The sequence below is a fragment of the Cavia porcellus genome, unplaced genomic scaffold, assembly GCF_034190915.1.
Source record: "Cavia porcellus strain 051 isolate PalLab524CR breed Dunkin Hartley unplaced genomic scaffold, mCavPor4.1 scaffold_9, whole genome shotgun sequence".
Lineage (NCBI taxonomy): Eukaryota > Metazoa > Chordata > Mammalia > Rodentia > Caviidae > Cavia > Cavia porcellus.
In genome coordinates, this window is record NW_026947492.1 from 56,872,061 (window position 1) to 56,944,149 (window position 72,089).

Below are 72,089 nucleotides of genomic sequence, written 5' to 3' on the forward strand. Positions count from 1 at the left end.
TATGCAAGGAAGAAAATTGTCTATAATGCATTTAGGGAGAGACCCTCACTCTATTATAATCCCTTATACATCTGAACAGCTCGAATGGTTGCTTAATATGACTGATTATTTTCCTCTTTCTCTAGCATCCTATACAGGTCAAATCCAGCATCATTATCCCAAGGATAAAATTCTTCAATTTGCCTCCAAAGTTACCTTTTCATTTCCTCAAATCATACGCATGAAACCCCTTGTTAATGCTATTACTTTATTTTCAGATGGAAGCTCCAATGGAAAAGCTACTTTAGTATCCCCAAATCAAGCTTATGTATGGCAATTAAGGAGTAATTCAGCTCAGGAGACTGAACTTTATGCTGTTCATCAGGCTTTTATTCTTTTCTTTGATGTTCCCTTTAATTTGTTTTCAGACAGCCAATATGTAATACAAGCCTTGTCTGTTTTAGAATGCGTACCTGTTATCAACACTGCTAATATCCTTGTTGCACAGTTATTTGGTCTTATGCAATCATCTTTACATTCTCGATCTGCACCTTGTTTTGTAGGACATATTCGCAGTCACTCTAATCTTCCAGGCGCTTTGACTCATGGAAATGCAATTGCAGATCGAGCCACGCATATTGGACTGTCTGCTGTTTCGCAAGCACAACAGTCACATGCTCTTCATCACCAAGCTGCACAGGTTTTATGTTATCAATATGGTATAACATGACAGCAGGCACGAAAAATTGTTAAAAACTGTCCCTCATGTGCGCCTCTCCTTCCAGTACCGCATTTTGGAGTCAACCCTCGAGGACTCCGTCCAAATGACATCTGGCAGATGGATGTCACTCATTATCCTTTTTTTGGGTCATTAAAATACCTACACGTTACCATAGACACCTTTTCTCATTATATGCTTGTTTCACCTATGACTGGAGAAACTGCCACCCATGTAATACAACATCTACTATATTGTTTCTCTATCCTGGGCATTCCTCGATCCATCAAAACTGATAATGGCCCAACATATGTTAGTAAACCCTTTGCCAAATTCTGTCAGACTTTCCATATTAAACATGTTACTGGACTGCCTTATAATCCTCAAGGACAAGGAATTGTTGAACGTGCTAATCTCTCACTAAAAAACACATTAAAAAAATTAAAAAGGGGGAGATGGTATAAGTATTCTCCCAAAACCCTTCTTAACCATGCTCTTTCAATAGATCTGCAGCTGAGAGACATTGGTCTCCTGATTTGCCCTCCAAGCCAATGGTTTATTGGAAAGACCCGTTAACTAATCTATTACATGGTCCTGACCCAATATTGATATGGGGAAGAGGGTATGTTTGTGTTTTTCCCACAGACGCTGATACACCCAGGTGGATCCCAGAATGCTGTGTGCGATATGCCCAAGAGCAAGATAGAAAAATTGCGCAGGACGATGCTTCGACTAACCATGACCTCGAGGATGAGAACAACGACCAGAAGGCCTCCTGCGACAAGAGATGAAACTCTGCTGTTTTTGGCTCAACTGTTAAGCATTATTTGGGTTTTGCATACGTTTTGTATGCCTGTATGGGCAGATAATTATTGGGCATTTGTACCTAATCCTCCTTTGTTGCACCCTATGTCATGGGGCGACAACGATGATGTTACTGTTTATGTAAATAATACTCGTGTCTTAAGTTTTCCTTCTTCCACTCATATACAACCTATCTCTATTGTATATAATTATACTGGAATGTCTGCTTCATTACCCCTATGTTTTTCTAAAACGAATAAGAATTGTACATTAATAGAAAGATATTCTGATTGGGATGGAAACTTTACTAATGGAATGCACTGGGGAGTAGATATGATGTATGTATTTCACAACAGTAGTGAAACTAGAGTGGGAAAAGGTAATCCCCCTGAGCATATTCCAGAGTGTAGACAAAAATATCCAAGCAAAAGTGTATATGGACCCTCATGGCGTTTGTGCCATCATAATTATACTATATGTTACAAAGATCTATGTGATTGGAGTGATTACAGAGAAACAACCTACAGGCCCAGAAATTTATTATATGGAATATGGACAAGGAATAACATCACCTTTTTTACCATGCTGTGGAAGTTGGTTGCAGCACTTGATTATATTGCTGTTGCAAAGGAAAAAGTTGTATGGCAACATATAGGGACACAGGATGCTATTTCTGTTAATGGCACAGTAAAAAATGTAACTATCACAGCTTGTGTTTCTGAACCCTATGGTGTTATAAGTGGAGAACTTACTGTAAATAAGAACAATGAATCTTATGAAATTACTTGTAAGGATTGCATCTTATCCAATTGTGTTAATGCTTCACGAAACCACTCATCCATATTACTGGTCAAACAACCTCCATTTGTATTTTTACCTGTTAATATCACCACAGAGTGGTATCAAGATCCTTCTGTGATTATTTTGCAAAAATTAACTAAGCTTTTAAATCGGGCCAAACGATTTGTTGGGATGTTAGTGACTGGAATTGCTGCACTTATTACTTTGATAGCCTCCACTGCAATGTCTGCAATATCTCTTACAGAAAGTGTGCAAACTGCATTCTATGTTAATGAGTTATCCCATAATGTTTCTTTGGTTTTGAAAATACAGGAAAGTTGGGATAGTCTGATTGAACAAAAATTAAATGCTCTACAAGATACAGTAATAACCTTAGGAGATCAATTATATGCTCTGCAAGTACAATCATCTTTGAAATGTCATGCCTTATATGAACATATTTGTGTTACTTCACATAGATATAATGAAAGTCATGTACCTTGGGATAGGGTGAAAAATCATTTGCTAGGAATATGGCATAATTCCAATACTTCTCTAGATTTGCTTAAGCTGCATAAAACTATCCAAGATATAACCAATGCACCAGCAATAAAGGTTGACATAGCAAAAGAAACTGAGCAAATATTCAACGCATTAACCAGCCATTTCCCAAGCCTCATGGGCATTTCGCATTTTATCATTCTAGCTGGTATTGGAGCTCTGGCATTTATTGTCATGATAACAATTTTTCCATATTTTGTGAGAACTGTTGTTGGGCAAATGAGAAATGTGCGTTTGGACTTGAAACGTTTTAAGTTAGAATCAACAGCTAATGAAATTCCCATGCGACGCTTTGTCTAAGAAATAAGGGGGATATGTTGGGAGCAGGAGCCAGGGGTCCGGCAGTGAACGGGTGTGGGAAACCACACACTGAAGCTGGACCTCAATCAGTTCCTCATCCTACAGTGACCTCAGCCTTCTAGACAAAGCATCGCGCTGATATTAACCTGGGAAAAGCTTCATAACATAAACAATAGAAGTTTCTCATGGGCCCAAGAACATGTTTACCTCCTGGGCTGAACAACAGAAGTTTCTCACGGGCCCAGGAGCATGTTTACCTTTGCTGTGTGCACAAGAAAGTGTCCTGAAGTGACTTGTACTGCTCTTTGTTTTGAAACATTATAAAAACTCTGTAGTCTTTCAATAAATCGCCTTTTGCCTCCTGAGCAACTGGTCTCCCTGTGTCTTCAGTCTCTCGCCTGACTCCTTCCCCGCGCTGGCCGCAGCACCTGGCATCCTAGTGTTTCTTGCAATGGGCTGGAGGTTTTAGATTGCATGTTGGTATTTCATTTTGTCATTTTCCTCTATTTCCATGTTTCAACTGTTGTTCCAAGGCTTTCCCTGGTGTGTTGGAAATCACCTCCTATGCCTTGACTCCTGGGACTGAATGGAGGTTGCTGGGTGTCGTCCACTCAGGCCCAAAGAACCTTCTGTGCCACCTCCAGTGTTCCAGGAAGCAGGCCAGGCACCTCCTCACTGTGGATGATTGTCCAAATCTCTCCCTGGGCAAGGGCCAATGCACTGGAACTCACTACACATGCTCTCAGCTTCCCTGTTTGAAGAAGATCACCTGGTGTAATCTAATCAGGCCACAAAGCTGCCCAATCCTAGTCTAGTGTGGCTGGAAGCTGGGCGGGTCCTTGACCACAGGGAGCCATGATCTTAAACTCTCCCAGGGCTTGGGATGGCAAGCAGGAACTCACACTTGCAGGGTGCCCCATTCCCTCCCCTGGCAGCACAGTTCCCTGGATTTAAAGAAGGTCAAGTGATATGGCCCAGGCAGGTCTGAAACCTGCAGAGCCCAGTCTAGTGTGGCTGGAAGCTGTGTGCATTCTTTACCCCTGGGCGCAATGATCTTAAATTCTCCCAGGGCTCAGGATGGTGAGCAGGAACTCAACCTCACTGGGAGCCAAGTTAGCTCCTCTGGTAGCACAGTTCCCTGGATTGAAAGAAAGTCACTGGCTTGGCCACAGGCAGGCCTCAAACCTCTTTATATGTTCTGGATATAAGTCCTTTGTCTGAGGGGTTCCTGGCTAAAATCCTTTCCTATTCAGTGGGTTTTCTTTTCACTGTTTTGGTAATTTCTTTTGAACTACAGAAACTTTTCAATAATATGGGATCCCAGCTGTTGATTCTTTGAAGTGTTTTCCATGCAGTTTGAATTTTTCCATAAATTCTCTGCCTACCCCTATGTCTCCAAGATTTCTACCTACCTAGTCTTCCAGTACCTTTAGGGTTTTTCTTTTAATATTTAGATCTTTGATCCATTTAGACTTTAGTTTTGTGAATGGTGATAGGCATGGATCTATTGTCAGTCTTGGCATGTGGAAAGCCAATTTTCCCAACACCATTTATAAAGATGCTATTATCCTTCTTACAATGAACATGCTTAGCCCCTTTGTCATATATCAGGTGGCTGAGTGTCTCTGTAGTGGTGCTTGCAGCTTCTAATCTGTTCCATTGTTCCTCTGGTCTATTTCTTTGCCAGAACCATGCTGATTTTATCACTGTGACTTTGTAGTGTAGTTTCAAGGTAGGAACTGTGATGCCTCTTGCCTTGCCTTTGTTGCCCAGAATTGCCTTTCCTATTCTAGGTTTTTTCTGCTTCCAAATCAATTTTACAAATGTTTTCTGTAGATCTGTGAGATATGTTATTGATATTTTGATTGGGATTGCTCTGAATCTGTATAAGTTTTGTGAGTATGGCCATTTTAACACTGTTGGTTCTTCCTAGCCAAGAGCAAGGAATATCCTTCCATTTTCTAATATCCTCTTCAATCTCTATTTTTAGTGTAGCATAATTTTCAGCATACAGGTCTTTTACATTCTTAGTTAGGTTGATTTCTAAGTATTTCAGTTTTTTAGATGTTATTGTGAAGGGTGATATTTCAATATTTCCCTCTCAGTGAATTTTTCATTTTCATACAGGAATGTTATCGATTTTTCAGCAATGACTTTACCCAGCTACACTGCTGAATTTGCTTATTACCTCTAGTAGTCTTTTAATGGAGTTTTTGGGTCTTTTATATAGAGTATCATGTAATCTGCAAATAGTGATAATTTAACTTCCTCCTTTTCCATCTTTATTCTTTTTATTTCTCTTTTGTCTGATTTCCCTGGCTAGTACTTCCTAAACTATATTGAATTGGAGTGGTGATATTAGACATTCTTGTCTTGTTCCTGATTTTAAAGTTAAAGCTTTTAGTTGTTGTCCATGTAGTATAATGCTGGCTGTTTGTATGTTATAGATGACCTTTATAAGATTGAGTGGACATCATATATTCTGAGTTTCTGAAAGATTTTTATCATGAACATGTGTTGGACTTTATTGAAGCTTTTTCTGCATCTATTGAGATGACCATGTGGTTTTTGTTTTTGGCTCTGTTGAAGTGGTGTATTACATTTACTGATTCACATATGTTAAACAATCCCTGTATTCCTGCAATTAATCCTATTTGGTCATGATGTATAATCTTCTTGATGATTTGCTGCATTCTATTTGCCAGTATTTACGTTGAGAATCTTTGCATCAATGTTCATTATTGAGACTGGCCTAAAGTTCTCCTTTTCGGTTGGGTCTTTCTCTGATTTTGGTATGAGAATGCTGCTTGCCTTCAGGAATGATTTGGGGAGGATTGATTTCTTTTCAATTTCATTGAAGAGTTTAAAGAATATTAGTATCACATCTTCTCTAAATTTTTTGTGGAATTCAGCCATGAATCCATCAGGACCTGGGCTTTTCTTTGTTGGTAAGTTTTAAATTACATTTTCAATCTGACATTGGGTTATGTAAAATTGTTATATCTTCTTGGTTCAGTTTTGGTAGTTCATATGTTTCTAAATATCTGTTCAGTTTCTCTGTGTTTTCCACTCTACATGAGTAGAGATTGTCAAAGTAGGTATTCATGATCTTTTGAATTTCAATGGGACTGGTGGTAATTTCCCCCTTTTCAGTCCTTATTGCATAAATTTGGGTTTCTTCTTTTTCTTTATTATGTTGGCTCAAGTTTTGTCAATTTTATTTTCTCAAAAAAACTAGACTTTTGATTTATCAATTCTTTGTATTTTTTATTTTCAATTGCATTAATTCTGCTCTAATCTTTACAATTTCCTCTCTTATGTGAGCTTTGGGTTTAACTTGCTCTTTGTTTTCTAGAAGATTGAGCTGAAGCATTAGGTTGTTTATTGTGATCATTCAGTTTTCTTGATATGACATTTTATTACTATATATTTCCCTTTTAAGGCTGATTTCATTGCATCCCACAGGTTACAGCATGTTGATTCCACATTTTCATTGAACTGTATGTATTGCTTTATTTCTTCTTTAATTTCATCCATAGCCCACTGGTTGTTGAAAAATTTGTTATTTAATTTCCATGTATTTGTGCAGATTTTGCAATTTTTTTGCAATTAATTTCCAATTTCAGAAATGGTCAGATATTACGCATGAGATAATTTCAATACCTTTGCAGTTACTTAAGAATGATTTGTGGGATAATATATAGTTTATTTGGAGAATGTCTGATACAGAACTGAGAATAATGTGTATTCTGATGTGGTTGGGTGGACCACTCTGTAAGCGTCTACTGAGTCCAATTGCTTGCAAGTATGATTCAGTTCTATTATTTCTTTGCTGACTTTTTGTCTAGTTGATCTATGTCTTTGTGACAATGGCTGTTAAGGTCCCTTGTTATCATTGTGTTCTTGTGTATTTGGTTTTTCATGTTTATTAGTATCTGTCTTATATAGTTGGGTGGTCTTGTATTTGGTGCACATATATTTACATTTGTTAGTTCTTCCTCTTGAATTTTTCCACTAACAAGTATGTAGTGACCTTTCTTCTTTCTTTTAATCATTTTAAGTTTGAAGTTCACATTATCTGCAAATAGAACAATTCCCTTGCTTTTTTCTAGGTTCCTGTTGCATGGAATACTGTTTTCCATTCTTTGAATTTTAATCTGTGAATTTCCTGTGGGGTCAGATGTGCTTTTTGTATACAGCATATTATGTGATCACATTTCTTGGTCTACTCTGTCAATCTGTTTCTTTTGGTAGGTGAATTGAGGTCATTTATATTTATGCATATCACTGATATGTAGTGGCTTAAGTTTGTCATGTTATGTTCCAGTTGTTTGCTTTCTGCGATTCCTCTCATTTAATTGCTTTTTTAAGCTTGTGTTTTCTTTCTGTTGTTTTTCTGGGGATTATGATCATTTTTATCTCTATCTGGTATGTCTTTCAATATTCTTTCTCAGGTTGCCTGGGTGCACATGAATTTTTTCAGTTGTTCTTTGTCATGGAAGTATCTTGTTTCTCCACTAAATTTGAATGAAATTTTTCTGTGTACATCAGTCTGGGTTGAAAGCTGTTTTCTTTCAGGGCTTGAGATAGCTTGCCAAGCTTATCTTGACTTGAGGTCAAGGTAAGCTGTACAATCTGCTGTGTTTCTCATGGGCTTTCCTTGATACGTGAGTTATATCTTTTCTCTAACAGCTTTTAGTAATCTATTTTTATGCTGTATATCTGAGTCCTGAATTACTATATGTCTGGGTGTAGATTTATGTTGGTTGTGACTGTTTGGCATTCTATATGCCTCACTTATCTGCATATCAGATTTTTACCCATGTTTGGGAAATTTTCTTCTATCATTTCTGTGAATGTTTTGGTTATGCCATTTGCATTGACTCCTGCATCTTCACTAATGCCTGTTAATCTTTTATTTTTTTCTCTTGGCATCATCTTGATGCTGCTGGATTGTTACTTCATTCCACTTTGTTATTTTTAAAAGTTTTACCTTTTCATGGTCACTAATTGGGATCCTGTCCTCAAGGTACAAAATACTATCCTCAGCTTCATTTAAACCACTTTTCCAGCTTTAAATAGAATTTTTTTCTTTCTTGGATGTCTGTTTGAATTTATTTCATGAATTCTGCATGTTTTCTATATTGTTCATCCAAGATTTCATTCAGTTCCCCATGCTCTTGTGCTTTTTTCTCCATTTCTTCTTTAGCTGTGCTTAGCAACTCTTTTGCTAAGGTTGTTACTATCTTTACATTGGAGAGTATTTCTAATTTGATTTCCTCTATAACCTCATGGAGTTGTTTTTTTTTATTTCATCCACTATCTTCTCAGAGATTTCTGGTGTGTTACTTTTGAATTCCTCTATTTTTATGTCTCTTGTACTTGTTCCCAGTGGACTAGATATTTGAGATTGTATTTTGCTTTTCAGTTTTGCTATTTTCCCCCTTTGAGTTAATATTTGCTCCTGCAATCACACTACTGTCACCTGTTGGTAGTGTGTCTTGGGGTCCTAATGTAAGGTTGATGTTTGTTCAGTTGCTGAGTCTCACAATGAATAGGTGGGCCAGTCACCTGACTTCCCACGGCAGGGCCTGTTGAGTGAGTTCTATATTCTTCCTGGGCTTTCAACCCTAGTAGTAATGATGTAGGTCAACTTTTAGTTCCTGCTATTACTTTGTCTTCAGGTTATTCCATGTCCTCAAGGCTCCCAGTCTCTAGTGTTTGTGTCATCCCAGGCCCTACTGTGTCCCTGTTGTGTGCCTGTGTGTCTCATAAGCCCTTTTTATTTTCTCTAAATTGGGGAGTCCTTATTGGCACATTCCTCACTTTGCCTGATGTTTTCTGTGTGCAAGAAGGAGTATCCCACACTCTTGTCAGACCCATCAAGATCTTACAATTAGTTGGAAGGAGCTTTACTACTGGCCTATTTACCCAATGTACACCTCTATTTTAGGGGTATACTCACCACACTGACTGGAGTCTGCTGAGATCTTCCATTTGGGTGAGGCAGTCACCGAATCTCCCCTCAAGCTTGCACAGTTAATCAGCTGTAGTCCAAGTTTCTGGGAGAAAGGGTGGGAGCTCTGGCTGGAGTTCCCTGGTCATGCAACTTCGTCTGTGGAGACAGTGGGAGTCACAGCCTGGGCCTTGGGTCTAGGCCTGTCCATGCATACCTCTGGCTGGAGTTACAGGTGCAACAAGGTGGTCTGTGGAGAAGGCTGAGTTGTGGGAGAGGCTGGCATCTAGGCCAGCTCTGTGAGCACCTTTGGCTGGAGTTCAATGGAGATTTTTCCTGGTAATCTCTTTGAACCTGCTTCATATATTCTCATTTTTCTTTATATTGTTCATTGAACATTTCTCTAATTTTTTGTGTTACACCATTCTTCCATTTGTGTCTTCTTGAGAGGTACTTAGCATTTCTTTTATTAATCTTCTTATATCTTGCTTTATTTGAATTAATATTTCACTTTTAAGCTCATCTATGAGATTCTGAAGATATCGCTTTATGTCCACTGATGCCATGTCTGACATTGCATGTTTCCTACCCTCAATCTCTTTTGTATTTACCTCTTCTGGATCAATATACTCAGGCTTGGGGGCTTGGGGGTTTTTCTTATTTCTTTCTCTTGTCATGCTTTTGGTTTCTGCCATACAGGTGTATAGTGGATATCCCAGGCCTTTCCTTGTTGGTTATGGTTCTTCTGAAGCACACTGGCTAGGGATTCTGCCATCTCCAATTTGTTGTTGGTCATTGAGGTTTAAGCAGGGACAGTGTTTGCTGGACTTCCCCCCCCCCCAAGTTAGTCAACCTGTGGTGATCCTTCACTGTGTTAGTGTGTGGCACCCCTACGAAATTGGTTTGGGAGGACTTACTGGGTACCAGCTAGGGGCGTGACCCAGGCCAAGCAGATCACACCAATCTGCTCTGGGAAGGGGGCAACTGACTGAAGTCATTGCCATTCCTTGTTCCTGCCTGTCCTGCTTTATTCCAAAATGGCATGCTGTTTGTCACCCCTTTCCCATGAGAGGGTCTTATTCCCTGAACTCACCACAGGTAAATGCAGGTCTCCACGCTGTCTCTGTTCTCCATTGGGCTCACTGACCTCTCATTTCAGTGTGACCTTAAATCTAGTGGGTGGCCACAGAGTGAGTTCCTGAAGCTTTGGAGAGTCACAGTAATGTGAGTTTGTGCAATTCTGGCAAGTTGTGGCGGCATAAGTTTGGGTGGCTCCAGCAAGAGCACTGTGGCCATTGATCTTAGCTGCTCCAGTGGTAACGCCAAGACTGTGTGTTTGACCAGTTCTTTTCCCTTTAAATTTTTCCTTGGTTTAGAGGATCCATCTCTCTCTCTCTGGAACTCTCCATGATGTTTTATTCTGGCATCTGAGTTGTCTCTCAGGGAGCCTCTGTATGCTGCTGCTTAACAATCCACCATCTTTTCAAAATCCCATACATAACTTTTAATTATTTCTTATGTAATTCCGGATTCCCTTTATTAGTATTGCATTAAAGGGCTTTGCTGTTCATGGATAACAAGGACTTTCAACTTTCTTTCCTCATAATATCATTTTCAACTGTTATCAAATATTTTCTTTCATGACAAGACTTGCAGTACTTCCATTATCCTCTGTTTTCTGAATGAACTTGTGTGAGGTGACTTGAATCTTGGACAGTATATAGCTACTAAATCTATGCTTTCAATTAATTGTCATAAAATTGTTCATATTCTTTCTTCATCTGTGCCTGTGGTGAATTAACTAATGGTCAACTTGCAACACCCAGGTGAACAGTCAGCTGTGTTCTGGGGTGTAAGGTCCACCTGAAACTGCCAACATGGAAGGAAATATGTCTGTGGTTGCTTCTCCTGGAGAAATGTGTTGTGCTGGTTTTCCTGATATGAAGTCAGCTGTCATCAGCAGAAGGGAAGGGATCCTCTCTCTCTCTCTAAGAATGGCTGCAGTCCTTTTGGGGGAGTTCTGGTCTGTACTTTGAGCTTTGCTTCCTTGCTGCAGTGCAGATCCCTCAGCCTGCTGGCAGAGACCATAATCCTGCTCATGCACACTGTCTTGCTCCCATAACTGACCTTTGAGCCTTCCAAGTGTAGAGCCTTCTTGTAGACTTGCAGAAGACATTCTCTTGGTCTCTAAGCCTTCAGCTGCACTAGGAGAGGTCATTGCTGTAAGATCCATGCCCTGTACTGGATTATTTGGGTCTCTAGTGTGTGGACAGATTCCCTGCACTCTTTTGGATGATTATCATGAAATAATCCTATAAATGATGTGTCCTATATTAAATATTTTCTCTTGAAAACTCTGACTAGAGCAGTGCTTTATTACTTTATCCAAACAGAATTCCTCTCTAAAAACATTATCTCCTTAAAATCTATAGGCACATGATAGAACCTCAGGCCATACATGCTATATAGAACTGCAGTATGAGCCTTTCAAATTTAACATTTCACTGGTACATTACATATGACCAAGAAATATAACTGTGCAGTGCCTGGACATCCCAGTAAGAACCATTATATTTTTAGATGTAGAATGATTAATACAAATTCTACCAGGTACAATGAAGTCAGCAATTCCGTAGGATATGTCCTAACATAATTTTCAAATTGTATAATAACACAAACAAGTTTGTTAAGGTCATGTTTTATTTGCTGATTAATGAAGTGGTCTACCTGGAGTTTGTGCCTGTTGGGATGGTCCTTCAAGTTGTTGCCATCCAATATGCATTTGAATGTGTTAACTGACTTAAATACAGAATTAAAATGTCATACAGAAAAAAGCACTTTTATTTTAATGTATTTGAATCTTCCTTTTTGAATATAGATTAAACTGTTACAATGTATTTTTCCTTTTGACCAATAATTCCAAAGGCAAAATGTGCCTCCCAGCTACACCATCAGATTAAGTGACAAATGGCAATGTAACTTGTTTTCAAATATTTTCCTGAAAGTCTGTGCTATAAAATCATAAGAAGTTTAAAAGTCTCAAAGCACTAAAACTTTATTTCTTTCACTTTTGGGGAACAGTCAGTAAAGGCACAGTTATACAGTAACAAACTCACAGACATATTAGAGCACATTAAAAATCAAGCGGTGGCCTCTGCTTATCCTCTTGCTGCCTGTCACATAAACGTCCTGATGAATTCAGTCATCCTTGACTGTCTGAGTCCAGATGCTTTTCTTCTGATAATTCACAGTGCCAGTTTGACTATTCTCAGCTTATTTTTCCCTTAAATAAGAAAATATATTGTTTCTAACTGATTTCAAGGACTTCGGTTAAGACAAAGTGATCCAGTCAAAGATACTTTCTAATTCTGCTTGCTCTGCTTGAACCAACCCCACCATCTTCAGGATGTTCCTATGCTATGATGGATAGTTCCTTTAAAATAAATGTACTTAATTTACCTGACAATATATAACTCAATTCAATCATATAACCAATCATGCAGTGCCTTGTATTCGCTGGTTATAAACTATATTTAAACTGAATCCAAAACTGATGATTTGGAATTGGGATTCCTCTAGCATAGTAAACAACAGTTGCCTTCTAGATTCCTTGGTTCAGAGTCTTCCATTCAGTTTTATATTGGTTCTTTTGTAACAACACAATGATGCTGGTACAACAATACAAGTTAAATATAAACATAAAGCAACCATGATGATTTGATGCAAATCTGTCCTATGTGATTTTTAGTTATATATAAAATTTTCTTGGTTCTGTTATTTGTGAAAAATCCAATACCAAACTGAGTTATTGTCTATTGACAAAAAGCCCTAAAAACCTTACTTTAGCATTAAAATTTTAGAATTGATACATGTGTAGTCTTATTCCAGATCATCAAATCATGAGACATAAAGAGGAAAAAAGGCAGTATGTGCATAAACCACAAATAATTTGGCAGTAATATGTGTCAGAAAACACAAACCCCATGGATCTCTACAATAAACATTATGTATCACGTGCTCACGTAGATGTACATGCGCAGTGTCAGACATACATGTGCCCTTGATCCAGTCACAGGACAAAGCCAAATGGAATCCTATTTCCTGTTCCATATTCAGCTGTACATTCTTTGTTACTTCATCAAATGAATAGTTTTGGCCACATTTTGAGTCCTGAAGACAAAGTATGAAAAAGATCATAATGATATTACTAACTTCTCCTTTTCATTCCTCAAGTGTTACAAAATTCCTTCCTGGTGTCCTATGTAAAAATAATCTTCCCTTTCGGGATCTTTTGTTAGGAACAGCATCTGATTCCTTGAAGACATTAATCCCAAAGGCATTGGTGACATCATAGCCACTCTTGAAGCAATAATACAAGAGATGTCTGGCTAAATTCTGCAGTAAAGCTCCATCAGAACCAAAAAAACCCCACCATTTTTGGTACTCCACTTTTTCATTGTTTCATGCATTCTACAGTGTCTTGTATTTAGTAAGTCATTCACTTACAAACATTTGAGTTGTGTACATTTACAGATGTGAATGAGTCTCATGTTATGAACATTTGTAGCTGCAAACAAATCATGAAAGTAGTTCATGTGTCTGCCATTCTTCCAATTGCGATGCTGTTTGCCTACTGTACAACAGTAGTGCAGTGCTCAATCAGAACCCAGGATGTATGAAGAAGGAGGAAAAGCAGTGATGATATGGAGGGAATTCTTAGGACACACAAAGCATTATATGCTATATACTTGTGTCACATGCATGACTCACTTTGTTGGACCTGTGGATGAATCCAGTTTACAAAAATTCTCCTGGAGGATTTATATAATCTTCTGCACTTCCTTGAATAATTGTAAGATAATGTGGCAGCAACACATAGACTTTTGACTCTCAGTAATAGGAAACTTCTTGCCTAAGATAATCAAAGCCTTTAATGTAGTATCAAGAGAATTTTATGAATCAGGCCTGGTTATTATTAGTAGCTCTGTACTTTTTGATAGTATTAAATGTCACCTGATATTTTATCACACATATTATAAATGTCATATTTATCACTGATCAGATATAAGCACTGATGAAATCTGTGTTACTAGATGTACAAACATCTTTTTACAGTCTTTTCCTGAAAGATATTATGGTACTGAATTCTGATAGTGGAACAAAATGACCTGGAATAAGAATTTTCATTCCATGGTATGTTTTAATTAGAACAATTCCCTCTACCCTAATTGTTCCTTTGAAATTAACCAAATGAGAAGACTTCTCTCTGTGCTAGCAGTCTTTTGGGAGAAGACACCTCTATAGCCAAAATTGTGTAACTTGTATCCCAGACCTTCTAAGTTACCAAAAGTTTCTAACAAATATGACACCAATATTTTCTTCTACTCTCTAGAATTTGTGACTGCTATGACTAGATACTAGGAATGAAAAAGAATGGTCCCCCTAACTGAGTGTGGTGGTGCATGCCTGTAATCCCAGCATTCACATAAGGAGGATTGCTGTGAATTCAAGACCAACCTGAGGTATGAATTGGGTGCAAGGCCAGCCTGAACTGCAGTTCATTGAGACTGTGTCTCAAAATGACAAAGAAATAGTCCCTCTAAAACTGTCATGCAAGAAGAGAAATAACTATGAGACACAATGGTCCTTTGTTCCTTTATGTCAAATGTCCTTTTCATAGTCTAGTAAGATCAGCTTGAATTATACTCCTAACTGAGTCACCCCCTTTAAAATCTCACTCAATCCAATTTATAAGCCAGTAGCACTCTGTACTTGTGTTTTCCACTGTGAAGAGAACATTTCCTCTGGGAAAGACAGAGTCCTCAGGAATGGCCTTCACTTCTACTGGGAGATGCCCAGTTATTTCTCAAGAATGTGGATCCATCCCTTTACACTGAAGATATTCTCCTAGAAGTGCTCTTCATATGTTTCTGTGGCTTCCTGGATTTTCTCTTTGGTCACGATTTTCTCTTTGAAGTACAGTACTTATTAAGAATGTACTGAATCCCAGAAAATATTATTTTCTCATATTTCACCTGCCTTACTTGGTACAGTTTATGTTTTAAGGTTTTTAAATGTGAAACAATTATTAATATGTCCAATTGACTTATGTTTACCCTTTTGGCATTGTAAAATGTCCAACATTTTCTTGTATTCAAGTAGCCAGTTCTGTTAGACATACTGTTTGCACAGTTGGTCTTTTTCATCTAGGGCTGATGTTTAAAAAACAGCATACCATATATTCAAAAAGTGAAGACATTATCACTCCATATCTTTTTAAAAAATTTTATTTAAAAGGAAAAAGAGAAAAACACAAAACAAAACAAAGTGGTGTAAGGGTACACGTAATACAGAACTACAAAAAAAAAAAAAAAACAGTAAGAAATCACCAGTTAATAGATTACATAGTATCATCTTAGAAATAGTTGCTCAAATCACAGTATCAAAGAATACAAAGTGGACATTCAAACAGTGAGACTGCAAACAGTTGTGTTCAATGATCCAACCAAAAACATTAATACGGTCAGCTATTTAACACCCCTAAACACACTTGCTGTTCTATCCTTTAGAGCTCTTTTTTTCCCTCTCTTTTTTACAACAAAACTTACACATTTTGGGTTTTATTACTCCTTAGTTCTTATTACTTTTTTGGGGGGGGGAGAGAATAAAGTCAAATATGGCAACACAAAGCTGTCAGTCAAAACCAAGGATAGACATAGCACATGATGTAAAACAGAGTACAAAGTTATCAACAATGGTTATCAACGATGTCTCTTGTTTCCTTAAAAAGAATTGTCTATCTCATTAGATATTATAAAGTTGAACAAAACAGTAGAGAACAAGACCAATAAAACTTAGGCATTGTAAACATTACAGGACTTCCAAAGGAGACAATAGTCAAACCAGAATGGGTATCTTAGTGAATCTTATTGCCTTCAAAGTAGTTGCCTATACCCTCAAACTTGATACTATCATACAGAATGGAACAGAGTCTAATCAGTCAAAACAAGATTGTGGGAGTATTACGGGACTTCAAAACAAGTTAATAGGAAATCAAAAAAAGTTACTATTATATATCCTGCTAATTTTTAAAATTTTTCCCCTTAATTAAAACAAACATAAGAAATAACTAATAATTTTTTTAAAGAATAAGGGAGAGATTGAGATAAAACAGGACATAACAATATAACAATACAGGTTAAAGCATGACTGTTTCAGCAACCTAGTGCTTCACCACCAAATAACCTGACTTAATAGTAGTTACCATAGTGTCTGTCTTTTTCCTTGAAATATTTGGATAAAACTTCATATACTATAGCTTCAAATATTTCCATATCAAGAAGCCCAGAATAAAACCTTTCCAATTAATAAGTGAAAACTTTATAAGGCTTCAAGGCCACATAAATGATTACCACATATTTTTATATATTTGAATCATTACTTACATTAGGGAAACTATTCAGAATTCACACATGCAAGATTGATTTATTTCACTTATGAGTATGGTCTCAAGCTGCGCCCATTTATTGATAAATATCTCAATGTGATCCTTCTTTATAGCTGAATAATACTCCATTGAATAGAAATACTACAACTTTTTTATCCATTCCTCAGTTGATGGACACTTGGGTTGTTTCCAAGATCTGGCAATTACAAATTGTGCTGCTATAAACATAGGTGCACATATATCACTGTGGTATGATGCTTTCAGTTCTTCTGGGAATATGCCTAGAAGTGGAATAGCTGGAATAAATGGGATTTCCAATCCCAACTTTTTGAGAAATCTCCAGACAGACCTCCACAAAGGCTGTACCAGTCTACACTCCCACCAACAGTGCAAGAGAGTTCCTTTTTCCCCACAGCCTCTCCAGCATTTGTTGTTGTTGCTTTCCTTGATCCTGGCCATTCTTTCAGGAGTGAGATGGTATCTCAGTGTGGTTTTAATTTGCATTTCTCTAATGACCAATGATGATGAACATTTTTTCATGTATTTATTTTCCATTTGCATTTCTTCATCTGAGAAGTGCGTATTCATCTCAGATGTCCATTTTTGGATTGGATCTTTGAATTTTGGAGGTCTGAGTTTTTTAAATTCTTTATATGTTTTAGACAAGAGTCCCTGGTCTGAGAGAGAGTTCACTAGAATCATTTCCCAGTTTGTGGGTTTTCTTTTCCCTATGCTGGAGATTTCTTCTGACATGCAGAAACTTTTTAATAAGAAGTGGTCCCAGTTATTGATTCTGGGAAGTATTTCCTGTGTGGTTTGAGTCCTGTTCATGAATTCTCTACCTACTCCTATGTCTACTAGGTTTCTACCCATTTGTCTTCCAATAGATTTAGTGTTTCTGTTTTAATATTCAGATCTTTGACCCATTTAGATTTTAATTTAGTACATGGTGATAGACATGGGTCTAGCTTTAGTTTTCGGCAAATGGAGAGCCAGTTTTTCCAGCACCATTTATTAAAGAGACTGTCATTCTTCCAGTGAACCTGCTTGGCTCCTTTATCAAAGATAAGGTGGTTGAGTGTGTTTGTAGTTGTGGTTGTATCTTCTAATCTATTCCATTGATCTTTGGCTCTGTTTTGATTCCAATACCATGTTGATTTTACTACTGTTGCTTTGTAGTATAACTTCAAGTCAGGTATTGTGATGCCTCCTGTTTTGTCTTTGCTGCTTAGAATTGCCTTTGCTATTTTAGGTCTCTTCTGTTTCCAGATGAAATTTAGGAGTGATTTCTCTAGATCTATAAGGTATGCTGATGGTATTTCTATTGGAATTGCATTGAATCTGTACAACAGTTTTGGGAGAATGGCCATCTTCACAATGTTTTTTCTTCCTATCCATGAGCAAGGGATGTCTTTCCCTTTTCTGAGATCATCCTCAATTTCTTTTTCAGTGTATTACAATCTTCACTGTATAAGTCTTTCACTTCTTTCGTAAGAGTAATTCCTAAATATTTCATTTTTTTGCTTGCTAATGTGAAGAGTGCAGTTTCTCTTATGTGAAGTGTGCATTTTCTCTTATTTCCCTCTCTGTGATTTTGTTGTTCGTGTATAGGAATGCTATTGATTTCTGAGTATTGATTTTGTATCCAGTCACATTACTGAATTTATTTGTTGTATCTAAAAGTCTTTCAATGGAGTTTAGGGGGTCTTCAATGTAGAGTATCATGTCATCTGCAAAGAATGATAATTTAACTTCTTCTTTTCCTATCTTTACCCCTTTTATTTCTCTCTCCTGCCTAATTGCTCTGGCTAGTACTTCCAGTACTATATTAAATAGGAGTGGTGATAAAGGACATCCTTGTCTTGTACCTGATTTTAAAGTAAAGGCTTTCAATTTTTGGCCATTTAGTATGATGCTGGCTGTTGGTTTGTCATAAATGGCCTTTATTATATTGAGGTAAAAAGCATCTATTCCAATTTTCTGTAAAGTTCTTATCATGAATAAATGTTGGACCTTATTTCGATAAGGCTTTTTCTGCATCTATAGAAATGATCATGTGATTCTTATTTTTGGCTTTATTGATATGGTGGATTACATTTATTGATTTGCGTATGTTGAACCATCCTTGCATTTGTGGGATGAATCCCACTTGGTCATGGTGTATAATCTTCTTGATGATTTGCTGCATCCTATTTGCCAATGTTTTATTGAGGATTTTTGCATCTGTGTTCATTAGGGAGATCGGTCTATAGTTCTCTTTTTTAGTTGGGTCTTTCTCAGGTTTTGGTACTAGAGTAATATTTGCTTCCAGGAATGACTTAGAAAGGATTGCTTCCCTTTCAATTTCATCGAATAGTTTGAGGAGTGTCGGCATTAGGTCTTCTTTGTATTTCTTGTAGAATTCTGCAGTGAATCCATCTGGGCCTGGGCTCTTCTTGGTGGGTAAGGACTTAATTACATTTTCAATTGCATTAACAGAGATTGGGTTATTCAACAATTTTACATCCTCTTGATCTAGCTTTGGTACTTCATATGTTCCTAAGAATCTGTCTATTTCTTCTGTGTTATCAAACTTTTGAGAGTAGAGGTTTTCGAAATAGGTGTTGATTGATCTTCTGTATTTCTATTGGGTCTGCAGTGATTTCACCTTTTTCATTTCTTATTGCATGAATTTGAGCTTTTTCTTCCCTTTTTAAAATAAGGTTGGCTAGGGGATTATCGATTTTATTTATTCTTTCAAAGAACCAACTCTTTGATTCGTTGATTCTTTGGATTGTTTTCTTAGTCTCTATTGCATTGATTTCTGCTCTGATTTTTATAATTTCCTCTCTTCTTTTGGCTTTGGGCTTGACTTGCTCTTCTTTTTCTAGCTGTTTGAGGTGTAGCATCAAGTTATTTATTTGTATGCGTTCTGTTTTCCTGATGTGGGAACTCAATGCAATATATTTTCCTCTCAGGACGGATTTCATTGCTTCCCACAGATTCGGTAAGTTGTATCTGTATTTTCATTTTCTTTTAGGTATTGTTTAATTTCTTCTGTGACCCACTGATTACTCAAGAGTGTGTTTTTCAGTTTCCATGTGTTTGCGGGATTTTTGCAGTATCTTTTATCATTAATTTCTCATTTCAGAGTGCTATGATCCGATAACATGCAAGGGATAATTTCAACTCTTTTGCATTTGTTTAAATATGTTCTGTGAGCTAATATATGGTCTATTTTAAAGAATGATCCATGTACTGCTGAGAAGAATGTGTATTCTGATGTTGTTGGGTGGAACATTCTGTATATGTCTATCAAACCCATTTGTTCACAGGTGTGATTCAGTTCTGTTATTGCTTTGCTCATTTTCTGTCTGGTGGATCTGTCCCTTGGTGTCAATGGCATATTAAGGTCTCCTGTTACAATTGTGTTACTGATAATTTGAGTTTTCATTTCTGTTAATAGTTGTTTTATATAACTGGGTGCTCTGGAGTTTGGTGCGTATATATTTAAGATAGTTATCTCTTCCTCTTGGAGTTTTCCCCTTACGAGTATGTAGTGACCTTCTTTGTCCTTTATGGTCATTGTTGGTTTAAAGTTCACGTTGTCTGCAAACAGAATGGCTACTCCTGCCTTTTTTTGGATTCCTACTTCATGAAGTATTGTTTTTCATCCTTTAACTTTCAGTCTGTGAGTATCCTTCTGGGTTAGATGGGTTTCCTATAAACAGCATATGGTTGGATTTTGTTTCTTGATCCATTCTGCTAGTCTGTTTCTTTTGATTGGTGCATTGAGACCATTTACATTAATGGTTATTACTGTTACATGCTGGTTTATTGTTGGAATGTTATCTCTCTGCTGTTGCATCTTTATTTTTCTGTTCTGTTTAATTATTTGCTTTGCTTAGTGGTTTTTTCCTTTGCGTATCTAAACTGTCTTTCAATATTTTTTGCAGGGTTGGTTTGGTGTTCATGAAGTTCTTCAGCTGTTCTTTGTCATGGAAGTATCATATTTCACCATCAATTTTGAATGATAGTTTTGCACGATTTATCAGTCTAGGTTGGAAATCATTTTGCTTTAGGGTCTGGAATACTTCACTCCATGCTCTTCTTGACTTTATTGTTTGTGATGAGAAGTGTGCTGTGATTCTGATAGGTTTTCCTTTATAAGTGATCTGTCTTTTCTCTCTGACAGCTTTTAATAATCTATTCTTGTGTTGGATTTCTGGGATGGTGATTATTATATGTCTGGTTGTTGTTTTATTTTGGTTATGACTATTTGGAGTTCTATATGCTTCACTGATCCTGATGTCGGTTCTGATCTCATGCTTGGGGATTTTTCAGCTATTACTTCTCTAAATATCCTCTTGACATCCTTTATGTTGTCTCCTTCTTTTTCATTAATCCCTATCATTCTTATGTTATTCTTCTTTGCATCATCTTGCAGTTGTTGAATTGTTGTTTCCTGATTCCTTGTTATTTTTAAAAGATCTTTCCTTTTCTGTTCACTAGCTGCAATCCTGTCTTCAAGGTCTGAAATTCTATCTTCACTCTCATTAAGGCGGTTTTTACAACTTTCAGTGGACTTTTTTATTTCCTGTATATCTCTGTGCATGTGCATTATGTATTCTGTTTATTTCTTATATTGCTCATCTAGGGATTCTATCTTTTTGTTTAGTTCCTCCAATTTTGTGTCTGTGTTTTCTTTAGATATATTCAGAATCTCTTTCATTTCTTTTATCATTTCTTCTTTTATCTGGGAGATTATTTCGAGTTTGAATTTCTTTAAAGCTTCCTGGAGTTGCTTGTCAATTTCAGTAGCTATTGTGTCCGATATGTGAGGTGAATGGCATATATTTTCTTCTATATACATTGTTGCTAGGGTTTCTTGAGATGGGTTGGAGGTTTGAGGTTGTAATTTGGTGTTTCGTTTTGTCATTTTCCTTTATTTCTGTGTTTCAAGTGTTATTTGAAAGCTTCCTCAGGATCTGTTGAAAATCCCCTTCTATGTTTTCAGCTACTGAGACTCTGGCACAACGCTACCCCAAGCCACTGGGCCTGCAGAACCAATGCCCCTCCTCTGCCTGTTCAGAACTCCGCAGTTCCATACAAGCTGGGCCTCAGGGACACCGTGCGCCCACCTGCCCCTTGGAAGCTCCACAGCTCTCCAATTGCAGCCTGGATGTGGCGGCAGATGTAGACGCCTCAAACCCACCTCTCCACTTCACTGCACCTGGAAGCCTGGAGGGACCCAAATAGTCTGGGCTCTGGGCAGAGTGTGCTGAGCACTCACCATGGGCTGTAGGGCCTCCGGAACCCGCGATGCTCCACCGCCTTCTGAGACATCCACAGTCCTCCAGGCACACAGAGAGGCCAATGCAGGCGCCCCAGATCTGCCCAGCCCCTCCTCTGCACACTGATGGCGAGGTGCGGGAGGCCCAAACAGGCTGGGCTCCAGGGATAGTGTGGGCCCGCCCACCCGTCGGAAGCTCAGCAGTTCTCCAAGTGCAGCCGGGATGGGGAGGTGGATGTAAAGGCCTCAAACCCACTTCTCCACTTCATTGCACCTGGAAGCCTGGAGGGTCCCGAACAGTCGGAGATTTGGGCAGAGTGTCCAGAGCACTCACCACAGGCCACGGTGCCTCAGGAACCTGTGATCCCTCCCTGCTTGCTGATATATCCACAGTCCTCCAGACACACGGACAGGCCGATGCAGGCGCCCCAAATCCGCCCAGCCCCTCCTCTGCCGCTGTTTCAATTCTCACTTATATGTTCCACTTTTGTATCTTGAACATTATTTGAAAGAGGACTGTATGTAAACATCAACTAGTGATTTATTAGTTTATTTTTTCTTTGAAAGTATGTATTATTTCTACTCACTTTCTGTTTTGTTTAAATAAAACATTTTTTAAATTAAAAAAAGAAGCAACAGAGAACTTTAGCAAGAACCTACACAAGGACTGGAAAATAAACAAAAGCAAACCATTTTGAAGAAAATTAAACACATGCAAATATATCTTACAGGTGTCAGTTTCCCATTTATTTTCTCTCATACATGTTTTTTCTCTCTCGTGAATTGACCAGGCATTGGTAATAAAAATCACTACTCCTGAGCAAAAGTAAGAGTATAATAATAAAGATATTCAAGGACTAGAAGGGAATCCCAGAGAGCAACCAACTAGAGAAAGATCTCCAAGGCTGTGCATTAGTATATTTTTACTCAAAAGTCTGTATTGACCCAGGTTCATATGGGTCAGATTTAAACAAACAGCTAAGCATGAAAAACACAAATAAAAGAGAGAAAAGAAACAACTATGTGAAACAAGTAATGTAGGGTGCCTTCGAAAACAAAAACATTCTCCTTCTCCATGAGGAGGCACTAGCAACACAATATAATACACAATCTTAAGATGTGAATTTAAATTCCCCAATGTAGAGGATTCAACGAGGCTAAACAAAGGAGGAGTCATGTTGGAGCTACTCAGAGAAAACCAACTAAAAGCACAAATAATTGCAAGAAATGGAGGGACACAAATCTTGGTGCCAAAAAATCAATCTGAAGTAAGATTTTTGTAGATCAAACAAAACACAGAGAGTTATAAAGTGGCAAACCATTCCCAGGGCTGCCAGTGGGATTACCAACTGCATGATAAGCATTCTTATATGTGAAGCAGCCAGTTGCAACTGCTATACTGGGAAATTTCCAAAAAAAAAAAAAACCTGTAATAGTGTGGCTGCCTTAAATGACACAGGACAGATTCAGGATATAAGGCCTCTTGCTGTTTTGCTTTCCACCACACAGAGAACTTTGCAAGCTGGCCACATTTTGCCAGCACACTTAGGGATGAGTAGGCAAGAAACTTCTGACAGACTGCCAGATTTTCATTTTCTGTTTTTTTTGTTTTGTTGTATACTATAGCAACTAACTGGAACCTCTAGGAACAAGACCAGAGATAGCAGTGGTGGCAGTGAAGGTAGTGAAACAGCATGACCTGTTCTGCCCCGTGACCAGTGGCTTAAGAGAGGGAGCCAGGATCATGAAATTTAAGCCCCTGGCAGAGTAACAAGTGGGAAGTCAGCATTCCCTTGGTAGAGTGGAGATTAAAGTAAGACAAATCAATCTTAGGCTTCCTGGACAGCTGCAGTAGAATCAGAGGACTGACAGCACTCTACTTCCCCTCCACTACCCTGCAACAAGTGGCATGAGAGGATAAAGATTTGCCTGGGTTCTTCTCTGGATTTGATATCAGGATAGTATTTGCTCCCAGGCATGACTTTGGGAGTATTGTTTCCCTTTCAGTTTTATTAAAAAGTTTGACAAGTAATGGCATTAGATCTTCTCTAAATTTCTTGTCAAAATCAGCTGTGAATCTATCATGGCCTGAGCATTTTTTCATGGCTAAGTTTTTTTTTTAAGAGAAAAACAAAACTAAACAAAGCAAGACAGTAAAAGGCTAGAAGCAACACAGAATTTCAAGAGAAAAAACATACAGTAAGAGTTCACCAGTTAATATATCACACATTGTCAACTTACAAACAGCTGTCCAGATTACAAAATTAAAGCATACAAAGTGGAGATTAATACAATGAGATTGCAGTCAGTTCTGTTCAATGATCCAAGAAAAACTCAGCAATATGGTTCTCTTTCCTACACATTTAAATAAACTTGCAGTTATATCCTTGAGATCACTTTCCTTCCTCTCTTTTTTACACTAACAATCGTGCATTTTAGTTTCCATTACTTCCACAGTTTTTTAAAAAATATTTTCTTTGAAGAGGAAAAGAAAAAAGATTGAAAAAAAAGGCCAAAAAACAAAAAACAAAACAAGATGGACCAAAGAAAAACCCAATGTGACAAAGCAAAACAGAGTCATTTAGATCAGGAGGATGGACATAGCATAAAATGAAAAAAAAATTTTAAAAATTAAAAAAAATAAAGGGGGGGGGATTACTAGGTGATCAACAATGGTTACCATTATGCCTCTTGTTATCCTAAAAAGAGTAGCCTATATCAGCTAGTATAAAAGAATTGAGCAAAACTGTACACAACACCAATAAAACCACATTGGAGAGCTTACAGGATTCCAAAGAAAATAATAGTCAAATAATAACGGGCATCATAGAATATCTGGTTGCCTTCTAAATGGTTGCATATACTCTCAAACTTGATACTATTAAGCAAAATAGAATATAATAAAATCAATATAATAAAATCTTTTTTTTTAAGAGGCTTTTTCTTTCACGTTCATAAGCCCTAAATCTCTCTTCAAGTTTCAGAAGGTTGTCTTTAGTTTCTGTCAAGGCATTTTGCCAATATTCAATGGAGTTTTTAGTTTCCTGATATTCTCTTTGGATCTGTTTCATGTATTCTAAGTTATGCTTAAATTCTTCTTCAGATGCTTCTCTTTCTTTTCTGATTTCCTCAGTTCTTCCATCTGTGTTCTCTTGGGCGGGGCTTGTCATTTCTTTAATTAATCTCTTTATATCTTGCCTCACTTGGATCAGGAGTACATCTTTAAATTCCTCTATGAGATCATGTAAATACTTTTTAATTTCGGCTGATGCTGTGTCGAGCAATGGATGGTTACTGTGTTTGTTCTCTTCAGTGTTTAGTTCTCTTGGGTTTAATTTCTCCTGTTGAACAGCTGGAGATTTTTTTTTTATTTTTATCTCTTGTCATGTTTCTGGTTTCTTTCAGACTGTCCTGGAGTTCTCTGGCCCTCTCCGAATTGCTTAGGGCCTTTCAGAAGCGTGCTGGCTTGAGTTTTTGCTGTCCTCCCCAATTTGCTGTTATCTGGGGTAGGCTGGGATGCAGGGGCGGTACAGTCTAGTCTCTAGCCTCTGTGTCAGTTAGTTCATAAATTAGGCTGTACTTTCTGGTTGTCACTGAGTTGTGACCATTCTGCATCCGCCCATTGGGCCCCAAGCAGAGGCCTGGTCTAGCCCCAGTAGCTCCTGCAAGTTCTCCCTGAATCAGAAGCAGCTGGGTAATGGCACAGGATTCTGCCCAGGTTCCAGCCGTTCTCTTCCAAACCTCTCTGTGATAGGAGCTCTAGAAAAGCAGATCTGCCCAAAACCAAGATGGCTCCCACTAAGTTCTCCGTGCGGAGCTGACGCCAGCAAGCAATCAGACTCTGCCAGGACTCAAGATGTCTTCCACCAGCCCTCCCTACAGGGGGACCTGGTGATGTTACCAAGCTGCGGTTTCTGCCGCCAGGCTAATATGTCTGCACCAGATTCTGTGTTATTGATTTCCCCGTGGTGGCGGGCCAGCTGTTCTCTGGTCAAACCCAGCAGCCGCGGGGTTTTCTGTATTCACCAGAGTCCGGTGCAAGTCCCCACTCCGGGACCGCCGCACACCAAGCCGTCCACTTTTCCCCACCTCGCGGCTCAGCGCTGACCGGTCAGATTTCTGTGCACCGTTTAGATTCGAAACGCCAGAGCTCTGTACATCTGCTCTGGTGCAGCAGTGCAGAACTGGCTGCCACCTGGAGTCTCGATCTGGGTCTCAGTTTCCGCAGTCCCCAAAAGCAACTCAGCTTTTCGTGCTGGGTCCACGAGTCTGTTCGTTGATTTAAGGGCGCGGGATTTGCAGCCTCCGGTCTCAGCACGACTTTAAATCCTCCAGCTGTACTGTCTTGGTTAATAAGAATCGCTATCGATTTGTCTGGTCCTCTCCATGCTGTCTTTTTTTTTAGCTTTGAGTTTGAATTCTCTGGAGAGATTCTTCGCTCGATCCCCTAGCTCGCCGCCATTTTCAGACTCCAATATAATAAAATCAAGATATGGAGAACACTACAGGGGTTCAAATCAGGTTAATAAGAAAACAAAAAAATTACTATAATCTATCACACTATTTTTAATTTAATTTTCCCTTAGTTAAAGGATACTAAGAAATAAATTAATTTTTAAAAAAAAAAGGAAAGAAAAAAGGGGGGAGACTGAGATAAAAAAAAGAACTTATCAATATAACAACACCAGTCAGAATCAAAAAATTTAACCATCATTGTGTTTCACCCCAGATAGCTTGACATTAATAGTAGTTACCATAGTGACTCTTTCCTTGAAATATTTGAGTCTAACTTCATATACTATAGCATCAAATTTATCAAGACGGTGTGAGACCGTTCAAGAGAATGATATTATTGCAGGGAATTTAGAACCAGCTAGCAGAAACCAAACATCAATTTCTATATTATCTCTTTGTCTATAAAAAACTTGCTTATACTATCGCATACATTAAGATATAACAAGGTACTACATGTTAGAACCAATGGAAACAAATGAACAAAAACTTGATAGGGCTTCAAAACAGGATGATATTAAATCAGCGCTAGCTATTACACTCTTATTCTCTTCAAAATAGTCATTTGTAGTATCACAGACAATAAAATAAAAACATGCAAATTAAAACCATTCCAAGTAATGAGTGAAAACTTTATATGGCTTCAAACCAGTGTGACTGGGAAACATGATTACCACATACTTTCATGTATTCTTATCGTTTCTTACACTAGGGAAACTATTCGGTATTTATACAGGTGAGTTTGATTTATTTCACTTATAAGTATGGTCTCGAGCTGCGTCCATATATTTATAAATGTCTCAATGTGATTATTTTTTATAGCTAAGTAGTACTCCATTGTATAAAAATACCACAACTTTTTTATCCATTCCTCAGTTGATGGACACTTAGGTTGTTTCCAAGATCTGGCTATTACAAATTGTGCTGCTATAAACATGGGTGCACATATATCACTGTGGTATGATGCTTTCAGTTCTTCTGGGAATATGCCCAGGAGTGGAATAGCTGGGTTAAATGGTGCTTCCAGTCCCAGCTTTCTGAGAAATCTCCTGACTGACCTCCACAATGGTTGCACCAGTCTACACTCCCACCAACAGTGCAGGAGAGTTCCTTTTTCCCCACAGCCTCTCCAGCATTTGTTATTGGTGGTTTTCTTGATCTTGGCCATTCTTTCAGGAGTGAGATGAAATCTCAGTGTGGTTTTAATTTGCATTTCTCTAATGTCTAGTGATGCTGAACATTTTTTCATATATTTATTTGCCATTTGTATTTCTTCATTTGAAAATTGTTTGTTCATTTCTGATGCCCATTTTTGGATGGGGCCTTTGAATTTTGGGGGTCTGATTTTTTTAAATTCTTTGTATATTTTAGACAGAAGTCCTTTGTCTGAGGGACAGTTCACTAGGATTTTTTCCCAGTTTGTGGGTTTTCTTTTCACTATGTTAGAGATTTCTTTCAATGTACAGAAACATTTTAATAAGATGTGATCTCAGTTATTGACTCTGGGAAGTATTTCCCGTGTGGTTTGAGTCTTGTTCATGAATTCTCTACCTACCCCTATGTCTTCAAGGTTTTTACCCAATTTGTCTTCCAATAGATTTAGTGTTTCTGTTTTAATATTTAGATCTTTGATCCATTTAGATTTTATTTTAGTATATTGTGACAGGCATGGGTCCAGTTTTAGTTTTCGGCATATGGAGAGCCAATTTTTCCAACACCATTCATTAAAGAGACTGTCATTCTTCCAGTGAACCTGTTTGGCCCCTTTATCAAAGATGAGGTGGTTGAGTGTGTTTGTAGTTGTGGTTGTATCTTCTAATCTATTCAATTGGTCTTCGGCTCTGTTTTGATTCCAGTACCATGTTGATTTTACTAGAGTTGCTTTGTAGTATAACTTCAAGTCAGGGATTGTGATGCCTCCTGTCTTGCCTTTGCTGCTTAGAACTGTCCTTGCTATTCTAGGTCTCTTCTGGTTCCAGAGGAATTTTAGGATTGATTTCTTGAGATCTATGAGGTATGTTGATGGTATTTTTTTTTATCGAGATTGCATTGAATCTGTATAACAATTTTGGGAGAATGGCCATTTTCACAATATTTATTCTTCCTATCCATGAGCAAGGGATGTCTTTCCATTTCCTGAGATCATCTTCAATTTCATTTTTCAATGTATTATAATTTTCCCTGTATAGGTCTTTCACTTCTTTCATGAGAGTAATTCCTAAATATTTCATTTTCTTGGTTGCTAGTGTGAAGGGTGTGGCTTCTCTTATTTCACTCTCTGTTATTTTGTTGTTAGTATATAAGAATGCTATTGATTTTTGAGTATTGATTTTGTATCCAGCCACATTGCTGAATTTATTTATTATATCTAGGAGTCTTTCAATGGAGTTTTGGGGGTCTTCTACGTAGAGTATCATATCATCTGCAAATAGTGATAATTTAACTTCTTCTTTTCCTATCTTTACACCTTTTATTTTTCTTTCATGTCTAATTGTTCTGGCTAGTATTTCCAGTACTATATTAAATAGGAGCGGTGAGAGGGGACATCCTTGCCTTGTGCCTGATTTTAAAGTAAAGGCCTTCAATTTTTGGCCATTTAGTATGATACTGGCTGTTGGTTTGTCATAGATGGCCTTTATTATGTTGAGGTAAAGACCATTTATTCCAATTTTCTGTAAGGTTCTTATCATAAATGAATGTTGTACCTTATCAAAAGCTTTTTCTGCATCTATAGAAATGATCATGTGATTCTTACTTTTGACTCTATTGATATGGTGGATTACATTTATTGATTTACGTATATTGAACCATCCTTGCATACCTGGAATGAATCCCACTTGGTCATGTTGTATAATCTTCTTGATGACTTGCTGCATCCTATTTGCCAATATTTTAATGAGGATCTTTGCATCTGTGTTCATTAGGGAGATTGGTCTGCAGTTCTCTTTTCAGTTGGGTCTTTCTCAGGTTTTGGTACTAGAGTAATATTTGCTTCCAGGAATGACTTAGGAAGGATTGCTTCCCTTTCAATTTCATTGAAGAGTTTGAGGAGTGTCGGCATTAGGTCCTCTTTGTATTTCTTGTAGAATTCTGCAGTGAATCCATCTGGGCCTGGGCTCTTCTTTGTAGGTAATGACTTAATTACATTTTCAATTTCATGAATAGAAATTGGGTTATTCAGCAGTTTTACTTCTTCTTGACCTAGCTTTGGTACTTCATATGCTTCTAGTAATCTGTCTATTTCTTTTGTGTTATCTAACCTTTGAGAGTAGAGGCTTTTGATATAGGTGTTGATGATCTTCTGTATTTCTATTGGGTCTGTAGTGATTTCAACTTTTTCATTCCTTATTGCATGAATTTGAGCTTTTTCTTTCCTTTTTTAAAAATAAGGTTGGCGAGGGGCTTATCAATTTTATTTATTCTTTCAAAGAACCAACTCTTTGATTCATTGATTCTTTGGAAAGTTTTCTTGGTCTCTATTGCGTTGGTTTCTCTCTGATTTTTATAATTTTTTCTCTTCTGTGGCTTTGGACTTGACTTGCTCTTCTTTTTCTTGCTGTTTGAGGTGTAGCATCAAGTTATCTATTTGTATGCGTTCTGTTTTCCTGATGTGGAAACTCAGTGCAATAAATTTTCCTCTCAGGACGGCTTTCATTGCATCCCACAAATTCCGGTAAGTTGTATTTGCATTTTCGTTTACTTATCGTATTGTTTAATTTCTTCATTAATTTCTCCTATGACCCACTGATTACTCAAGAGTGTGTTATTCAGTTTTCATGTGTTTGCGGGATTTTTGCAGTGTCTTTTATCATTAATTTCTAATTTATAGCGCTATGATCCAATAACATGCAAGGGATAATTTCAACACTTTTGCATTTATTTAAATATATTCTGTGAGCTAACATATGGTCTATTTTAGAGACCGACCCTCATACTCCTGAGAAGAATGTGAATTCTGATGTTGTTGAATGGAATATGCTGTATATGTCTATCAAGTCCATTTGTTCACAGGTGTGCTTCAGTTCTGTTATTTTTTTGCTGATTTTCTGTCTGGTTGATCTGTCCCTTGGTGCCAGTTGTGTGCTAAAGTCTCTTGTTACAATTTTGTTACTGATAATTTGATTTTTCATTTTTCTAACACTTTTTTAATATAACTGTGTGCTCTGGAATTTGGTGCATATATGTTTAAGACAGTTATCTCTTCCTCTTGAAATTTTGCCCAAACCATGATGTAGTGAGTTTCTTTATCTCTTCTGATCATTATTGGTTTAAAGTTCACATTGTCTGCAAGCAGAATAGCCACTCCTACTTTTTTTTTCTTTTTTGGATTCCTGTTGTGTGAAGCATTGTTTTTTATCCTTTGGCTTTCAGTCTGTGAATATCTTTTGGATTAGAGGTGTTTCTTGTAGACAGAATATGATTGGGTTTTGTTTCTTGATCCATTCTGCCAGTCTGTTTCTTTTAATTGGTGCATTGAGACCATTTACATTACTGGTTATAACTGTTATATGTCAGTTTATTATTGACATATTTTCTTTCTGCTGTTGCATCTTTATCTTTCTGTTCTGTTTCATTGTCTGCTTTGCTTTAATGGTTTTTTCCTAAGTGTATTGAAATTGTCTTTCAATATTCTTTGCAGGGTTGGCTTGGTGATCATGAAGTTCTTCAGCTGTTCTTTGTCATGGAAGTATCATATTTCTCCATCCATTTTGAAGGACAGTTTTTCAGGATACATCAGTCTAGGTCATTTTCCTTTAGGATCTGGAATACTTCACTCCATGTTTTCTTGACTTCATTGTGCTGAGAAGTCTGCTGTGATTCTGATTGTTTTTCCTATATAAGTGATCTGTCTTTTCTCTCTGACAGCTCTTAATATTCTATTCTTATGTTGGCTTTCTGGGATGGTGACTAGTATATGTCTGGGTGAACTTTTATTTTGTTTATGACTATTTGGAATTGTATATGCTTCGCTGACCCTGATGTCGGTTTCTGATCTCATGTTTGGGAAATTTTCAGCTATTATTTCTCTAAATATCCTCTTGACATCTTTTATGTTGTCTCCTTTTTCATTAATCCTTATAAATCTTATGTTGTTTTCCTTTGCGTCATCTTGCATTGTTGAATTGTTATTTCCTGTTTCCTTGTTATTTTTAAAAGATCTTTCCTTTCCTGTTCACTAGCTGCAATCTTGTCTCTGAGGCCTGAAATTCTATCTTTATTTTCATTGAGGTGGTTTTTATAGCTTTCAATGGAATTTTTGATTTCCTGTATATCTCTGTGCATCTGCTTTATCTATTCTGTGTGTTTCTTATATTGCTCATCCCGGGATTCTATCTTTTTATTTAGTTCCTCCAGTTGTTTAACTGTATCTTCTTTGGATATGTTCAGCATCTCCTTCATTTCTTCTTTTATGTAGGAGGTTATTTTTAGTTTGAATTCCTTTAAAGCTTCCCAGTGTTGCTTCTTTATTTCAGTTGCTATTGTGTCCAATATTTCAAGTCTTTGGCATAAATTTTCTTCTATGTACATTGCTCCTATAGTTTCTTTGAATGAGCTGAAGGGTTGAGATTGTAATTTGGTCTTTTGTTTTGTCATTTTCCTATATTTTTGTGTTTCAATTGTATCAAGTGTTATTCCAAGGCTTACCCAGGGTCTGTTGGAGATCGTTTTCTATGCCCTCAGCTCCTGGGACAATGGTCACCCAGCTCCCTGGATTGAGAGAGGGTCTCTGGGGATGGGGCAGCTGGCCTAAGCCCAGCCCCTGGAACTGATGGTGCCTGGTGACCCAAACTCCAGAGACTTCCAAGCACAACTGGGAGCTAGGCGGCTGTCCTAGCCCTGCCCATGACCCACTTCTCTGGGCCAGTGCCCCGGAATGTCTCAAAGTTCCCTCTCCAGGCTGAGTGGGTGGGGTCCCAAATTAGCTGGACTGGGGGGGTATGTGGAGCACTTACACCAGGCTGCCCATCTTCTGGAAACAATGGTACCCGCCTGCTTGCCTGCTCAGAACTCTGTCAAGTACTGCTAGGCACAGGGAAGCTACTGCAGTCCCTCCCAGGATGCTGCCACCCTGGTCTGCTGCCCAAGGAAGCCACAAGGATCCCTCTCCAGGCTGAGCGAGGGTCCCAAACTAGTTGAACTCAGGGGAAAGTGCATGGGGCGCTTACGCCAGGCCACCCAGCCTCTGGAACCCATGGCACCCGCCTGCTTGTCTGCTCAGAACTCCAGAGTCTGCCAAGCACTGCAGGGTGTGGGGAGGTTGCTGTAGGCTGGCCTAGGATGTGCCACACTGGTCTGGAGCACCAGGAAGCCACAAGGATCCCTCTCTGAGCAGAGCAGGGGATCCTAAATTAGTTGGACTCGGGAGAAAGTGCATAGGGCACTTAAGCAGCCCAGCCTCTGGAATCAATGGCACCCGCCCACTTGCCTACTCAGAACTCCAGAGTTCACCCCTACAAGTCCATCTTAAAACCTCTTGCTTTAAGTTCAGGATAAATTTAAGACAAACCTTCATTTAAGTATCTAGAAGTACTTATCAAATTTAAGTTCAGGATAAATTTAAGACAAACCTTCATTTAAGTATCTAGAAGTACTTATCAAAATAATAGTAATTTATAACTCCAAATGTGAAGAATTATTTAAAAAGTGTTACTCAGAAAATCAAAATCTGTGTGCTTATGAGGCTATTGAAGGTAACACACACAGTATATTTAATGACCTGACAGATGAGCATACAGAATTTTTGCTCCCTGAGTATTCAGCAGTTGTTTGATGGTGGAACTGGAGAGTCTTTATTTTTTTTAAAATTTTATTTAAAAGGAAAAAGAGAAAAAACAAAACAAAGCGGTGTAAGGGTACAAGTAATACAGAACTAAAAAAAAAAAAAAAAAAAAAAAAAAAAAAACCAGTAAGAAATCACCAGTTGATAGATTACATAGTATCATCTTAGAAATAGTTGCTCAAATCACAGTATCAAAGCATACAAAGTGGACATTCAAACAGTGAGACTGCAAACAGTTGTGTTCAATGATCCAACCAAAAACATTAATATGGTCAGCTATTTAACACCCTTAAACACACTTGCTGTTGTATCCTTTAGAGCTCTTTTTTCCCCTCTCTTTTACAACAAAATTTACACATTTTGGGTTTTATTACTCCTTAGTTCTTATTACTTTTTTGGGCGGGGAGAGAATAAAGTCAAATATGGCAAAACAAAGCTGTCAGTCAAAACCAAGGATAGACATAGCACATGATGTAAAACAGAGTACAAGGTTATCAACAATGGTTATCAACAATGTCTCTTGTTTCCTTAAAAAGAATTGTCTATCTCATTAGATATTATAAAGTTGAACAAAACAGTAGAGAACAAGACCAATAAAACTTAAGCATTGTAAACATTACAGGACTTCCAAAGGAGACAATAGTCAAACCAGAATGGAGAGTCTTTATTAATGAAATACATTTTTTGAATTTTCTTGTTATTGCTGGTTTTCTTTTTGGGAGACAGGGTCATGCTATGCAGTTCACGTTGCCCTTCCCTCCCTGGTGAGCCTGGTGTGGCCTAAAACTCACAACACTCCTCTTGGCTCAGCCTCTTAAGTATAAGTATTATAGGCATGCCACACTGTGCCCAGTTTAAGACGGTCTTTAAGGAGGGAAATGAGTGGCAGGATGAGTGACAAAGGCCATAGTAAAGGCAGTCTCTAACTTGCATGCAGTTTTAATGCAGTTTTAGCCTCAAGTTCTATTTGATTTCAAATTTAACAGCTGCGTGATTCAAATATGTGATCTTAGTTCACAACAGCAGGAGAGAAGCAACAGAAAATTCACATCAATAATGCCTTAGATGTCAATTATATATGTATAAGTGACTATTATAATCATTTAATATTTTACTAGTATTAATAAAAGACAGTGAAAACATTTAGATCTCCAACAATTCAGATATGTGAATAACCACAAAGCAGCAGAATACAACAAATACTAAAGAAATACCAAGAATTCATGAAAATCATAAAATGGAAATATAAATTTGGAATCATGAACTTCAAAAAACAGTGCATGAGTTCTAGTTTTTCTGTGATTAAACCTATACCCCATATTAATTTCAGCAAAAGCTTTTGATAATTGTTTGATAAGAACCTACTTGAGACCCTGAAAAATAAAGAATACACCATAGAACAAATATGAACACATGCAGATGGGTCCTACACAGCTGTCTCTTTTCCATTTATTTTTTCTCACATGAACTCTCCTGACATGTGTAATTCAAACCATGTCATTCTGAGCAGAGGAAAGAACATAATGGGCCTATGAGCATGTACATGTCTATAAAAGAACCCCAGAGAGCAGACAGTCAGACAAGACTTCTCCAAGTCTGTGTATGTGTAACCTCAACTGAGGTGTCATTAACTGAGATGTTCAGGAGCCAGATCTAAATAAGCTGAGCTTGAACATACAGAAATACAACATCAAAAAAAATCTACCCCTAGTAAGGCAAACAGAACATTATGAATTCTAGAAGGAAAAGACTGAGTCAAATAGAATTTCTAATTTTAATTATTTCAGAATCAATGATCTGTTAATACAGTAGTAGTATTGGTTTTATTTTCAAACAAAGTAATATTAAAATTTGATATATATCTTATAATAGTACAAAAGTAGTGCAAGTATAGTTGTGAATATTCATTATCTGGCTTTCAAAACAAATGGTAAGACTTTCAACTTAAGTTATAATTTGTCTATCACTACCTCTATTTTGCATCTATACCAAATTTATCTGTTTTAGAAAACTATATAACCTTACAAGGGAACAGAAGCAAAACTTGTTAGCCTTCTTTTTACATGCCATTATTGGTAAATCATGCCTGTGGAATGAAGATCATAATAATACTACTTTATGTAATTTGTAGTTTTTCTTTATTCTCATACAATGAATTACTTATATGTCCCAGACACTGAAATACTTCATATGTCACTTAGTAAGTTTGTAAAGTCATCCATTTTTTTTATCCAGCATTTCTGTCCTTTTAAAATTTTTTTTAAAAATACAAAAAGTGGAACTGAAATGAAATGTATATCTGCAACATACAATTCAATAAATATCACCATAAATAACAGAAGTGAAACTATGAACACAATAACATGACAGTTTCTTCTGCACATTTGTAATGCCTCTTCTATTTGGTCTATTCTCAATAACCAGTGATATACATAATGTTCTTTAGAGTTTGAAACATCATGAGATTTCTAGTTCTTAAAAGCAACATTGAAATTGGAAAACTGTGTTTCCTTAGGGAAATATACTGTTAAATCACCTAGGACATTCTTATCAGGAACATGTATCAAGAAAATATGTTTAACAGAAAGAGCACAGTTATGTATATTTCAATATTCAGTGCCATTTCAAAGCACTTGTTTGTTTTCAGAGAAATTATCCATTTTTTTATTTCTGAAAAGAATAAAGCCAAATGAGAAAAAAAATGGGATCATTCAAAACAAAAGGATGGACACAGTACATAATTTAAAACCACAATACAAGGTGATCTACAATCCCACAAGGGAAAATTGCTACATCTACATGATGTGTCTTGTTATCTTCAATAAAATTGCCCCATCATTAGGTAAAATAAAATTGAGCATAGCAGTACAGAACAAGATCAATAAAAAAAACATTGGAGAGATTATAAGATTTCAAAAGAGAACAATGGTCAAACCAGAATGGGCATCATAGTGGATCTTATTGTCTTCAGAGTAATTACGTATACTCTCAGATTTGATATCTTCAAACATAACAGATTTGAATAAAATCAGTCAAGACAAGACAGTAATTGAATAAGACAGACTCAGATAAAATCAGTCAAAACAAGGCAGTGAAAGCAATACAGGGTTTCAGATTAAGTTATTAGGAAATTTAAAAAGGTTACTGGAGTATATTCTGCTATTTTTGGAATAGCTGTCCATGCCTTCAAATCTTGAACAAGTAGACAAACTGGAACAGAAAACAACCAAACTAAACAGAGCAATGAAAACAATATGGGTTTCAAATTATGAACAAGATTACCAATGTCCTCTGGCTTCCCTATTTAGACAATTCCTACACTTTTACTTTCCCAGGGTGCACTGTACATTTTGTATCCCACTAACTCCTTTAGTTTTTAGATTAGGGAGGCAGCCCACTATTTACCTAATTGGTTCTGAAACTTTTTACCCCTGATCTTGGACTCAAGTTGTATCCATTTACAAAAGCCTCAAGGTTTTCCTTCCTTATAGCTGAGTAGTTCTCCATTGTATAAAAGTGTTATGTATTTCCACCCAATCTGCCGCTGATGGGTGAGCTACCCCCACTTTTTTCTGGTTCCCTGTCACATAGAGCATTATTTTCTTGTCTTTGACTTTCAGTCTATAAATCCCCATTCATGTTAAATGTATTTCTTATATAAAGCATATTAATGGGCCCTATCTTCTGATCCACTCTGCCTGTATTTCTTTTTATTGGTAAATTGAGGCTATCTATATTAGTGATTATGGCCAACATTCTCTACCTCATCTCTGCCATGCTACTTTTCTGCCAATGGTTGTCTACTTTTCCCCTTCATTCCACTGTCTTCCCTGTTCAGTGAGCCCCCTCTGCCACTGTTCATGAAACCATGGTCTTTTCTCTCTCTTTTTCTAAAATATCCATCAGTATTTTTTTAGGGTTGATTTGGTGGTCATGAACTCCGCCAATTCCTCTTTGTCATGGAAACATCTTGTTTCTCCATTAATTTTGAGAGATAGTTTTGCAGGGCACATCAATCTGGGTTGGAGGATACTTTCTTTCAGGGCTTGGAATACTTTGCTCCAAGCTCTTTTGATTTGATGGCTTGTGTCAAGAAGTCTGTCATGATTCTGATGGGTTTTCCTTTACAGGTGATCTGTTTCTTTTCTCTGACAGCTTTTAATATTCTGTTCTTGGGTTGAGTTCCTGGGGTCTTGATTATTATATGTCTGGGTGTGGATCTATTTTGGTTATAGCTGGCTGGAATTCTGTATGCCTCATATATTTGGATATTTCCTTTACTTATGCTTGGGAAGTTTTCTTTAATTATTTCTGTATCTAGCCTTTGTATTTCATTTGTGTTTACTCCTGATTCTTCACTCACGTTTGTATTCTTAATTATATCTCCTCTTGCCATCTTCTACCCTTTGTATTGTTACTTTTTGTTGGTTTTTAAGAGATCTTTCCTTTCATGATCACACGTTGCCAACCTGTCTTTGAAGTTTGATAGTTTATCTTTAGTTTCTTTCAAGCAGTTATTCTAGCTTTCAGTGGGGTCTTAAATTTCTTGGTAATCTCTTTGAATCTGTTTTAAGTATGTTAAATTTTTAAAATATTCTTCATCGAAGATGTCTCTCATTTTTTAATGGCCCCCCATTCTTCCATCTGTGTTTTCTTGAGAGTTACTTAGCATTTATTTCTTATGTCTCTTATGTACTTGCTTTACTTGTATTGGTAGTTTAGTTTTGAGTTCCTTTATAGTGTCATGCAGATAATTCTTTTTGTCAGGTGCTGCTTTTTCAGACACCACAGGAGTGCAACCCCTGATCTCTTCTGTGTTTACCTCCTCTTAGCCAGTACTGTTTGGGTTGGGGGTTGGAGACTTCCTTTTGTTTCTTCTTCTTGCCATGTTTCTGGTTTCTTCCAGATAGGTGGATAATGGGGGTACCAAGCACTTCCTGTATTGGCTACAATTACTCTGAAGCATGCTAGCTAGGGATTGCTGCCCTCCCCAGTCTGCTGATGAGCACTGAGGGACAAGCAGGGGTGGGGCAGGCTGGGTCCTCCCTTCTGAGCTGGTCAACCACTGGGAGTAATTACCATGTTAGTGTGTGCTGCATAGATAGGGCCAGTTAAAGATAGCTTCAGGGGAACTTTGGTCTTGGCTATTGAATCTTGCATGGGGGCTGGACTCAGTCCAAGCAATTCTCACCAGTTTTCTCTGTGCTAGGAGTGGCTGACTGAAGCCACTGCAATTCTGGTTCTGGACTTATCCTGCCCAACTCCAAAATGTCTCCTGATCAATCACCCACTCGCATGGGAGGACTGAATTCCCAGCACTCACCACAAGCAGATCTCCGAGCCACTGTTGTTCTCCACTCCACTGCTCCCCTCTGCAACCATGTCCTCCCACTGAGGTCTTTGGGCTCACCAACCCCCAACCTCACCACAACCTCATGTCTTCAGATTCCAGGGGCATTTTATGCATGATGGAACTGGCTCTGTTGAGAGTGCATCTGGCTACATGATTTTCCATTTTTTTTGTTCTTGTTTTCCCTTTCATTGCTTCCTGAGTTGAGAAGATCTATCTCTTTCCATCAGGTCTTCACCAAGAAGCTTTATTTCAGCATCTGAACTGTTTCTCTCAGAAAAGCTCTTGATTTCTCTGCTTATTATCCACCATCTTCCTGCTATGCCAAAATTATTCATTATGAAGGAAAAGATCATTTAATGTCTCTCCTCAACATAAATACGAAGCACTTGATCATTCGTCTTTCACTACTGATGAGAAACAAAGCACTCCCTGTAACACAGCCAATGTCAACTAGCATCAGGACCCAATGATGAAGTGGGCCAGTGTTTCACATAATTGAGCATGTGGGCCAGATAGCACAAACCAAATTGTACAAAGCAATGAAAAACTCAAAGGCAGCAAAAACAGTCTTGATGTTCTTTGCTCTAGAGACGATTTTGGATACTGGCTTTTCCTGTGAGCCTGTTGATAATGCCTTCTATATACTAGAGAATCACCATGTACCCACTTGAGAGCATCATTGGCTCTATGCAGGAGAAGTACTTGAAAGCCACTGGTAACAAAATATATACTTAAGGAAAGAACTAATGATAAAAAAGAGCAGGATTTAGTAGGAAACATAAAACTGTGTGAGGTCACAGTAGGAGGGGCAACAATGGAAATTAAGACTAGACCACTGTTGAAAATATTGAAGACTCATAAAAAGAGAAGCCAACCCAGGTTCTGATGCACAGATTTCTGTTTGAACTTTGTCAAACAGGATCTTCTGGGGCTGAGAGTGATGACCTGGAGGATGCTCAGCAGGCAGGTGGTACAGATGGCGAGGTCCTGCATTAATCTAATCAACTAGATAACAGATGTCTATATGATATCATCCCACAGAGTGTCTATCACTATGAACCTCACACTTAGGAGAATTACTGTATGATTAAGTGCCAGATGACCAACAGTCAGATCAGTAAGGTTAGACCTGTGCTTCAGAAGGAGTGAATGACCATGAAACAAAATCAGGAGCATGTGGGCAATGATTCCAATGCAGATTTTAAAGGAAGCCATGTGTGTTATGCCAATGAGAGTGGGAAATCTGTTTTCATTTATGTTCATAGGACAAAAATACTAGAGAATACATTTGAAGAGACAAGAGCAGAAAATTTCCAATCTCAAAAAATTACTTCTTTCTTTATCAACTTCAACTAAAACTATACCTCCATCAAAATATTCAGATTCACCCCAATGGGTCATTTTCCCACTCACATAATCAAGGGAAACTCACATTCTCTAGGATATTTCTGGGCTCTTGGTCTGTTCTACCATCTCCCAAACATGGCTAGATTCTGGGTCTTTCCAGCTCCCAATTACCTCTGTGCAACAATCATATTATGGAAAGTGTTGTAATACTTTTGATTCACTTTTAATTTTCAAACTGCAATGCTATATTTATGCTTTTTATGGGCATTCACTTAATCAATAAGCTATGGTTTCATTACATGATGTACGCAGAAATAATAAGAATAGTTTAATCTAAAAATCTAGCTATCTCAGTTACTTATGGATCACACACTGTCACGAAATACAGAATCTGAAACTGAGATTTGGTAGTTCATGTTTATAGAAATTTTTCCATTTGCTCGGTGTTTCTACCCTATGTCCATATGATTTTCAAAGAGATTTTCAAAGTAGGTGTTCATGATTTTTAAATTTTCATTGGATCTGTAGTAATTTCCCTCTTTTCTGTTCTTATTGCATGGATTTGATTTTTTCTTTCTATATATTTTTAAGGTTGAGTAGAGATTTATGAATTTTGTTTACTCTCTCAAAAAACCAGCTCTTTGGTTCATTAATTCTTTCCAATTTTTATTTCAGTTGCATTAATTTCTGCTCTAATCTTTACAATTTCCTCTCTTCAATGAGCTTTGGGTTTGACTTGCTTATCCTTTTCTAGAAGCTTGAGGTGTAGCATTAGGTGGTTTAATTATGCTTGTTCCATTTTTTTGATGTGACAATTTATTGCTATATATTTCTGTTTTAAGACTGCTTTCATTGCATTCCATAGGATACAGTATGTTGTGTCTGCATTTTCATTGTGTTGCAGGTATTGTTTTATTTCTTCTTTGATTTCTTCTGCTTCCCACTGGTTGTTCAGAAGGTTGTTATTTAATTTCCACGTATTTTTGCAGGTTTTGAATCCTTTTCTGCCATTGATTTCCAATTTTAGTGCACTATGGTCAGATATTATGCATGGGATAATTTCACTCTCTTTGCATTTACTGCAGAATGTTTTGTGAGTTAATATATGGTCAATTTTGGAGAATGTTCCATGTACAGCTGAGAAGAATGTGTATTCTGATGTGATTAGGTGTAACACTCTGCAAACATCCACTCAGTCCATTTGTTCACAGGTATGATTCAGTTCTGTTATTTCTTTGTTGACTTTTTGTCTAGTTGTTCTAGCTCTTTATGACAAGGAGTGTTAAGGTCTCCTATTACAATTGTGTTCTTGTGTATTTGATTTTCATGTCCGTTAACATTTGCCTTGTATAGTTGGGTTCTCATGTATTTGGTGCACATATGTTTATAATTGTTAGTTCTTCCTATTGTAGTTTTCCACGTAAAATATGTGATGGCCTTCTTTATCTCTTTTAATCATTTTTGGTTTGAAGGTCACTGTCTGCAAACAGAATAGCTATCCCTGCTTTTTTCTGGGTTCCTGTTGCATGGAGTACTGTTTTCCATCCTTTGACTTTTACTCTATGAGTTTCTTTTTGAGTCAGAAGTGTTTCTTGTATACAGCCTATTGAGGGGTCCTGCCTCTTGATCCATTCTGTCAACCTGTTTCTTTTGACAGGTGAATTGAGCCAATTTACATTTATGGATGTCATTTACATGCACTGGCTTGACTTTGCCATATTGTGTTTCTGTTGTTGGTTTCCAACTTTCCTCAATTGTTTAATTTTTTATCCAGCCTGGTAGTTTCTTTCTGTTGTTTTTCTGGAGATTATGATCATTTTTTTTTCTCTTTCTAACATGTCTTTCAATACTTTTTCTAGCGTTGGTTTGGTAGATATTAATTTCTTCAGTTGTTCTTTGTCATGGAAGTATCTTGTTTCTGCATTAAACTTGAAAGATAGTTTCACTGGATATATCAGTCTGGGTTGAAAATTGTTTTCTTATAGGGCTTGAAATACTTCACTCCAAGCTTTTCTTAACCTGAAGATTTGTGCTGAGAAGTCTGCCGTGATTCTGAGAAGTCTTTCCTTGACAGGTGAATTGTGTTTTTTCTCTAATATCTTTCAGTATTCTATTTTTATGCTGCATGTCTGAGATCTTAATTATTATATATATGGGTGTAGATTTATGTTGGTTATTACTGTTTGGCATTCTAAATATCTCACTTATTTGTATATCATATTTTTCCAATATTTGAGAAATTATCTGCTTTTACTTCTGTGAATAGCTTAGCTATGTCCTTTGTGTTATCTCCTGCATCCTCATTGATGTCTATTGATGTACATTGTTTCTCTTAGCATCATCTTGAAGCTGCTGCAATGTCATTTCATGCTGTTCTGTTATTTTTAAAAGTTCTATTCTTTCCAGATCACTAATTGTGATCCTGTCCTCAAGGTCTGAAATTTTATCCTCAGCTTCATTTAAAAGACTTTGCCAGCTTTTAATAGAATTTTTGTTTCTTGGATGTCTCTTTGAGTTTGTTTCATGAATTCTGATTATTATGTATATTGTTCATTCAAGGTTTCAATCAGTTTCCCATGCTCCTATACTTTTTTAAAAATCTATTTTTTTCTAGTTGAACTTAGCAATTCTTTTACTAATGTTGGTATTTCTGTCTTTACATGAAAAAAAATTTCTAATTTGATTTCCTCCATAGCCTTATGGAGTTTTTTTTAAAAATTTTACTTAATATCTTTTCAGATATTTCTGGAGTGTTACTTTTGAAGTCCCTTATTTCAATGTCTCCTGTACTTGCTCCTGAATGGACTATATGTTTGAGATTGCATTTTGCTTTTTTTCATTTTGCCATTTTCCCTTTTGAGGTTATTATTTGATCCTTCAATCCCACTAGTGTCAACTGTTGGTAGTGTGTATCTTAGGGTCCTACTGTAAGACTGATGTTTGTCCAATTCCTGGGTCCCACAGTGAAGAGGTGGACCATTCACCTGAATTTTCTCTGCAGGCACTGTTGGGTGAATTCAATATTCTTCCTAGGCTGACAAGTCTAGGAGTATTGATGAAAATTAACCTTAAGTTCCTGCTGTTATTATGTCTTAAAGTTATTCATAATCACCAGATCTCCCTATTGATACTGTTCATCTTAGGTGATACTGTGTCTCTGGGTGTTTCATAGGCCCTTTTAATTTTCCCCAGGTTGGGGGAGACCTTATTGCCACCTTCCTCCACCTACCTGATGTTTTCTCTGTGTCAAGGAAGGACTCATGCGCCCTTTTGCCAAACTTGCTAATGGCCTACTTCTTGAGAGAGCTTTGCTATTGCTCCTGTTTACCCTCTGAAGGTGGCGAACTCTATTCCTATTTTAAGGGCAAACTCAGCTCACTGAGAGAAGCCTGCTGAGTTCTTCTGTTTAGATGAGCGGTTACTGAGTCTCCCCTCGATGCAGCACAGTTAATACACTGCAATGTAAAGTGCTGGGAGGAGGTGTGGGATCCGAAGATCAACAATAGTACTAAGTTCAGAAGGTGGAGAGAGTCCCCAATGGTAGCAGTGGGACTATTTGGGCATGCACTACTGGCTGGAATTCCTGGGTCTTGCAAGGTGGTTTGTCGGGGTGGCAGGGGTCACAGGAGTGGCCTGGTATGGCTCGGCCCTGAGTGCACAGCTGGCCCCACCTTTTTGTTTCTTTAATACTCCTCACGTTCATATAACATATGTGATTATATTTCTTTAATACTCCTCATGTTCATATAACATATGTGATCATATAACATATGTGATTATTAACATATGTGTTCATATAACATATGGGATAGAAGATCTAATTTTTTCAATGACTTCTATTAACACTATCTTTGTAGGTCTCAAAAATATTTATTCATATATTCTTGACAAAAATCCAAGATGTATTGCACGGTATTTTCTCTTTCACTCTTACCTGCTCTAAAGAACGTAGATCAGATATTTAATTTTGTGAAATTTGAAATCAAGCTTGGCTTAAGGAAAACTTGTGTTATTACAATAGGAAAGTTGGAGAAGTCTATTCCTTATGTCCTTTGTCAGTTGTCATGAAAGCTATTTCTTTCCATGAAATTATACTTATTTTGGAACCTCAATTCCATCACACAGATCCTGATGACTTAATCAGATTTTTGGAATTCTGTACTCAGGCCTAATAAGGCACATACAAAAATTATGTTGAGGATCTCTGTTTGCTGCATTGGCAGTGCAGCATTTGATTTGTTTTAGATGCTGGATTTAAAATGCTTGATTTCCTTTTGGTGTTATAAACACTCACAGAGATTTCAATCAATATATGTTCTTATGTGTACAGAATTTAGAGCAAGAGGTTTTACCATTGATAGTTTATAATACCATCTACAGTAACTACAATTCACATCATGTGTTTTTAATAAAAAAGGTTCCCAGATGCATGTCACACATGTTAGAAAAAAAGTGATTTTGAGAAATTCTGGATTTGGCTTGTACATGATCTCTGTTGCTTATAAAATTCTGTTAAAACAAGAAAAATAGTAGCTTTGATTTTTTTTCAAAATGAAATACTAAAATTTGATGTTTAATTTGTAATATTATCAAAATGCTAAAAGAATTGTTTTGAGTATTGATTGATTTGGTTTACACACAAAAATAAACGCCAAAACCTTGAAATTGTTTTTGGCCTATCACTATCAACTTTCATTTCGTGTTTACTATCTGTATTTTTAAAAAGGGTATGTAAGTTTAGCAAGAGATCAGAAAAGAAACTTCTTATACTTATTAGATTATGTGCTATTATTAAATTATTTTAAAAGTATGAACACCACAATTTTCCTTAATGAAATTTATGATTTTTCAATCATAATACAAAACAGTGATTAAAATTATGCCACACAAAATTACTTATATGATCAGACCTTAGGATACACCATGTACTGTTCAATAAGGCTTTAACAGCATTAAACTTTTTATCCATATTTATTGTTGAATTTTTACAATAAAGTTGTTTTGTTGTAACAAATTAAACATATATGATAAACATACAAAGCAATAAACATCACAATACAGAGCACACATGATCCTATGATTAAATTTTTCCTTCAATTTGGTTTATTCTCAAAAATAATTGATATGCATAATGTTCTTTACAGTTCAAAAACAGATGAGAGTTCTAGTTCTTAACAGTACATTCTTTATGGTGTGTGTGTGTGTGTGTGTGTGTGTGTGTGTGTGTGGTTTCTCTGTGGTGTGTGGTGTGTATTTCAATCTGATAATGTAAACTGCGCACTACCACTTTGACCCTTAGTAATCCGGTCTGATATCAGACCTGGACAAATTATCCATTGCTAAGTAAAAAATCATTTACTGTCTATCCTGAATATGAATATGAAGCTCTTGATAAACTGTCTTTCACTACTGATGAGCACCAAAGGACAGATTGTGGCATAGCCATTGCCAACTAGCATCAGGACACAGTGGCGAATTTGGTCATGGCTCCTCATGATTGAGTACATGGAATGGAAAACACAGTCCAGAGAGTAAAAAATGATAAAAAAACTCATGAGCAACAAAATAGTCCATATAGCCCTTTTTTCTGGGGATGCTTTTGGAGACAGGCTGGTGCTATGTAGATACTGGGATTGTTTTTTATGTTTGCATAGGAGAATCACCATGTACCCACTTGAGAGAACCATGAGCCCTATACAGGACACGTAGTTGAAAGTCATTAGTGAAAAAAATATATACTTGAGGAAAGGATTAATGGGCAAAAGGGAGCAGGATTTACTAAGAAATATAAGACCATGTGAGGTCACAGTGGGAGTGGCAACAGTGGAAATTAAGATTCGACCACTATTGAACATATTGAAGACCCAAAAAAAGAGAAAGCCATACAGGTTGTGATGGAGAGATTTCCGCTTGAGTTTTGCCACACAGGAGCTTCTGGGGCTGACAGTGATGGCCTGGAGGACACTCAGCAGACAGGTGCTGCAGATGGAGAGGTCCCGCATCAAACTATTCAAATACATGATAGATGTACATGAGATTACATCCTTGAAAGTCCAATATCCGAAAGTGTCTATAGCTATGAAACTCACAGTTATGAGCATCACTATGTGAATAAGAGCCAAGTGACCAATAGTCAGATCTATAGGCTTAGACTTGTGCTCCAAAAGGAATGTGAGGACATGTAAGATAAGCAGGAACATGTTGGCAATGATCCCAATGGTGATTTCAAAGAAAACCAAGTGTTGGATGCCAATGACACTAGAAAATGTGCTGTTTATATTCATCTTTATGGGAGAAGAAATGTACACATGTATCTGAGGAGAAAAGTTGGACAATTACTTACCATAAATATTACCTCTTTCTTCATCAATCACAAACAACAGTGTATGTTCATCAAATTGTATATGTTCTCCCCAGTGTGTCACTTTTCCACTCCTGTATTCAGGGCCAATGCAAATCCTCCAGAGTGCTTCTATGTTTTCTCTCTCTCCCATACTTCCTGGTCATGTTTTGATTATGGGTCTCCTTGGCCTCCTAATTACCTTTGTATAAAAATTCTCATACTATACAAAGTGTTTTCATGATTTAGTCATACCCTTAATTTTCAAAGTTCACTGCTTTATTTGGCCTTATATGTGCTGCGACTTATTAAATGTGTTAAACACTGCTAAGATGATGTGCCCTGAAAAAATGTTATTTTTATCTAACTATCTACCTCTCTCTGCTGTTTATGGATCATACATTATCACAAAAGGCAAATTCTTATATAGTCTACTATTTTTGTAAATAAATTACATACAATTATTAAATATTTACTTGTTGTGAATTTTAAGATATAACAACTGGTTAAAGAAATGGCAGTAATAGTTACATAACACATAAAGATAACGTATTAAAAAGAATGAGACAAAACAAGTCAAAAGATGAATTATACATTTGATTTTTAAGAAGATTTATCTGCAAGTAAGCTATAGTATAACAATTTTACAAAAAAATTTTTAACAGAATATAACATTAAAAATGCTCAAGAGCAACATGAAAATCTTTTCACATTATTTGTGTGATTGTTCTACAAAGAAAATTAACAAAGGCATGGCACGAGTGTACATGTGTCATACTCTTAAAGAACACTAAAAGTTGTTTTCTTTCTCAAAGAGTATTAATCTAGAATAATGACAGAATTTAAGGCAGCCAGGATCACTCAAAGGTATTGACTGTTATGAAGCACTCAAAGAGATGACAAAAATAAGAACAATTAATCGTTTCCTAATGATTCTTACCTCATGAATCTGCAGTGGTTTAGCATATAAGCCAAGAATATTTATACTATATCAGTATGTGACATAAACAAAGGTATACAGCTACTTCTTTAGCAAGATTTTATTTTATAAGGAAATATATACTATAGAATGTTAATAGCTCATGAATAAAAAAATAAAAGTAATCCAATTATCCCAATCTTGGTTCATGAAGCTCACATATGCATATAACCGGGATGTTTAGAACCACAAGAGACACAGAAAGAAGTATTGCCTTCGGAAGAATGATTTAGGAGGCCCTCCTGGTAATGCAGATTTTACAACTGATGATTCTGTTAAAGTATGTAGGAGGCCTATTAGCAAGTACAAAAATCTCATTTAATGTACAAGAAGAGACAAATTGTCCTCAGAGACACAGGAGGTAAATGGTACACAAGTAATTAATGAGGAAAGTAGCACCTAAAAAAGAACTGAAGGAGTTCTCATTCAAAAGACCACATTGTAAATAAGGTAGCAAAAGTCACTTGGATGGTATGAAGATAAACTAAATACACAGGAAGCAAAAATATCAAGGAAACATGCATTCTTTTTAATTGGCCTCTTCAGGAGCTCTCATATCTTATAGTGAAACCATACTGATCCTCATAGAAATGTAATACAATATGTATTGTCATTAATACTATGATTTAGGAATAATTTGCTGACATATGTGGTCAATTCTACAATTTTTAAGACCATTTACTGTCTTATGGTAGGCACCAAGAAATGAGTAACAATTAGGAAGAAAGCTTAGATTCATGTGCGTGAGCCAGTGACCACAAAGACCTGAGTTCAATGGGAGATGGTGAGTCCTCTGCAACTTCTGTGCAAATTTTCAGGCTTCTGGCCTTGTGGGTGAACTCACAGTGAGGCAATGAGGACACCTCTCCTTCTTCAGCTGTCATATGACCTTCATCTACATAATACTCAAGAAGAAATTATTTAAGTCCAGCATACAAGCAGGAACTTTAAATATGTAACAAATCACACAATATTTTTTTATTACTGAACCCAACAAATCAACTTCTCATAACTGTCTTCAACTTTAGTCTAATTAATATATGAAAGTCAAAATAAAACTGGCTGGGAAGTGATAATTAAGCATACATAATGGAGGCAGATAGATATGTGCATATATTGGACAAAAAACTCCAAACTGACAGAATTAAATTGAAAAGATAAGAAAGGTACAAGGCAGAAAAAGCTGAGTGTTACTGTAAAGGCAATGTCATTGACAACAAGATGATCAGTTCTTTAGTGCACAGAAACTGTGAAATACACAACTCCTAGAAAAAGGAAGAGGAAAATTTCAGGACCATTAGAGTAAATGAACACCAGCTATTCCACCATCCCAAAACAAGGAATTATGTGTTGATTCTCTAAATTCTAAAGATTTTAACAAGTACCGCTGTGGAAGGAGGGTTGATACATGAGTATTTACATTGTTGAGATTTTTAAAGGCCTTATCAGAAAATCTCAAGAGAAAGTCATTGCTATTCTATGGTACATAAACAGGAAACCCAGTGGCACCTTGCAATGAGACATATTTTCACTTCTCACAAAAATGAACATGTGTGTTTGAGAAATTTCTTTTGCTCCATATAGTAATAAAATAAAGGCTGTTTTTTCTCTTTGAAATAGTATTTACTTTCATGTATCCATATAGCATTTTAATTTATTGCATAGATCACTGATTCACATTAACCTCATGCCAATAAATAATTAAATAACCAATTTTGGGTGGAAGAATCTAAATAAATGCCAGATATAAATGCCAGGGACAGTGACAATATTTTATTTTCAATATTTCCTGGAAGAAATGGTATATTTTTTTAACATAAGCAGAGACCAGAGATTTATAATGGACAATAAACTAAAAATGAAGAAAAATAGTGCTTCTACTTACCTATTCCTGATAGAATATATTCATAGAACATATTTAGGAAGGCTGGGAAGTGTAAATTTTCATCATGTTGCATTATTTATCTTTAATACCATTGAAGCCTAACTTTCCTTGTGCTCTGATATGAGATTTTGCAACAAGTAAATAACGTGACTAACTGCTGACACTGTTAAGTAAAAACTCATGAAATTAAGAATGGAAAATTAAGTCTGCATATGAGAAAATATTAATACCTATTTTGTGGGAATAAAGTTGAACTCTCTGAAGAAGATGCCTCAAAGATGAATGTAATCAAACATTAAATAACTTAATATCTTACAAATGACCAAATATGGATGTTATTAAATCATATTTGAAATGATTTTTAACATTTGCAGAGGAAAAATAACACAATTTCATGCAGATGCATGGTTGTCGCACCAAGCAAGTTGTCTTTGAGATGCCGATTTCTCTAAGAGCCTCCTGTCCCAGGACCCTGCTAGGTGTCTCTGGGTTCCTCAACTCCACTGCAGTGAAGAAAGGGCAAGTGAGTTGATGCTGACTCGGAACCCAAGTCTCCCAAAAGAGAATAAGGGAATCAAGTTCCATGCAGAAAGCAGAAGGCAGAAGTGATAGTAATGTGAGGCAAAAGTTTATTTGTAAGATCACAAATAAAGGTATAGCTGCCAAGTAACAGTGCATGCTACAGGGCAGGGAAAATCCACTAAGTTTCCCAAGATGGGAGCTAGAATCTGCTTTTACTTATAGGGTTACACTGGTATTCTAAAATTGTGTTTCACTGATTGGTGGACTCTAAGCCATTCAGTTTCTTTGCCTTAGCTTCTAGATTGGGGAAAGGTCAGAGAACTGAGGGGCAAGTAATGAGTATATGTAATAATTTCCGAAGAGCTGGTTTACTCAGTTGAAGAGCTGACTTACTCACCTGTAGAATGTGTGACAAGCTTATGTTAACTACAAAATCATGAGCAACCCAAGTCATGTCCTATATCTTCTCTACCTACTTTCTCTTTAACTGGCCCTACCTCTCTTCCTCTGACTCAGCCATCCCACATTTGTAGGATGGCAATAAGGTGCATACTGCTCTGGTTGCTTCCTGGTCTTTAGGAGTGACGTGGCACTTTTAAGTAGATGATATTACTCAGGAGGAACATGCTGGTTGGCTATAGTGAAAGGAGGCTTGTAGCTCCAAGGAAGGGTTTATCCCTTGGATCCTGTGCCTTTTGACAGCATTGCCGTGTTTGTAAATCTATAAGAGGAAGTCTCCAACCAAAGGCCATTATCTTAATTGTTTGCTGATATGCAGAGGGCATGTATGTGATCAATTGGATTTAGCAGAATCTGGGTGAAAATATACAAACCCTGTGGAGGCCTTAAAGTACACATGACCAAAGCATGAGCATTAAAGGGGGCAATTGTAACCAGCTGGCTCTTAGATTTGTCTATAGATGTGGCTGGAAACTGTCAACAGGGATGAGAGAGTAGAGCCTCCTTTCTTATGTTTAGTCTACATTACCATTAGTTATATTTTGGTTTGTATTTTTCTTCCTGACATTTGAGATGAAGATGAAGCAATATGTGGACTACTTAAAATTAAGTTCTTGCCAAAAATCAGTTGAGGCTCTCTAGACATGTTTTGTGTGGCTATGTGTAGAGACACTTAGCACCTCTGTCACTGTCTTGCCAGGATGGGTCATAGCCTTCGCTGAGCATGTGGCTTTCATAGAATCAGGGAAGAGATTTTGCCTCTCTGGTGAGCCTCCTTCCTAGCACACTGCACAGATTTTTCTGTTTTTTAGTTCTACTGTGCAGGAGGTAGGGTGCCTTACCAAAGTTATAGGTTTTGTATGGAAGGGCCCCTCTTATCTTGAAACTCTCTTGAAATTGGAAGACCAGGGTCAAAATACTGGCTGTCCTCTTAGCCTAGGAATTTATGTTCTGTTTTGTAATATCCATAAAAATTACTTATATTAACATTGTAATGAAAATAGTGGATTTAATTTTGTGTTCATATCAAGAAATCTACATGTTCAAGTAGATAAAATGACTTGGAACTATTATATTTCTTATCAAATATAGACATCTCAGAAGTGAAAACTTTGCAGAATGTCAACAAATGACATTTATAAAGTTTCATCCACTAAACGAGATCAGAGGTAGCATGCAATATTTTGACCCAACAACTACAATGACATCGTTATATAAGAAATATGTTTAAATATTTGACAGCAGAGAACATCATTTCAGTAAGACATATTTATCATTATCCAAGTACACAATATTAAATGACAGAAGTTTTACCCAGTTTTTCTATCTTTTAATAGGACATCCTTCAAGAATAAAACACCTTCCACAGACATATCTCATAGGTCAGTGGTATCTATTCTTTAGTATCTAGAGGGACATTGCTTGGACTACACAGTGCCTGAGCATCTCTTAATAAGAAAATCTTACTGATTTATCCAAAAGAACTTAAATTTTCCAATGAAATATAATAGAGTAATGTATTTAATGAAGTTTATTTGGGTGAGTCTCTGACAAGGCTTGGACCAGGAAAACACTGGAAGTCTCATTAGTGGACAAATATAAAATGAAACAATTGGGCAGCTGTGTCTTATCTACAGGGGAGTGCAGTCCATTTGTTCATGCTGAAACCTAATGAGTCTCCACTTAATGACATTAGCAAGTTTTAGATGAGTCGAGGTCAAAATAATCAACACAGTATTTTGAACCACAAAAATTTTCTAAATTATTACAGAACAGCTCTTGGTATTTGCATATTTAAAAAATCAGTAGTGCAGATTGAACTCACAACCACACACTTGTAAAGCAGGCACTTATGCCACTGAGATAAATCTCCAGCCCTTCATATGTGGATATGTAAAGGAAAACAAACAAACAAACAAAAAACATCTTCTCAGATTAAATCAAACAGAAGTGTGAACCTATCAAGAGATCAAATATATTGTTCAGGGTTATTTTGAAAATTCATTTGGTTCATTTTAATCTCTCTCAATTAAACTATAAACAAAACCTTGATGGCTTATTTTTCTTTTGCCATGAAAGTATAAATAAAGCAGCTTTTCAAGGGGTGCACTGGGCTGAGTAGAGTTTACCTCTTAATAGGATGCAAAAGAGTTTCAATTCTTTTTCTCTGAGATCTTGCATTCTGTGGAGTGAATAGGACAGGATGTATCCACTACAAGAGCAGAGTCTATTAAACAAGCAGTAGCCCATTCAAGACAACCATAGAGAACAAAGAAAAGTTGCCAATATAGAATTTCACTCAATTTTTTAACACTTACTAAAGATATGTAATTGGAATATAGTATTATAACTCACAAAGTCCTGTGGGGTTCCCTGTCTTTGGTTGCTCAAAGAGCAAAGTATCTAAATAATAGTTTAAAGAAAAAAAGGATGCTTTTCTTAAAGAAACTGAGGAACTAAATTTTTCTATAATTTGAAGAGTCCTTTTTGAAGAGAGCTAATACAATGATGGAGGATTTATCTTGTATCAACAGTGAAAAGATTAATAGGCAAGAAAACTAGTACAAAAAGAGATCAATCACCTGGGACCATTATACTAGTCCCTCCTATTTGACTGTGAAGACAGAGCCCTGTCAAGGATCCTAAAAAGGAGTGTCCCCCAATGGCTGTCAGTTTGTCATCCTCCATCTGCTGCAGGGATTTGTCATGACCCAACATCCTTGGTGCTAAACTGGGGAAGGTCTAGGTCTCTTTATGCTTTCCTAAACCATCCCAATTCCTCAACTTCAGATATATACATAATTAAAGAGAAAAATTAGAAAGAGTATTGAGAATTAAAGAAGGAAAGCAAGCAACCTCCTTTTTGATCCCAGTAGAGTAATTAAGAATAAATCATGGAAGCTGTGAAGGGTGATAGAAAGGTAGATTTAGGAAGTGAAAGGTGACTAGTTCATGGATTGAGGTCTTGGACATTTGTGTTTCTACTGATGCTTTAAGAGGTGTAGATTTGTAAAATCTTTCACAGAGGAAACAGGTTAAGTTTCGCTGACATTGCCTTTTCTATAACACAGACATTAGCATCCTTATTCATAATATCTAGGATTGTCAATGTGTGGTAAATAGGTGACAAATCAAATAAAAGAGAGCTAATTTTCCTGTCTAGTCTAAGTGAATGAAAAGAATCTAAACAAACAAATTTTCCTAGTAGTGGACTGTCAGAAGGAACAACTAGCCACACTAAATGGTACCCTAAGAATTATTGGTCCCTGTGTATGAAAGAAAGAAGTTAGAAGCAGGTTGAAAGAAATCTTGCCATACAATAATCATTTCTACAAGTGACATCTCTCTGGTTGTCAGCCTATTTTACAAACCATCTGTAGTTCCTCACTTGTAAGATTTAAACTAAGAGGAAGTCATAGCCATGCTTTCTAGACAGAAGCAGAGAAAATGTTTCAAAATATGTTAGGACTCCTAATTCCCCTTCTGTATCATTGGCCCATAGGGTCATCTCACCCTTACAAATGAGGCAGTCACTGTGGGAAATAGTTGTCTCAGCCATAAAGTGAGCATGCCTCCACTTAGCACAATGACATGAAAGCTCACAAGGCCTCCATTATAGTCATCTTTGGAACTCATTGTCCCAGTTTCGAAGGATTCTTATCAATCTGTGTAAGGGGTAGAACACAAATAATCCTACCATGATCATGGCAGTGCTGGTTTATCCACTAAATGAGCAAAAAAGGACTGGTCTCCCATGGTCTCATCAGTTTAGGTTGACTATACTGATGGTGTCAATGTGCCTTCATTAGTATTTCATTGAGTCACAGGGGAGCCTTAATTGTCATGTCAGGCTGGTGGAATTGAGGGCATAGTGTTTTCAATACGCTTCTGTTCCCCTACCCTCATCGGATATCTCCAAGTTTCTCACCTCCACTGCAGCAAAGAAGAGAGAAGTGAGGTGAGGCTGCTTAAAACTGAAGGACTTCCCAATAGAAAGAAAGAATCAAGTCCATGCAGAAATAGCAAGGCAGAAGTGAAAGTAGGGAGAGACAAAAGTTTATTTATAAAGATGCAAATATAAGTAAAAGCTACCAAGTAATTATATCAGCTAAGATACAAGGATAATTTCAGGCAGTTTCTCATGGTGGGACCTGGAGTCTGTTCATACTAGTAGGGGTAAATGGTTTCTAAAAATAATTGTTTCACTGATTGGTAAAATGTCAGCCAGTTAAGTTCTTAGCCTTTTTTTTTTCTGGCTTGAAGAAAGGTCAGGGGATTGTGTGACAGAAAGAGAGTATATATAATAATTTCAGAAGAGCTGACTTATTCAACTACATATGTGTGATAAGCTTGTTTTAACCACACAATGTTTAGTCCTGCCCTATATCTCCTCTACCTACATTCTTTCCTAACTATCCCCCACATATTGAAAGTTTCTTTAATAAAGAATGTAAAAACAAATTTTAAAGTATTACACCAAAGTCAATATTTTCCCTGTGAATTGATTTAATAGTAATCCAGAGTCACAATTCAGAGGAAAGAATTCTTGAGATTAGCTTAGTATTTCATATGGAAATGTCCACAAGTTTATCAGTCAGTGAATATAACCACTGAATATGCTTATAAAACAACTTTCTATTGCATAGCTGAGTGAACCTACCTCTGAGGTCCATGGTGGTGAGAACTGGAGAAGATGCTACTCACTCAACTAAGTCAGTATTTCTTGAACATAGAACTGCTTACCTTCTGGGACATGTAGAAGGAATCAGTCCACCTGAGAAGAGATAACATCATTTTAAGGAAAATTTATCACTATCTCATCTCTCAGCAGGCTTGTAATTTTAGTGTCAGCAGAAAGGTGACAAGAAACCATAAGGGAAGAGAGAACAAAGCAGTCACCAATGGAGCATGTTACTTATCTCTTAGTATTATTTTATTCTCTGTGGGATCATAACTATATGGGGTGAGTTTTGCTCAAAACTTTTGGCTAATTTCCCCTGACACATAATAAGAAAATTCAGAAGATGTAGAACCATGTAGTCATCACCAGTTCTCTCATTTTGTCCCTAAGTTCCAATTATTCCAATGGACATGTGGTATAGTGACTAGGCTCTGGAGTGAGAGATTCCTGGAAGCACCTATGAGCTCCCAGGAGTTCTCCAACAATATGTGTACCTTCATTACTAGTCCATTCCCAAGTGGAGCCCATGGTTTTCAGGAATTAATGTTCATGTATCATATGATTTCCAAGTTTTTGGATTCAGATTCAAATCAATGTCATGAACTTAACTGAATTTACAAAGAAATATCAGGAGAATTGGACAAATAGAATCAGAGCTCATGGGTGAAGTTTGAGGTAATTAATCACAGTAGGATGAACAAAAATGAAGCGAAGGCACAGCCTGAATTGGTCTCCATTCTAAGTAGAAGCTGCATGATGGAGTTTCTTTCTCACTAAAAGTTAGGAGGAGGCTATTAATTTCTTTGAAACTAGTGTGCAAATATTCTTCAGTCACAATATGAGTTATACAAAATTAAATACAGAAATATGAGTTATTGGTCAAAATGGGACTGGAACTACCAAATATACATAAGAAAATACAAACTTTTATCTAGTCCCACAGATGTCCCAAGTATGAGAACCACAAAATAGTAATTTAAAACAACTTGTATCAATACATTAAATATTAATTTAGATATAATAAATGACAAGATTAGGTATTTCTAGAAACAAATGAAACCTTATAAACAGTTTATTCATATCATAAGTGCCTAATCCTGCCATATCATCCATATAAAATTTCTCATGGATGGGCCCACAGAAGATCAGATACTACACAAATAATCCTAGAGGAAGTACCTGTCAAAAATCCTGCACACATGAAAAAATGTTCAAAATACAATGCAACTAACTAGGATATGAATCACTCAAACATCAGCAATTAAAGCATCAGAAAAGAAGACAATTACAAAATCTTTGAAGAAAATAACGGGCCAATTCATCACACTTGTGAAAATACAGTAATCTTACTTTACATAAAACACAGAGAAAAAAAAATCATATCTCAAAATATCACAGTGAAATCATTGATGAGCTAAAAGAAAGAAATAGTAAAAAACACAAGAAAGAGACATATCAAGAGATGAAACTGCCAGGTATAATGGCATATGCCTGTAATCTCAGCATTTCAAATGTAGAGGCAGGATGATTGCCATGAGTTCAGGTCCAACCACGGTACATAGTGATTTCCTGGTCAGCCTAAACTACATAGGGAGACAGTGTCTCAAAAAATATGAAAAACAAATCAAACGTTACTGATGTCCCCATAGAGAGTCTCAATTCCACCTAGCGGGCAATATGGCACAGTGATGCAAAAGAAACACAGACAAAAGGTTTAGCAATTGAGGGGGTCTAGGATGATCCAACATTCTCAGAGGAACAAAGGCCTCATCTACAAGATCTCTTGGGTTTATTCAAAACAGTCATAGAGATGGCAGTGGTTAGGGCAAAATGTATATGGCATGAAACTTTGTAGTTGTACCAGGCATAGCAGCTTTCACTTAGCAATGCACAGACAGTTCTCAGAAATACAAACCTAGAATTTTTGTGTCAAGGAATATTAGTTTCTTTTTTAAATTTTATTTAAGGAGAAAAAGATAAAAAAGCAGAGAAAGGGTACAAGTTATACAGGTTTACAGAAAAAAAATAAACAGTAGGAAATCACTAGTTAATGGATTACATATTGTCATCTTAGAAATAATGGTTCAAGTTACAAAATTAAAGCTTATAAAGTGGACATCCCAACAGTGAGACTGCAAACAGTTCTGTTCAGTGATCCAACAAAACTCAGCAATATCATTATCTATCTTATACACTTAAATATACATGCAGTTATATCATTTAGAGCACTTTCTTTTCCTCTCTTTTGTACAATGACAATTACACATTTTGGGTTTTGTTGCTCCCACAGTTCTTATTACTTTTTTGGAAAAGAGTAGAACCAAATGTGACATAACAGAACAGAGTCAGTCAAATCAAAAGGGTGGACATAATAAATAATGTAACAGCATAATACAAGGTGATCAACAATGGTTACCATGATGCCTCCCGCTATCTCTAATAGAATTGCCTATATCATCAGTTATAATAAAATTGAACAAAATGGTAAAGAATAAAACCAAAATGTTGGAGACATTATAGGTCTTCAAAAGTAGATAATAGTCAACCAGAATGGGCGTCATAATGAATCCCACTATCTTCACAGCTGTTGCCTAAACTTTCAAACCTGGTACTATCAAGCAAAACAGAATAGAGGAACATCAGTCAAAACAAGATGGTGAGAGCAATATAGGGCTTTAAATCAAGATAAAGGAAAGTCAAAGTGGGTTACTATAATATATCCTGCTGTTTTTTATTTATTTTTCCCTTAATTAAAAGGTTAAAAATAAAAAAGTAAATAATAAAGTGGAGATTGAGATAAAAGAGGGCATAACAGCAAAACAGCGCAGATCAAAACATAACCATTTAAGCAAAATAGTGTTTCACCACAAGATAATCCCGACATAAAAGTAGTTACCATATTGTCTCTTTCCTTGAAATCTTTGAGTATAACTTCATATACTGTAGCATCAAATATATCAAAACAATGTAAAACCATTTAAGAGAATGACAGTATTACAGGGTATTTAGAATCAAATAACAGAAAATGAACAATGGTTTCTGTACAATCTCCTTGTCTATAAAAGTTTTTGCTTATACTATCATATATAATAAAATCCAGTAAGATACCACCTGTTTAGACCAATGGAGACAGAAGAACAAAAGCTTGATGAGACTTCAAAACAAGATGATACTAAATTAATATTACCTCTTAAGATGTCATTTTCTCCAAAATAGCTGTTCCTATCATCCAATCTTCTCTGCCTCATTTCTGTTGAGCTCTTTTTCTGTCATTAGTTGTCAGTGTGTCTTCTTAATTTTGTTTTCTGCTCCATTCATTGTGGCCTCTCTGCTGCTATTTCTGGATTCTTCGTATTTTTCTTTTTTAGAATATCCTGCAGTATTCTCTGTAGAGTTGAATTGGTGGTTGCATATTCCCTTAGTTCCTCTTTATCCTGGAAGCACAGTGTTTTTCCATCGATTTTTGGGGATAGTTGTGCAGGATATATCAATCTTGGCTGGAGATTATTATCTTTCAAAGCTTGAATTATTTCCCCCCACACTCTTCGTGATTTGATGGTTTGTGCTGAGAAGTCTGCTGTAATTCTGATGGGTGTTCCCTTGTAAATGATCTGTTTCTTGTCTCTGACGGCTTTTAGTATTCTGTTCTTATATTGGATTTCTGGAATTTTAATTATTATATGCCTGGGTGTTGCTCTGTTTGGGTTGTAGGTGGCTGGGGTCCTGTATGCTTCATACAACTGAGTATCTTTACCTTTTGCTAAATTAGGAAAATTCTCCTGGATTATTTCTGTGAGTAGCTTTTGTAGTTCATTTGTTTGTGTCCTTACTTCTTCTTTTATATTCTTAATTCTTAAGTTATAGACCCTCTTATCATCTTCTAGTCTTTGTATTATTGCTGTTTGTTTCTTTGTTATTTTTAAGAAGTTTTTCATTTCATGCTCCCATATTACAAATTTGCCCTCCAGTTCAGATAATCTGCCCTTAGTTTCTTTCAAGCTGTTATGCCAGTTTTCGATAGAGTTTTTAGTTTCCTGGTAATCTCTTTGAACCTGCTTCACGTATTCTATGCTTTCTCTATTTTCTCCATTAAACAATTCTCCCCTCTTTTTCTGATCTTCCATTCCACATCTGTTTTTTCTTGGGTGGTGCTTAGCATTTCTCTAACTTTTCTGCTTATGTCTAGCTTCAGGTCATTAATAACTTCATTCCTGAACTTGTCTATGAGGCTCTGGAGATAGCGCTTTATATCTATTGGTGCTGTGTCTGCTATTGCCTCTTTCTCAGGATTGGGGCTGAGGAGCCTTTCTTGTTGCTGCCTCTTCCCATATTCTTTGTTTCTTATATAAGCAGGCATATATAGGAGGCCCAGCTTCCTTCCCTGTCAGCTACAGTCTGATTGAATTGCACCGGCTAGGTGTTCCCACCTACCGCAGCACACCAGGAAGTTGCAGACCAGGCAGCTTATGCGGGGCCTGCCCCTCCAGATCAATCTACCTTCAGGCACTGGGACTTGGGTTGTGCTAGCCTACTGGGTCTCAACCAACAGCATCACATAGGCTAGGCACTGCTCACCAATCCCACTAGAGAGGGGAATACACAACTGAAGTCACTGCAGTGACCTGTTCCCGCAAGTCTACCTGGTCCCACAATGTCCTCTGTTGGAGTCTTCTAGACCGTGGAAGAGTCCCAGTTTCTCTCACTCACCGCAGGTCAATGCACAGCTCCCCACCCGTCCTGCTTTCAACTCCATTCACTGATTCCCGTTCTCAGCTTTCCTGAGTCTCTCTCCCTGCCGAGCCAATGTAGATGCAGCAGCGGCGGTGGGAAACCCAAATCATGGCTTCCAATGGCACGGGCTCCAACTTCCACACTGAGGCTTTTCTGTTCCTGTTATAGCACCAGGATTGCATTCCCAGTTGGTTTCTCTCAGCCCAGTTCATTCTTGGGTCAGCAGGGCATATCTCCTCTTGCTTATGATTCCTTACTCTGCACCATTCCTGGATTCTAAGCTGGGTCTTTCAGAGAGCCTCTGTAGCTGCTGCTATCTGTGTGCCATGTTCTCCTGGAAGTCCAGGAATATTAGTTTCAATAGAGCCAGCTCTACATTTCTCAGTGAATATGGTGAAGGAAAGATCAAGGCCTCCCAGCAAGGGCCTCATTTCCCTCAAAGAGTAGTGTGCTGGTCTCCCCAAAAATATAAAATTGGAATAGCATTCCTGTAAAAAAATAATAAGTTCAAATAACAGAAATTAGAGAAAATATGTGCTGTATTAAATCATCAAAATTTTAAAATAAAATATTTAGGACTTAACAAAGAAATAACTTGCACAATGAAAACTATATTATTTTGTAAAAGGAGACTGAAGTGGATATGAGAAAATGAAAAAAATACCCTTTAGTCAGAACCAATATAGTCAAAATATGTGTAAAATTGTGTAGCACAATTCACAATTCCATCCAAAAATCCAGTGTATTTCCCACAGAACCAAAAATTATATTCTGAAAATTTATATGGAACCAGAGAGAACCTGAATAGCTAAAGGGATACTAGGCAACAGGAATAAGGTAGGCAGAGCCACCAAATTATATTACAAATCTACAATGGTTAAAATAAAAAGCATGTTATTTAAAAAATAGCAAAAATCATGGATCAATGAAACAGAATAAAATATACAAAAAGGACTCTAGAAACACTCAGTTTTGTTATTTCTGACTGGGAAGCCACATCCCTTCACTGGAACCACTAACGTATTTAAGAGACAATCTATCCAATTTGATATAATTTGTGCCAACCACTACCCAAAGGACTCAATCTAGAAGATGCAACTAATTCAAAAATTAAATCTTCTCTCATTTCAAGACTCAATTAAAAATAGACATCTGAAATATAAATAGCCAATAAATTCATTAGAAAACATTCAATAGTCCCGGCCATCCTAAAAATACAAATGAAAACAACACTGAGACTTAGTGTCATTCCAGAAAGAATAAAACATCAAGAAATAAACCAATAACAAATGCTATCATTGCTATACGGAGAAAATGATTTTCACCTGTTGGTGTAACTGTAAAGTTTTACAGAGATTTTATGTTACACTATAGAAATTACTATGGTGGAGATCTAGGAAGATGGTGGAACAGTAAGCAGCAAAGTAAAAAGCCTCTCTGAGAGAAACAGCCCAGATGCTGGAGTATAGCATTCTGGAGAAGGAAAATCAGGAAAGGCATGGATTCCCTTGACCAAGGAAAAAACTAAAGTGAGAATTGAAGCCCACAGAAAGAATTTTAAAAAAGAAAAACTTGAACAGAAGAAGGCAGTAGCTGGGGTGCTCTCACCAAAGCCAGTCCCACTGTGCCAGAAGCACTGTTGGAACCTGGAGATGCACTGGCACAGTGAAGCTGGTGGCTGGTAAGCCTGAAGACCTTGGTGAGGAGATGTAAGGGCAAAAGGCAGTAGTGAACCAGAGAACTGCACTGGCTAGCATGTCCGAACTTGCATGGCTATGACTCAGCAAACTGCCTGGGTTCCCACTGCTTCAACCTGCTGAAGCCTGTCATGCTGGAACAAAGCACACTGAGGTCAGGGATCAGTGAGACCAACAGAAAGTGGAGCCAGTAGGGGACCTGCATTGACCTGTGGTAAGTGTTGGGAATAAAACCTATCCACAGGAAAGGGAATGACATCTTGGAACCAGGCCGGACAGGCAGAAACAAGGCACTATAGAGACTTCAGTCAGTTGTTCCCTTTCCAGATGGGATTGGTCAGATGTGCTTGGCCTGGATCACGCCCCTGGAATGGGAACCAGTAGGGTATCCCAGATCAATTCCCTATGTGCTATGCACACTAAGGCATGGTAAAGGTGTCAGGAGGCTGGCTGACCTGGAGTGGAGGGGCCAACATACACCATCCCTACTTGCACTTCAATAGCACACTGGAGTAGGCAGGGTCACCTAGCCAGTGAGCTTCAGAAGAACCAGATCAACAAGAACAACAAAAAAGAACTGGGGCCTTCTTTATATGCCTGTATGGAAGAAACAAAATGTATGAGAAGAGGAAACAATAAGAAAAAGCCCCCAGCCCCCAACCCTAGAATATTGATCTAAGAAATGTAAATACAAAAGAGATTGAGGACAGCAAACATGCAATATCAGACATGGCATCAGTGCACATAAAGAAATATATTCAGGACCTCATAGACGAGTTCAAAAGTGAAATATTTAACTAAGAAAAGCAAGATATAAATAGATTAATAAAACAAATGCTAAACACCCCTCAAGAAGACACAGATGGGAGAATGGAGTAACACAAACAAAGAAGAGAACCATTTGATGAAGAATATAAAGAAAATATAGAATACGTGAAGCAGATTCAAAGAGATTACCAGGAAATTAAAAACTCCATGGAAAGCTGGCAAACCTCCTTGAAAGAAATTAAGGATAGATTATCCAAACTGGAGGACAGCTTTGCAATGTGGGATTATGAAAGGAAAAACTTTTTTAAAATAACAAGGAAACAACCAGTAACAATATAAAGGCTAGAAGGTGACAAGAGGATCTATAACTTGAGAATAAAAAATGTGAATGAAGAAGCAGGGATATAAACAAAGGAACTACAAAGGCTATTCACAGAAATAATTAAGGAAAACTTCCCAAACATAGGAAAAGGAAATGATGTTCAAATATATGAGGCATTCAGAACTCCAGCCACTTACAACCAAAACAGACCCACACCCAAACATATAATAATCAAGATCCCAGAAACTTAATATAAGAATAGAATATTAAAAGCTGTTAGAGAGGGGCTGGGGGCTTAGAGAGGGGCTTAGCTCAGCAGCATAAGCACCTGTCTTGCAAGCAGGAAGTTGTGAGTTCGATCCCTGGTACCAATAAAAATGAAAAAGACAAAAAAAAAAAAGCTGTTAGAGATAAGAAACAGATCACCTATAAAGGAAGGCCCATCAGAATTATGGCAGACTTCTTGACACAAAGCATCAAGTCAAGAGGAGCTTGGAGCAAAATATTCCAAGCCCTGAAAGAAAATAACCTCCATTCCAGATTGATACACCCTGAAAAATTGTCTCTAGAAATTAATGGAGAAACAAGATCTTTCCAAGACAAAGAGGAACTGGGGAAATTTACAAACTCCAATCCAACTCTACAGAGAATACTGTAGGACATTCTAGAGAGAGAGAAAAGTACCAGGATTCCAGGAACATTGGCAGAGAGCCCTCAATGAATGGAGTAGAAAGTAGAATGAAGTAGACAAGCAGACAACTAATGGCAAACAAACAAAGAGCATAACAGAAATGAGGCAGATGAAGGTTGGTTATAAACTCCAAAAAAAAGAGAGAATCACAGGTAGAGAAGATCAGGAGGTATGGTCCGCTGAGATGCTCTTTATAGGAAATGTAATACGCTGAAAAAGGGTATATGGACTGAAAATCAAATATGGGAAAACAATGATCTATGGGACAGGGAGCCAGAGAGTAGTAGGGGCAACTAGACCAGATAAAGGAATATAATTAGAGATCAATTCCAGGAGGGAGAAGGTTTGGAACCACTTAGGTAATCAGCAGGTTGCCCACCCCTTCTCCATTTAAAACTGAGGGTCAATGTGAGACCCCAAAATACACAGTGTACCCTTGGCAGGTGAAAGGGGAGGAATGATCTTTAAAAATACAGCAGAAGTTATTGTTAATAGTGTATCAAGAATTAAAACTCATATTACTCCCACCATTCTGCTTAGATAGATTTTATTCTCTCCCAGTTTATTTACTTGCATTAGATTTGAGGGCATAGACACCTACCCCAAAAACATCAGGATATATAGCACAGTAATCATCTTTAATTTCCTATTGACTTAATTTGGAGTCCTGTATGACTTACACTGGTTTATCATGACTGATCTTAGTGAAATCTGGTTTGTTTGATTGCTGTTTGGTATTGACAGATTTTATTCAAAACTTTTGCGATTCATAGTATCAAGTTTGAGAGTTTAGGCAATTACACTGAAGATGACAAGACTCACTGTGATACCCATTCTGGCTTGATTAATACATGTTTTTGAAGTTTTATACTACATAAAAATTGTGTTTTTATTAATTCTGTTATGTACTGATATATTCAATTGTACTATGTCTGATGATATAGCCAATTCTTTTGAAGATAAAGAGAGACAACACAGTAACCATGGTAGAACCCCTTACACAGTGGTCTTATATGTCTTTTTCATTTCATGTGTTTATAGGAATATGTTTCATTTTGTCTTACTTTCTTTTATTCCTCCCTCTAATATAGAAAGGATAGAAATAAATGTTAAGACTCATGCATGCTCTTGGTTCCAGAGACTGGGAGGCCTGGGGTGAGTGTCCTGGCACCATGCCCCCGAACCCAGCAAGTTTAGAATCCTAGCTGGGCCCAGACAGGGAACTTCATGGCTTCCTGCTACATTGGACCAGCTTGGTGGGTCTTGAGCCAGCCTTTGCCGGCCTCCCAGCTCCCCACTCCTGTGCTTGGAGTACTCCGGAGTTTTAGGTCTGCTGGTCCCATTGGTTCCAGAGGCTGGGTGGCCTGGGGTGTGTCCCCACACAATCTTCCAAGACCAGCAAGTTTAGGATCCTCACTGGGCTGGCCAGGGAACTTTGTGGCTTACTGTTGCACTGCCCCAGCTCAGCGGGTCTTGAGCCAGCCTGCACTGGCCTTCCCACTCGCTGCCATGCTTGGTGGACTCTGGAGTTTTGGGCCTGCTTTTGCCAGCAGCTCCAGAGGCTGGGCGGCCTGGGATGAGTGTCCCCACACCATCCCCCAAGCCCGGCGAGTTTAGGATTCTCACTTGGTCTCAGAGAGGGAACTTCTTGGCTTCCTGCTGCACTGGACCAGCACAAAGGGTCTTGAACTGGCCTGCACTGACTTTCCCACTTCCTACTGTGCTTGGTGGACTCGGAATTTGGACCTGCCTAGGCCCTACATTCTGGAGACTGGGTAGACTGAAGTGAGTGTCCCTGCACCATGCGGAACCTGGGAGTTTGGCATTATTGCTCCCACCAGCCAAGGAACATCACAGGTTCCTGCCACATCCGACCTACCCTGCAGGGCTTGGGCCTGCCTGCTCCATCCCCAGTGACCCTTTCTCAATCTGGGGAATTGAGTGGCCAGAGTCCCAGGAGCTGAGGGCATAGAATAGGATTTCCAACAGGCCCTGGGGAAGCCTTGGAATAACACTTGAAAGACAGAAATATGGGAAAATGTTAAAATAAAAGACCAAATTACAATCTCAAACCTACACATCCCATTCCAAGAAACCTTAGGAGCTATGCACATGGAAGAAAATATAAGCCATATACCTGAAATACCTGACATAATGGCAACTGAAATAAAGAAGCAACTCTGGGAAGCTTTAAAGAAATTCAAACTAGAAATAATTTCCCAGGTTAAAGAAGAAATGATAAAAGAAATGAAAGAGATGCTGAACAAATCTAAAGAAGACACAGTTAAAAAATTGGAAGAACTAAACAAAAAAGTAGAATCCCTGGATGAACAATATAAGAAACAACCAGAATACATAAAGTAGATACAAAGAGATATACAGGAAATCAAAAATTCCATCTAAAGTTATAAAAACCATCTCAATGAAAGTGAAGATAGAATTTCAGAGCTCAAAGGCAAGATTGAATTCCTAAAATTCATCAATATCCTTGAATTGAAGTTATATTACAAGGCAACTCTAGTAAAATCAGCATGGTGCTGGAATAAAAACAGAGCTGAAGATCAATGGAATAGATGCGAAGAAACAATCACAGCTACAAACACACTCAAACACCTTATCTTTGATAAAGGGACAAAACATGTTCACTGGAAGAAGGACAGTCTCTTTAATAAATGGTGTTGGAAAAACTGGCTCTCCATATGCTGAAAACTAAAACTAGACCCATGCCTATCACCATGTACTAAATTAAAATCTAAATGGATCAAAAATCCAAATATTAAAACATAAAACACTAAATCTGTTGGAATACAAATTAGGTAAAAATCTTGACGACATAGGAGCAGGTAGAGAATTCCTTAACAGAAATCAAACCACACTGGAAATACTTCCCAGAATCAACAACTGGGATCATGTCTTATTAAACAGTTTTTGCATGTTGAAGGAAATCTCCAGCATAGTGAACCTCCACAATGGTTGCATATGCCAAAAACTAAATCTAGACCCATGCTCATCTCCATATACTAAACTAAACTCTAAATGGATCAAAAATCTGAATACTAAAACAGAAACACTAAATCTATTGGAAGACAAATTGGGTAAAAACATTGAAGACATAGGGGTAAGTAGAGAATTCACGAATAGGAATCAAACCGCATGGCAAATACTTCCTAGAATCAATAACTGGGATCACCTCTTATTAAAAAGTATCTGCATATCAAAAGATATCTCCAGAATAGTGAAAAGAAAACCCCAAAACTGGAAAATATCTTAGTGAACTTAGACAAAGGACTTCTGTCTGAAACATAGAAAGAATTAAAAAAAAATCAGACCCCAAAATTCAAAGATCCAATCCAAAAATGGGCATCTGAGATGAATACACAAATCTCAGATGAAGAAATTTCAATGGTTTGTCTTAATCTCCTTTCTTATTTTTTTTAATTAATAAAATTTTAAAAACTCATACATGCATAGAACCATGAAACAGTTTATGAGAACTGATTTTATGACACATGATGAAATGAACAAATGCTCTGAAGAAAAAGAGACATTACAGTACCCAGTGCTGATCCAGGAGTATCATAATGTGAAACACAGCAATACTATTATTCTCTGCTTAGAGTGATTTTTTTTTTTCTTGAACAGAGCTGGTTTCAGTCTCACTGTTTGAAAACCCATTATATATGCTCCATTTTTATATCTTGAATAAGTGTTTGTAAGAGGACAATATCTAAATATCAACTAATGAGTTATTACTGTTTATTCTTTCTTTGAAAGTATGTATTATTTTTCCCACTTTCTGTTCTGTTTAGTCTTTCTTTAAATAAAATTAAAAAATAAAGCACAAAGGGAGGGAAAAATGGAAACTACTGTCAATTTCTTATTGCCTTATCTTGAACTCTTGCATTGTTTACACAATTTGATTAGGTTTGGCTTTGTTTGGTCTTTTGTTAAATTTTAAATTTTCAGATGGTAAGGGCAGCTATTTTGAATATGATAGGAAATATGATGGTAATCATAGTTTCCTATTATATTGTTTTGAAGCCTTATAATGCTGTCATTCATTAGTCTGATTTTATTTTATTTTTTAATTTTATTATGTGAGATGGTTTGAAGGCTGTTTTGAAGAAAACAAGACATTATGGTAGCTATTGCTGATTTACTATCATCTTGTTTTGAAGTCCTACCATGCTTTTGTTATTATGTTTTGATGGGTTCTAACCTGTTGTGTTTTATTTGATTTTATTATGTGTGATGTTATAGACAAATTTTGGAGGAAAATGAGGAATTATAGCAGCCATGGTTCATTTCCTGTTATTTGGTTTTGAAGTCCTGTAATGCTTTCCTTCTTTCAAATTTTTTATTTACTATATTGCTATGTTTGATATCATTGTGTGTGAAGGTATGTTCAACTATTTCAAAGAAAAGAGATATTATGTTAGCTACTGTTGGTATTCAGTTGTTTTGTTGTGAAGTGCTGTGTTGCTTGCATTTTTTTGTTTTGATTTGCTTTGTTTCATTCTGTTTTGTTTTGTTGTCTCTAAAATAAAAAATAAAATAATAAAAATTACAAAAAAGAAATTACTATGACGGTTCCTCAAAAAAATGAATAGTAAAAATTTCATTTAACCCAACAATGGCACTTTTATATACCTTTTCAAAAGAGTTGAAGAGCTCATGCCATAGTGTTATATGCATATCCTTGTTTACAGCACTGAAATCCATAGTATTTAAACCTTGGATGCAAACTATACATGCATAAAAAGATAAATGGATTTTTAAAGTGTGGTATTTACACAAAATGGAGTACTACTCTGCAACAAAGAGGGTAAACAAGTCATTGTAGGGATTTACCTGTGACAAGTGTTACGTGAAGTAATACAGATATGCAAGCTTTTGTATTGAATAGTTGCTCTTATATGAAAAACTCTTTTTCTCTATATATCTATATCTATATATATATCTCAGATAATGTAAAAAGCATTGCAATCCAATGCATTGGATTTATCTAGAGTTTTACGTTGAGGGTACAACCATAAGACATGTTTTATATGTCTTTTTTCCTATTTTTATGATTTTCAATCTGTATATATGATAATTAACTTTGTAAAGTCTCACAAGATAAATAAATGCATTTGATGTTGGAATAACAAAAAGAGGCAATTGAGGGAAAGGGAATGAGAATGTGTTACATACATGCACCAATCTCCTGCAATGAATGTAATCATTTTATACTGCAAGCATGTTCCAATAAATGTGAAAAATAGAGAGATTATAAATATGAGGTAAAAGATATGCTGTGCCAATGTGTTAGATTTCTTATAAAATATTAATTTAAGATCCTGGAATAAAGGATGCATTTTAATCTTTGGAGTGGTAGTCTTCAACTTTCAATGATGAAAAAAACTTTTAAATTAAAATTTATCAAAAAGTTTTATTCATATTGCTTATGTCAAAACTTACTTTAAGATAACCCACTGAAATATTCTTAAAATACTATGTATACAGATATTCTTTAAATTATCCGGGCAATATATATGGATAAACCAGTCATGAATTGAGATTCTTAAAATTAAAACTGCATTCAATCCACATGATCCACTCAACTTCATAGGTTAGGAACAGAAATACTCATAAAACAATGGCAACATAGTTTAAATTAAATGAAATCTCACAGTTTGTACATATACATAACATATGTGTGTAGAGGAAATGTATAATTTTTAAATGCTGTACTCAGGAGATGGAAATTATAAAAACAAGTTATCAATATGTTATACACTGAAGGTTTCTCTCCCTGTCCTCTGCAATTCACTTCTTGAATTTTTTTTAAAGTTTATTTAAGAGGAAAAAGAGAAAAACACAAAACAAAACAAAGCGGTGTAAGGGTACACGTAATACAGAACTACAAAAAAAAAAACATAACAGTAAGAAATCACCTGTTAATAGATTACATATTATCATCTTGAAAATAGTTGCTCAAATCACAGTATCAAAGAATACATAGTGGACATTCAAACAGGGAGACTGCAAACAGCTGTGTTCAGTGATCCAAAAACATTGATATAGTCAGATATTTAAACCCCTAAACACACTTGCTGTTATATCCGTTAGAGCTCTTTTTCTTTTTTTTTCCCTCTCTTTTTTACAACAAAATTTACACATTTTGGATTTTATTACTCCTTAGTGCTTATTACTTTTTTTGGGGGGGGGAGAGAATACAGTCAAATATGGCAAAACAAAGCTGTCAGTCAAAACCAAGGATAGACATAGCACATGGTGTAGAACAGAGTACAAGTCTTAATATCCAATACAATAGTACTTGGTAGTGAAAACTTGAAAGATATTTAGAGGATAGATTACAGTACAATGGAGAGGCTTACTTGATGGAATGCATGGTGATAGAAGAGGACAAGGCAGAGATTGAGCTCTCAGGGGTCCAAGCACAAAAGATATGTGAATGCACAGTGTCCACAAACCAGGAAGTGAGATTTGGCTATATATACAATCTCTGGACACCTTCCTATTGGATTTTCCTATTGGGAGAAAGAAGTGATATTTCTTAAGCCACACAAGCTATATTATTTGTTATAGCACTATGGGATAAGGCACTATATTTTCAGCTTTTGGAGACAGAAAAAAAAAAAAGAAAAAAAATGGAGTAAAAGGAATAAAACTAAAGATTAAAAGTGGCTATCATCAAAAATAGAGGCAAGAATCAAGAGAGAAAATCAACAGAATTTTTAACTGCTTTTAAAATCAGATTAGAAACATGAAGGATCATGATACAGAGCATGGGCATAGAAAAGGAAATATTATTAAGAGTCTTCTGATAATAAATTGAAAATTTAGGTATAGTATGTCTAAGTATGCCTAAAATTCAACCACTCCAACACCAGTTCACTCACAACATTTAAAATGGAAACACATATTTTACATCTCGTCATGCATAATGCAAACTTTTGACAGAGGCTAATATTGATATTAAAAGAAAGTAAAGGTAGAGGACTGTGTTGTCCAAGAATAAGAAGAAGCTTTCTTTACTCAATATTAATAAAGAGAATCCATCATTATCTAAAAAGGATAAAAATATAAATAAGATTGACTGAAAAAATTGCACATTTGGTTTACTTTACAGTTAATGTAACTAACCACAGAAGTATAATGTAAAAATATACTTAAAACACTTTTTAGGTACTAAAGCTTCTTAGGTTTTCTTCCTGAGAAAATTTAAGATTCAAAAAGTAATATATTTTTCACTTATACTATAGTATATACTATGATTACAATAAAAACAATTTGTTTCCAGAATTCATTCATTACAGAACTGCAGCTTTTAAGTGTGAAAAACTTTCCTAATTTGCATAAGCACCAAAAATGAACTATGTGAGATGACCAGTAGCTGAATCAACTTAGTTGTAGTAACTATTTCATACTATGTATTTACTGTAAATCAAAATATTATGGTGTCCAGGGCATATGCAATCCTCATTTATCAACTGTAGCACCATAATTATAAATAAATACATATATAAATACAATACTAGAACAAAACACAAATACTCTAATTAAAGTATCACTTCTGATGATTGGAAATAAGGTTTAAGTCACCAGCACAACTCTTTAGCTCATAAACTCAATAATTATAGAGATCTGATCATTATAATTCATTTCTTTGTACTAGCCTTTGGCTTGGATTCTTCTTGTTTTCACAGGTCTGGTTATTTATTAGTGATCTCTCTGTTGTTGTGATGTAGGCACTCACATCTATGAACTTGCCTCTTTGGATGGTTTTCTTTGTGCCCCATAAATTCTGTATGTTGTATTGGCATTATTGTTTAGATGTATATGTTGACTTTCTTCTTCCTTGATTTCTTCTACAGCTCATTATTAATTTAAGATAGTAAAATGGACAAAAATTGAAACAAATCTAATAGCTAGTATTTTTTGTTATGGTTTGTGTCTGGATGTCCTCCCAAAGCCTCATGCAGTCATGGCGGGGTCAGATAACTAAATCTAGAACTTGTAATTGGTTCATTGTCTAGTGCTGGGGTTGGTGGTGAGAGTGTTGAACCTATCTTTAGATGGGTAGATTGCATACTATGTAAGGAAGGGACAGAAGCTTACTCTTCTCTTTTGACCTTGTGCTCTTGTGATGTTTGGTATCTGCTGCAATCACCATGATTAGTTGCCCTCAGCCATGCCACCTTGTCTTGAAACCAGTGGAGTATGGAACAAACTGTAAGCTAAATAGACGTTCCTTCCTTCATTTTGGGTGTCAGATATTTTGTCTCAGCAATTAAAGGAAAGTAATCAAGACAATGTGGAACTTTCTGAGAAATTTAGTTCACTTTTCATCCAATTTGGTCCATGATTGTCCTATCTAATTCTTGAGGAGGAGATGATGAACACCAAAGACTGAGATCACTAAGAATTACACAATGAACTTGCTTCTATCAGTACCAAAGTTATATATCTTATGTTTCGTAATGATGTTACATATTACCTATCAAATGTGTGTTATTGGAGAAGTGATAAATAGTAATTTTAATCACCCAAAATACTATTTTTGCTTATATCATGTTCATAAGGCAAAGAGAATATTAGTTATCTTTGTAACTGCTATCATTTCAATAATTAAATTGTTTTAGATTCCCACATTTGAAATTGGGTACATGGACAGGATACCATCTGAGTGAATATCCCAGTTACTTTAAAGTACCTACTAGCATTTTATGATGGAGTATTTTTTGCAAATTTTATTTATTCTTTGTTTAGCTTGGTAAATGACAAGGTAAAGGTGGCTGGACTCTGGTGGAGCCCTGTTACTTAGTGTAGGTGGTGAGGGCCTGTTCTGATATCCACACTCCTCCTTCTTACCACAGGTGCACAAGAGTTTCCACCTTCAGTATTCCCAGTTCAGCTTTGGATCCCAATTTCCACCAAAGCACCATTCAATCTGTTATCTGAGTAGCAATCCATCATCCTCTTTTTCTTTCTTTTTTATTTTAAAGAGAATAAAACAAAGGAAGACAAAGCAAAGAAGAACAAAACAAAACAAATCAAAACAGAACAGTGCAAGTAACATAGGACTTCAAAACAGGAAAACAGGAAATCAGCAGTGGCTATCATCTCTCTTTTTTTCTTCAAAATAGTTGTTCATATCTTCACAATAATAAAATCAAACAAAACAATATAGCATAAAAC

General features: G+C 36.8%; 1 protein-coding gene and 2 pseudogenes across 1 annotated transcript; all 3 read right to left on the reverse strand.

Moving 5' to 3' along the window:
• Positions 1 to 10,932: 10,932 nt before the first annotated feature.
• Positions 10,933 to 15,304, reverse strand: LOC100734897 (nicotinamide phosphoribosyltransferase-like; annotated as a pseudogene).
• Positions 15,305 to 38,812: 23,508 nt separating this feature from the next.
• Positions 38,813 to 39,726, reverse strand: Cavporv1r-ps617 (vomeronasal 1 receptor cavPorV1R-ps617 pseudogene; annotated as a pseudogene).
• A 5,435-nt stretch (positions 39,727 to 45,161) lies between these two features.
• On the reverse strand, positions 45,162 to 46,094 carry Cavporv1r605 (vomeronasal 1 receptor cavPorV1R605). Its single transcript, NM_001167461.1, has one exon. The coding sequence runs from the start codon at positions 46,092 to 46,094 to the stop codon at positions 45,162 to 45,164; it is 933 nt and encodes a 310-aa protein (NP_001160933.1).
• Positions 46,095 to 72,089: the final 25,995 nt, after the last annotated feature.

Bases quoted from the DNA above. Each gene is read 5' to 3' on its own strand.
- Cavporv1r605 (NM_001167461.1), bottom strand. From the start codon at position 46,094: ATGAATATAAACAGCACATTTTCTAGTGTCATTGGCATCCAACACTTG.